Source organism: Silurus meridionalis, chromosome 22 (assembly GCF_014805685.1).
Source record: "Silurus meridionalis isolate SWU-2019-XX chromosome 22, ASM1480568v1, whole genome shotgun sequence".
NCBI lineage: Eukaryota > Metazoa > Chordata > Actinopteri > Siluriformes > Siluridae > Silurus > Silurus meridionalis.
Window position 1 is genome coordinate 20,207,773 of NC_060905.1, and position 52,699 is coordinate 20,260,471.

A 52,699-nucleotide genomic window follows, 5' to 3' on the forward strand; every position below is an offset into this window, starting at 1 on the left:
TGTCTAGTTCTTTTGGTTTAGTTTAAGCCGGGCTTTCTCCCGGGGTAAGAGTAATTCTTTCATTCGGGAATTTTTTTAAGGTTCTAGTTCATTTTTATTTTTGCCTGAGGTGTTCCTAATACTTTTTATTTTAGATTAATCTGACAAACCGGCCTTCTGGAAATTTCTGTATCTCTGTTTCTTCCTTGCCATCCTCCTGTGTTTTTGATGCTGCCTTTTTCTCTCTCTTTTTTTTCCCAATAAAAATCCTGTCTAGAACCCCTGTCTCTGAGCTCATCTCTGCAATTGGGTCCTTCCCTCACCCTAGCTCTTCTCCCCATGGTTTACCACTACTGTGTTTGCTTCCCCCCACCTGACACATTTTGTGTTATCTGTATGCTTTTCATACGAGATCACCTCCTCTACAGAATTATTAGACTCATGATGTTCTCAGTTCTGGGATATTTATTTCTAAGTATTTTGTTCGTTACTTGTACCCCACTGACATGCAAATATAAAGCAGTAGTATAGTAGTAGCTGAGGATTTCATGAACAATGATTGTTTTTTTTTTTTTACTCTGTGAGTTAATGTTGATAATAATTTAAATGAATTCAATATCTAAAACAAGCTGCTGTGCTTCTGCTACTCTTTTCAGATTTTTTTCCTGCTAAAGCAGAACATCCTGTTCGTGTTATTGAGCACTGACATCTCAAAGCTGCAGTTTTGAATGCATGCATGTGACATCACATTTATAACCACAAAACCGCTAACGCTGATGTGTTGTTGCAGCCCTGATAAACAACACGCAACACTGCCACAACAGCAGTTTATACACTAAAAACATTTGTGTTTGAGGAGAAAAAAGTAGTCAATAAGCTTTTATCATTTCAACCCTAAATATCTGACGCAGTACACAGTCACATGAGACAACGTTCCTCCAGAACCCTGGTGCCACATCACACAACATTAAACAACATAGAGCTACAGAACAGAACACGGAGTAAATTTCCTTGCCACAAAGTGCATCATGTGCAACCGAGTGCAAACAATGCAGACAGACAACAGTGTAGGACAAATACACAAAACACACAATAGCGCTGCCAATAAACCTGCTGTATAATATTAAGCTAAAGATTCCATGATGGCGGCGCGTGCACAACGCGAGGCCCAGCGTCTCTCCAGATTTTGTGATTTATCAACAGCAAGTTTATTCACTCAGAACAGGCTTGCACACATCTCATACAGCCGACAAGCATTACTAGACATCGGCTACACTCACAGATACGGGCTTTCAACAGACTTTTAACTCCCTCAGGAAATCGCCCGAACACCGCAGACCGCTGATCCAGCTCGGCCGACAGCGAGACCGTAAACAAAGGAGGGGGAAGCGAGGTGGAATTAGGGCTAGGCTAAGGCTAAACTTGCACCAACCATCGATTCCTAGCATCTTCCTTGCTAATGTATGGTCTCTTGCAAATAAAATGGATGAGCTGCTGCTCCGGATATCATCACACAAACGGATCAAGGAATGTAATGTCATGATTTTTACGGAAACATGGCTCAACAACAACATTCCCAGCTGCGCCATTGAGCTCGGGGGTCGCAGTGTTTTTCAGGCAGACAGGACGGCAGAGGACTCTGATAAGTGCAGAGGTGGAGGTCTGTGCATTTATGTTAACAACTCATGGTGCACGGACTCTTCTGTTACTGAAAGTCATTGCTCTGTTCATTTAGAGTATTTGATGATTAAGTGCAGACCCTTTTATTTACCGAGAGAATTCTCAGCCATTTTTGTAACTGCGGTGTACATTTCGCCGGATGCTAATGCTAAGCTAGCTATGAAGGAACTGCATGCAGCCCTCAGCAAACAGCAGTCTGCACATCCCGAAGGAGCTATTGTTGTTGCTGGAGATTTCAACCACTTCAACCTGAAATCTGTTTTACCAAAATTTCACCGCAATGTCTTCTGCTCTACCAGAGGGGACAAAACACTGGACCAGGTATACACAGCCATTCCCCTCCCCCACTTGGGTCAGTCTGATCACCTCCCTTTGTTCATGCTACCCAAATACACACCACTAAACAAACGTGTGTAACCAGCTCTGAGGACAGTAAAGGTAGTAGAGGGGGCCATTTCTTCTCTACAGCAACAGTTCCAGGATACTGACTGGAACATGTTTGCCTCACAGGCCACACTGGACTCTCACACAAACATGGACAGTTACACATCATTTGTTTTGGACCATATCAACACATGCATTGATAATGTGACTCAAAGCACTTTTGTACGTCGCTCTGGATAAGGGCGTCTGCTAAATGCCACAAATGTAAATGTAATGTCACTACCTTATCAGAAGCCGTGGATGAACTCTGAAGTCCGTCTCCTGTTGAAAGCAAGAGATGCTGCCTTTAAATCTGGCAGTGCAGAGGACTACAACAGAGCGAGGGCCAACCTGCAAAGAGGCATCAGGAAAGCAAAACTCACATTCAAACTCCACATAGAAAAGCACTTCCACAACTCTGACCCCAGACGCATGTGGAAAGGCATCCAGACCATCACTGACTACAAACGCACAGCTGAACCAACCAGCAGTGCCTTCCAACCGGACGAGCTCAATCACTTTTTTGCTCGTTTTGACCAAAGCACAGGACATTTCACAACAACCACGGACTCTTCTACTGCTTACAGCCCACTTTCACTCTCAACAACGGATGTCTATTCAGTGTTTAGCAGAGTGGATGCACGAAAGGCAGCTGGCCCGGATGGCATACCAGGACGTGTTCTCAGAGCATGCGCTGGACAACTGGCACAGGTTTTTACTGACATTTTCAACCAGTCATTGGCCCAAGCCACGGTTCCTACATGCCTGAAGACCACTACCATCATACCAGTGCCTAAGCACTCAGCTGCTGAATGACTTTCGCCCAGTTGCACTCACCCCTATTGCTATGAAGTGCTTTGAGAAACTGGTCCTGAATCACCTCACTGCGGGCCTACCACCTACACTGGACCCACACCAGTTTGCCTATTGCCAAAACAGGTCAACAGAGGATGCAGTTTCCACAGCTCATTCAGCCCTCACCCACCTGGATAAAAGCAACACATACATCAGAATGCTGTTCATTGACTTTATCTCTGCGTTCAATACAGTCCTCCCCACTGTACTGATCACTAAGCTCAGTGACCTGGGTATCTGCACCTCCACTTGCAGATGGATTCTGGACTTTCTAACCAACAGACCTCAATCTCTCAGGATGGGAAACCAGGTATCCTCTACCCTCATTCTGAACACTGGCATCCTGCAGGGCTGTGTTCTGAGCCCACTGCTCTACTCCCTGTTCACCCACGATTGTGCTCCTCTGTATAACTCCAACATCATCAAGTATGCAGATGACACCACCGTGGTCAGCCAGATTGACAACAATGATGAATCGGCCTACAGGGGAGAGATCCATAATCTAGCAGCGTGGTGTGCCACCAACAACCTGACTCTCAATGCCACGAAGACCAAAGAACTCACCATCACCACATTATCTGTGTAAAGCTGCTTTGAGACAATGTTCATTGTTAAAAGCGCTATACAAATAAAAATGAATTGAATTGAATTGAACTCATTGTGGACTTTCGGAAATCCAACAGCAGGAGACATCTACCTGTCAACATCAATGGAACTGAGGTAGAACGAGTCTCCAACTTTAAATTCCTGGGAGTTCACATCTCCTGAGGATCTGACATGGCAGCAGAATACTTCAGCCCTGGTTAAAAAAGCACAACAGCGCCTGTACTTCTTGAGAAGTCTCAAGAAATCTCATCTGTCCCCGGAGATTTTAACGAGGTTCTACCGCTGCATCATTGAGAGCATCCTGACCAACTCCATCACTGTATGGTACGGAGGCTCTACAGTAAGTGAACGAAAAGCCCTGCAAAGGGTGGTCAAAACCGCCCAACGCATCACTGGCACCCAACTACCTGCCATTGAACACCTTCACCACAGCAGATGTCTGCACAGAGCCCACAACATTATCAAGGACTCTTCACATCCCAGTCATAAACTGTTTAACCTCCTTCCATCACGAAGGAGATACAGGAACTTGCACACCAGAACCAGCAGGTTCAGGGACAGCTTTTTTCCATCCACCATCACACTACTGAACTCTACACTACACCGCTAATCACTACAAAACAAAACAAAACACTGTATATAACCTCTGTACTATCCATGTACATACAGTGAGGAAAATAAGTATTTGAACACCCTGCTATTTTGCAAGTTCTCCCACTTAAAAATCATGGAGGGGTCTAAAATTGTCATCGTAGGTGCATGTCCACTGTGAGAGACATAATCTAAAAAAAAAAAAAAATCCAGAAATCACAATGTATGATTTTTTAACTATTTATTTGTATGATACAGCTGCAAATAAGTATTTGAACACCTGAGAAAGTCAAATGTTAATATTTGGTACAGTAGACTTTGTTTGCAATTACAGAGGTCAAACGTTTCCTGTAGTTTTTCACCAGGTTTGCACACACTGCAGGAGGGATTTTGGCCCACTCCTCCACACAGATCTTCTCTAGATCAGTCAGGTTTCTGGCCTGTCGCTGAGAAACACGGAGTTTGAGCTCCTCCAAAGATTCTCTATTGGGTTTAGGTCTGGAGACTGGCTAGGCTAGGCCACGCCAAAACCTTGATATGCTTCTTACAGAGCCACTCCTTGGTTATCCTGGCTGTGTGCTTCGGGTCATTGTCATGTTGGAAGACCCAGCCTCGACCCATCTTTAATGCTCTAACTGAGGGAAGGAGGTTGTTCCCCAAAATCTCGCAATAAATGGCCCCGGTCATCCTCTCCTTAATACAGTGCAGTTGCCCTGTCCCATGATGCTACAACCCCCATGCTTCATAGTAGGGATGGTGTTCTTGGGATGGTACTCATCATTCTTCTTCCTCCAAACACGTTTAGTGGAATTATGACCCAAAAGTTCTATTTTGGTCTCATCTGACCACATGACTTTCTCCCATGACTCCTCTGGATCATCCGAATGGTCATTGGCAAACTTAAGACGTGCCTGGACATTTGGTTTAAGCAGGGGAACCTTCCGTGCCATGCATAATTTCAAACCATGATGTCTTAGTGTATTACCATCAGTAACCTTGGAAACGGTGGTCCCAGCTTTTCAGGTCATTGACCAGCTCCTCCCGTTTAGTTCTGGGCTTATTTCTCACCTTCCTTAGGATCATTTAAACCCCAGGAGGTGAGATCTTGCATGGAGCCCCAGTCCGAGGGCGATTGACAGTCATGTTTAGCGTCTTCCATTTTCTAATGATTGCTCCAACAGTGAACCTTTTTTCACCAAGCTGCTTGGCAATTTCCCCGTAGCCCTTTACAGCCTTGTGGAGGTGTACAATTTTGTCTCTAGTGTCTTTGGACAGCTCTTTGGTCTTGGCCATGTTAGTAGTTGGATTCTTACTGATTGTATGGGGTGGACAGGTGTCTTTATGCAGCTAATGACCTCAAATAGGTGCATCTAATTTAGGATAATAAATGTAGTGGAGGTGGCCATTTTAAAGGCAGACTAACAGGTCTTTGAGGGTCAGAATTCTAGCTGATAGACAGGTGTTCAAATACTTATTTGCAGCTGTATCATACAAATAAATAGTTTAAAAATCGTATATTGTGATTTCTGGATTTTTTTTCAGATTATGTCTCTCACAGTGGACATGCACCTACGATGACAATTTTAGACCCATCCATGATTTCTAAGTGGGAGAACTTGTAAAATAGCAGGGTGTTCAAATACTTATTTTCCTCACTGTATTACATACTTTTCTATTACTCATTAAATCTGCACTATTTTTATCTATGTATCCTTATGTTATTACTGTACATTCTGCCCAACATTTCATTCATTTGTGTATAAAACCTGTGTATATATATTTGTGTATATATATTTGCATTATATATAGCCCAAACAAGTCTCTTCTGCTTGTTGCCTTTCTTTAGCAGTGGTTTCCTAGCAGATATTCTACCATGAAGGCTTGATTCACACAGTCTCCTCTTAACAGTTGTTGTAGAGATGTGTCTGCTGCTAGAACTCTGTGTGCCAGTGGCCTGGTCTCTAATCTGAGCTGCTGTTAACCTGCGATTTCTGAGGCTGGTGACTCGGATGAACTTATACTCCGCAGCAGAGGTGACTCTTGGTCTTCCTTTCCTGGGGTGGTCCGCATGTGAGCCAGTTTCTTTGTAGCGCTTGATGGTTTTTGTGACTGCACTTGGGGACACTTTCAAAGTTTTCCCAATTTTTCGGATTGACTGACCTTCATTTTTTAAAGTAATGATGGCCACTCGTTTTTCTGTACTTAGCTGTTTTTTTTCTTGCCATAATACAAATTCTAACAGTCTATTCAGTAGGACTATCAGCTGTGTATCCACCTGACTTCTGCACAACACAACTGATAGTCCCAACCCCATTTATAAGGCAAGAAATCACACTTATTAAACCTGACAGGGCACACCTGTGAAGTGAAAACCATTTCAGGTGACTACCTCTTGAAGCTCATCAAGAGAATGCCAAGATCTAAGCAAAAGGTGGCTACTTTAAAGAACCTACAATATGACATATTTTCAGTTGTTTCACACTTTTTTGTTATGTATATAATTCCATATATAATTCCACATGTGTTAAATCATAGTTTTGATGCCTTCAGTGTGACTCTACAATTTTCATAGTCATGAAAATAAAGAAAACTCTTTGAATGAGAAGGTGTGTCCAAACTTTTGGTCTGTACTGTGTGTGTGTGTGTGTGTGTGTGTGTGTGTGTATATATATATATATATATATATATATATATATATATATATATATATATATAAATAATATACTATTTTATATAGATAGTAGACTGTTTATTCGACTTGCTAACTTCGAATTACTCTTCAATGCCATAGCCTTAAGAACCATTCCTGTACTTCTTAATGATGTCCACACATCTCTGCACTTTTACTGCCTTTATATTTATTCACGGTACTGACAATCTCTAACATCAGCAATGGATCTTCATCCAATTATTAAGCCTGAAACTAAATAAAATGTAAAACACTAAAACATGTTCCAGAGCAGGTATGTAAATGTTCCAACACACACACATACTGTAAAACATATTAAATTTTATTTAAATGATCTATTTTTTTCTTTTATTTTACAAACACACTGTTTTTCACACTGTTACTCTTCCTATGTAATTTTACTATAAACAGGTGCACTGTGTTTATATCAGTTATAAATTAACAGTGAAAAACAAAAATAAATGTCTACAGGATTTAATTTTGATTGTGAATTATTTTCTGGATATACAAAATGGATGACAAACTGTCCCTTCTGCAGAACTTAGGTCCTTCAAAGTTTGCAGTTAGATGTTCTACCAGTCTGTGCTAGCCAGTGCAATCTTCTCTTACTCATGCAATGATTCCCTAATGTGTTGGAAGGGGAATCTACAGCTGGAACTGTTACAGAATACCACTCTCTAAAAAAAAAAAAAACAGCTTTAACAGATTTGTGGTGGTGGTTACTTTGAAATTCCTCCATTAGAAATGGGTTGAGATTATCATCCACAAAGCACTGGACATCTGGCCCGTAGCCCTCCTGTGCAAAGAAGTATTGCAACCTTCCCTCTCTGCAACAGGAGTCTATTATGGCGGGTACAATGTACGCTGATACCCCATCAAAATCAGGAAAGCATTGTTCAGTGTTGGTAACAGGCTGTGGGGCATGAGCATCTGGGGGCTGAAAGGGTTTATATTATGTTTTGACATTGAAATTGTACTGGGACATGGAGACTATGTACACATGAGTTCATGCCCACCTTGGCAGTGTGAAGACTGGCTTTTTCTGTGCATAAGAACAGCGATGAGTTACTTGACCACATTAAAAAACATTTGTCATTTTAGATGTTGCTGGTTGTTCTGACTGCTCCAGGTCACCAGAAGGTTAATTACACACCTGGAGGCAGAGTAATTCCCATCAAAGATGAGCCCAGTTTGTGTGGTTTCATCTGCAAACATGAGCAGCTTTACAGATTTTGACTAGAGGTGCAGCTGTTGCTATACCGAGAGAAAAGTAAAGGGGAAAGGGCACAACCTTATGTAACTGACATGAAAGTACGCTTAACACGGTAACGTGGTGAGGTAGTAATGCAATAACTGAGGCAGATTTTAAAAGAGATGAGATAATGGTCTGAAATAGCTGCAGACTGTGGAATTATGACTGTTTTGTTTTGTTTTTTATCCAAATGTTACAACAAATCAAGTGTGTGTCACCACTATGAGTGGGTCCTATATCATTCTGATTAATTCCAACTGAATCTAGAATGGACACAACTGCTGCTCTTAAAGTGTCTTCCTAATTATCAAAATAAATATTAAAGTCACCGACAATTAATGCTTTGTCTAAAGTAGTAGCTAAATTTGTGAGGAAATCTGCTAAATCTATGAGAAAATCAGAGTAGGGCCCTGGGGGTCTATAAATAATAATTAGTGGAATTGACTGACTGGACCTGCTTTTGGACACTGAATATTTTATGTTGGAGTAAAGAATTTCAAATGTTTTTACATTTGTGTTTAGTCTTTTGTGTGACGCTTACATTATTAAATATAAATAGCTGCAACTCCACCTCCTCTGCCATTTAGACAGGGTTGGTGTATGTAACTATACCCAGGAGGACTTGCTTCATTTAATGCTACATATTCATTCGGTTTAATCCACGTTTCTGTCAAACACATTATTTTAAATTCCTGGTCGGTAATAATTACGTTTTTAGTAAGCCCTTTTGATGTGAGAGATTTATTATTAAACAATCCTATCTTTAGATCAGAGGTGCTGGCTGTGCGTTCAGTCCTATTTAATTAAATGTTAATCAGGTTACTTAAACAGGCTTTATGAGAATTTCAAAATTTTGGTTTCGCTCGAGGGACACAGTCTCAATATGGTGGATCCTGAGTGACGACTCTGTGCAGCTAGCAGACGGTTGGTTTAGCCTGTCTGTTTGCTCCCTGGCCTTGGCTCTAGACAGTCACTTGTTAACCAGTGCTGTTCTGAGACTATAAACTATACTACAAGAAATGAGAGCAGCACCTTCCCGAGTGGGATAGATACCGTCCCACCCTAACAGGCCAGCCTTGCCCTTAAAATTGCTGTAATTATTTATGAAGGCCACATTGTTTTTGGAGCACCACTCGGACATCAAGCAGTTCAGCGACCATAACCTGCTGTAGGCTACATCACCACGTCGCATTGGGATGGGGCCAGAGCATGTTACTGCATTAGACATTGCCTTCACTAATTTACACATAATATTACTCTTAGTAACCTCTGACTGTCAAATGCGTATATCATTAGCTCCTGTGTGAAAAACTATCTTAAAAAACTGTGCTTGCCTAAGAACCTAAGCTGACCTGCTATGTCCGGCACCCTGGCTCCCGGTATACACATAACCTGTGCTGCTGGTGCCCCTAAAGGTCGAGCTAATTTCATGTGCCTCAGAATATAGTTTCCTAAAACCAGAGCTCTTTCAGGTTTCTCAGCGGGTGCTTCACTGAGGAGAGCAAACCTGTTGGACACGTGAAGCGGAGAGGAATGGTGCTCCCGTGGGCGAGCCTTAGTATTAGCTTTGGCTTTGCGAGTATGCCGCCGAGCCGTCACCCACTCGCCCCGCTGCGAGGGCTCTAATGCCGGAGTCGGGAAATGCTAAGGAACACTCAGATGGAGTTCTGCCTGCATGTAAGCTCATGACTGCACAGATACACACACAAAGCGCTTACCTGAACAAGCAGAGCTAATGGATAGCTTCCTGGTTTACGCAACGTCGCTTGCCAATGATCTCTTGACTTGCCTATTGGCTGGATTTCACAGGTTCAGAGGACAATGTGAGGCGTTCCCAAAGGCCCAAACATTAGCCCAAATAAGCTAAAAAACAAATGTGATCAGAAATGGGCATGTTATGTCAAAACACTTGGCACAGGGAGGGGGATTGGAACCCGGCTAAATCGATTACGCCACGTGACATCATAGGCCATGCCCACCACGCAAACCTATTAGCTTACCACGTCACTAAACTCGCTGTGATCTCTCTTTAACTGCAATAATTGATATTTTTTTTATTATTAGCAGCCAAAGTATGGAAGTAAATATCTACTCAAATTTCAACAAAGGTCACTTTGGAACATCGCCCGGTCCTCCGCCTGGGCTCGGACCACTTCCTGGAACCGCTGTTCCTGCTCAGTGTGCACCTGAAGGAGGGCTTGGTGTTGGGTCTGCTGGAGCTCAGCGAGCACCTTCTCCATCTCAGTCAACGGTGAAGATTCCACAGTTGGTTCGTCCTGTGTTCCTTCCTGGTTTTGGCACCACTATTTTCCGAAGCTCATAGGCACACACACTGGCACACCCTCTCGTTCCTCTTTATATGTTCCTCCTGATCACTGCAAGAGAGAGAATATTCGTTAGAAAAGATTTCCCTCAGGTGTGTCATTCGTACGCCTTTCTGCTCCCGGCCTTCCCCTCCATTCACAAAACCGGTGCTCGGCCACGCCCCTGCTGCCACAATGGATATTATACTAGTACTCTAAACACACATTCCTATGTTATCTGTTCAGTGTCTATAGCATCTTTACGATGTGAGTATGTAAGGTACACGGAATGTCATGGAATCTCTGATTACTGTGTCTTCTTACCCAGTCAGAAACAGTTTTAGCTCAGGGGATTTCAGTGTGTGTGTGTGTGTGTGTGTGTGTATATGTATATGTATATATGTGTGTATGTGTGTGTGTGTGTATGTATATATATATATATATGTATATATATATATATATATATATATATATATATATATATATATATATATATATATATATATATATATACACACACACACACACATACATACGTATGTATATATAAAATGTTATGTTTAACTGTAAATTTATCTGAAGATTTTCATCAAATTATTCATGACAAAGTAATTATATTTATTCAAACACTAAATTTACCTATTTAACTAAGAAAAACACTGATATATTATTAAATAATTTATGTATTTATTTGTTTATTATGAATTTCTGAAAGCTGCTTATTGTTACATCTTACATCTTAATACATTACACTTTTTAACAGCAGCTATCATAGCAGATGATCATTACAATGGAACACATTTTTTCTCTCGGATCATTTTTGTTTTAATGGGAGCTCTATCATCTAAAGTAGAACAAAGTTGATTGCAGACATTCAGTTGCAGAGTTAAGTTCTGTGGGATCAGAAGGATATCCAATTAATATTGATAACCCATGCTGCTGGAGTTCATGTGAATGAATGTTTAACACGGTAATGTGGCGAAGTACTTACACTATGACCGACGGCAGATTTTAAAGGAGATACGGTAATGATCTGAAATAACCTCAGACTGTGAAATTATGACTATTTTTAATATTTAACCAAAATATTATTATTAAATTAAGATTGTGTCACCACTATGAATGGGTCCTTTAACATTGATTAATTCCTACTGAATCTAGAATAGACAGCTGCTGCTCTTAAAGAGTCTCCCTGATTATCTAAATCAATATTAAAGTCAGCAACAATTAATGCTTTGTATAAAGAAATAGAAGCGAGATTTGTGAGGAAATCTAGGGTTAGATTTCCTCACAAAAGAGTAGGGTCCCTGGGGGTCTATAAATAATATTAATGGACTTGACTGACCAGACTTGTTTCTGAAAGCTGCATTGGTTATGTTGGGGTAAAGAACAAAATTTCTGCCATTTAGACGGGGCTGGTGTATATAACTTTACCCAGGAGAATTCGCTTCATTTTATGGTAGATATTAGTTTGGTTTAATCCACATTTCTGTTAAACACATTACATTAAACTCCTGATCAGAGGTGCTGGCTGTGTGTTCAGTCTTTCCTATTGAGACGTTACGCAAGTTATTTAAACAAACTTTCTGGTCATTTCTACATTTTGATTTTGCTCTGGCAACAGGCACAATCTCAATATGGTGGACCATATTGGTGAATGGAAGGATCGCACAACAATGTACAATATTAGTAATGACAAGAATAAAGAGAGAGAGAAAATGTGTGAGGAGGGGGAATGGACTGAGCAGAATAAAAACAAAATAAAGAACAAACTAGAAGATAATAAGCCTTTAAAAACTTTATTTGTGGGGACATTTCCAAAAAGTGGTGGAGAAAGAAAGAAGAGTACATAAAACTTTTAAAAACATTTAATTTTCTTCTATACTTTATATAAAATGATATAGTTTTATGGGTGTTTTTGTAGGAAATATTATATAATACATCACATACATCCAGGTGTGTGTGTGTGTGTGTGTGTGTGTATGTGTGTATGCAGGCTCTAAAGCTGGCACTGATCCCATACTGGGTTGATCACCTGATACTAGTAAGAAATGGAGATCAGATCAGAGAGAAAATAAAGATTGGATTGGGTCTGATCCTGTAGCATAAAGATAGAAACTCTATTAAATACTAACTAAAGGACAAAGTAATACATGTGATTTGGACTCCTTCTGCTCGGGGCTTTTTCACATCAACTCCTCAGATCCTGTAGATAAACGTGTTCTCGGTTTGCAGACACGGAAATGCAGGAACACTGGAGTCTTCACACACAATTGTTCATCACCATTAAACACTAGAAGAGAAAGAAGTGAATCAGTAACAGAAAACTAGAAGGAGGTGTTTGATGATCAGCAGCAGGTAATTATCTCTGCTTCAAGGAAACCAGGATTTGATTCCAGTGGATCATTTGTCCTTCAACATTTCTTCATGCTTATATAATATCTTTGGTAGAACATTTAGTGAGAACAAATGAGAAGGTGCAGAAGATGAAAGAGGAACATGAGCAGATATTTGCATCACATCACTGCACTTCTCCAATCCCAGGCTGTAGAGTTTTTGCTGCTTTTAATAAAGATCACTGCTGTGGAGCTTCTCTCTTGTTCTACATGGATATTAAAGTGCAGACTTTAAGAACAAGCTGAGGGGAATTTTACAGGAATGATAGAAGACACGGTGTGGAGGTGGAGAGATAAAAGCACTGTCCGAGTGAGAAAACCAGCTGCTTACAGGAAATCCAATATTTGTGGCAATAAAAGATGATCATCATCTAATAAATAATGCTAATGTGCTAAATAAAGCAAATGTGCTAAATCACGCTAATGTAGAAAAATACTGCTGATGTAGTAAATAACGCTGATGTAGTAAATAACACTGATGTAGTAAATAACACTGATGTAGTAAATAACACTAATCATTACATCAGTTTCAGTGTTTATATAAAACAGATTTTTACTCACTTCAGTGTCTGTAGTTTGTAACGTTCATCATCCTTCAGATCAGAGAGACACTTCACTCCTGAGTCTCCTACTTTATTCTCAGTCAGAATCAGTTCTCTCAGGTGTGAGGGGTTTGATCTCAGAGCTGAAGCGAGAGCAGCACAGCCTTCATCTGATACTTCACACTTATACAACCTGCAGATACACAATGACACACACTTCACTCTCTGTTTCTACACATTACACATCCTGTGTGTTCTTTCCCCTAGAACGAGAGAGAGGGGGAGAGGGAGGGAGAGACTTTGGATTTACACAAGTTACATATCACAAAAATTCAGAATGACTCAATACATTAATAAATAAATATGTATTAAGATGCTTTCATAATTGAGTAAAACATAAGTGATCAGTTCAGCTCTGGTGCAAAGTTTATTTCTCCTTCTGTAACAGAGCACAAAGCATTCTCCCAACACCACATGTTTTAGCACATGCAATTAAAACTCTTGATTTTATCAGCCTTTTTAACATTTTGGTGGCTTTACAGTTGTTGTTTTGTGTAATCAGTTTTTTCCAGCTCAGGTATATTGCCATCTTCGCTTGACCGAGGATAAAATTAACCAGTTGGCACGAGACCTGTGTTTTCTAACATATTTAAAACCAAAAATAAAACACTGAACAGTAAAATCAACATAAAAAGACCTTAAAATGCTCCGTAAAAACACAAACAGTGACTGCAACCTGGAGCAGTGAATAAAAGCATGAAAAACTATTTCTCTCTGTGAACAAAAAGGACAGTCAGGTGTAACCTCAGGGTTTAAAAAAGGAATAAAAGAGTTCACAGAGATAATACCATGTAAAATCCTCCACTGGAGGTCGGCAGGTCTTTTTGGTAACGGTGGTTTGTACAGTGTCTCCAGTCTGGTTTAATATCAGCATTAAAACCCAAAACACTTCTCCATGGGGTGTCTACCCTCCCACTCAGCTTTTTCTTATTTTCTTATTCAAAACCTTAACACGTGCTCTGTACAGCAGCTTCCCCGACACTGACCCAAAGTCCATCTCCCCTTCACCCCGGCTCTCTAGGAGGGGCCCTCACGCCCGTCGAGGTCAGGAGTGATGTTCAGCTGGGGAAAGGGTTCATCCTCTGCAGGACCAGCCTCTGTGTGATGATAGTTCAGCAGCCGAACACACTCCTCTGATGTTAGTGCAGATCTCCAGCGGTGTAGGAGCTGATTGACAACACGCAGGGACCTCAGTCCCATACACGCTGCCACTTCCTCTGCCCTTAACAAGTCTGACCCCGCGATTTTCACAAGCTCCTGGAGCATCACAATGCCCGAGGAGATTAGAGTTCTGGACAGTGCAGGAACTATCACACTGGAGATGTCCAATCACCCACCGTACACCAGATGCTCCTCCAGCAGCCATTGTACGTTCCAGATTTTAAAAAATCAACGGTAAATCATTGGTAATCCAGAAATGTCCAGAATTTTTTGTGTCCATTAAAAACAAAGCTCTGTCCAGCCCCAGTCCTTTAAATGTGTGTAATAATTCACTGGCTGCTGCATTCCATACTAAGTCTCTGGGTCCAGTGAGGAGTCTCTAGATGAACTGGAGGCGGAATGCTGCAGCTCTGCTGGACCTGCCCGTGCCTTCCTTCATCAGATTGAAAACACTCTGAGGAATCCAGTGTAGTTTGTCCCAGAAATTATCCACCAGCAGAGCCTGGATGTTTGCCAGCAGGTTTGGTTGAGGATCAACGCAGGCTAGTTTGTGCCAGAGGGACGATGAGGCGAGGTTGTTGATGACCAGCGTTCGTCCCCTGTAGGACATCTTTGGGACCAACCGTTTCCACCTGTTCAGCCTGCCTTTCACATGCTCTACAGAACCTTCCAGTTTTTATGTAAAAACTAATTGCTCCCCTGGTAGACACCCAAGTATTTAAAACCACCTCTTTTCCATGCTAAGCCTCCTGGCAGTGAAGTTTGCCCACCTCCCCACTCCCCAGTTGACCTTGGCAGAAGAAAAAATCTAAAAGTCCTTTAAAATGGCAGTCAAAAACTTTGCATCATCTTGTGTGTTTATCATGACTACCAAGTGATCTGCGTAAGCTGACAAGCACATGAGGGCATAAGCATGTGGAAATTAAACCCAGAGAGATGACTCCTTAACTTGCTTAAAAGAGGTTCAATCGCCAGAGAGTAAAACATACCTGAGAAGGAACAGCCCTGCCTGATCCCTCTGTATACTCTAAAAGGAGCACATAAATCACCGTTAACCTTCAGTACACTCTTAATTTCACTGTACAGCACCCTGATCATGGCTATGAAACCAGGGCTGAACCTAAAGCTTTCCAGCACCTTCCACAAGTATTCATGTTCAACTCAGTCAAAAGCCTTCTCCTGGTCTAGGAGAATCTGACCAGTCTTAAAACCCAATAGCCTGGAGACATCCAAAAGTTTTTCCTATTGACCTTCATTATCAGCTTTTTTAATCGAAAGATTTTCTGACCTGTAAAAGCTCCTTCTCCTTTAAAGTGCTTTATATCATTGACAAACTGCTTGTGGTCCGGGAAAAATTCCTTGACTAATACGTTCTTTTGCCACTTGGTGGTTCTTAAAAAAATTATTTAATGTCCTCAGCACTATATAATACGTTTAACGGTTCCCCCTGAGAGTCTAGATTTAAAACATGAAGGTGGAGGAACCTGAATCAGACAGTAAAGACGCAATGTCTGATTCAGGTTCCTCCACCTTCATGTCTTTCTTTGCCTGCTTTTTTTTTTCCTTGTCCCCTACCTCGCTTCTTCCTTGTAGTTGGAACTTTAAACTGGGGCTAGTCTTCCATCTTCACATCTCCTCCCGTCCCCTTGCACTGGTGCAGTGACTTCTTTGGGCCCGGTTCAGCCGAGCAGGGCTCCTCTGGGGTGGTTATGTCCTTAGTGGACCTCTGGTCTACAGTCTGAGCTTGGGGATCACGCTCCCTAGGTCCTGGTGCAGCAGCATTTAAAGGGCTTGCAGCAGAATTTATGGGGCTTTCAGCAGCAGGCCGAGCTGAAGCGGCAGGGGGAACGACTCCAGCAGTTTCAACTGCTTCCTGCCCCGGTCGCTTGGAGACACCGGGGTCACTCTGTTTTTTAGGACAGGTGTGCACAAGATGCCCTAACTGACCACATTTTAAAACATTTTATTTTTGAATCTGTGAAAACAAAGATGTTGTAGTCAAACCCATTGATCCTGAACTTAAAGACCACGTTTAGTTCCTCAACACCTTCATTGGGAACCATTATATCCATCCACCTAAAAGACACCAAGTGCTTACCTAGTGGGGACTTACAGCCGAGGGGATTTTCTTCATTGGGGAGACGGTTCGCCCGTACCGAGACAGCTCTTTTACAATTGCATCATCACTAATAAAAGGAGGGACATTTGATAGCAATACCTTTTTTGCAGGTGAACTTGAGGGGAGAAAGCAATATACATTCATTATTTATAACAATTCCTTTCTGGATCAGTTTATACACTTTCTCAATACTGTTCAGAAAAACAACTATAGCACTGGTTATGCAGGAGGCAGAGACAATGTTCACATGTCCCACCACATTTCCAACCGCTAACACACACTCCTCTACAGTGGCCCCAAACACCACCCACAAGAGAGAGAAAGAGAGGTGAGAGGGAGGGAGGAGAGAGAGGGAGGGATGGAGGAGAGGGAGAGGGAGGAAGGGATGTAGGAGAGGGAGAGGGAGGGATAAAGGAGGGATGAAGGAGAGAGAGGGAGGGAGGGATGAGGGAGGGAGGGATGAAGGAGGGATGGAGGAGAGAGAGGGATATAGGGGAGAGAGAGGGTGGGAGGGATGGGTGGTCCTCCCCTCGAACCAACAGGCGTTGTTGAAGCGCCCTGCTTCGAGGGAGAAGGCCTACACTTTGCGCGGTGCCCGTAGCTCCTCGTCCTTACCAGAAGGCTGGGCTGTTAGCTCAGCCACGGGATGTGTCTTTGAGCGCAGCCTCCCTCCAGCGGGTGCTTCCCCCATCTCCGCCCGAGGGATCGCTGCGGATGGAGGAGACCCACCCCCTCTCAGGAGGCCTCAATGGGTGCACCGCTCCAGCCGTTCTATAAAGGTCTGGGGTCAGCCCCGAGGGGTTGGTTCCACGATCGAATGCCTTGGCACAATAGGCCACGCTGTAAGCCCTGCCACAGGATGTGCTTTGGGGTGCAGCCTCCCTCAACAGGAGGTCTCCTTCTATTGCCGCCCCACAGATCGCTGCAGATGGAGGAGACCCGGCACCTCTCAGGAGGTTCCAACGGCTGCAGGGCACTGCCCCAGCCGCTCTGGGAGGATTAGAGGCCAGCCTCGAGTCGGTGGTTCCCATGAGAGATTTCCTGGCAGCGTGGGAAGAGCTGCTGGACGTATCTCGATAGGTCTTGCATACAATAGAGGTGGGCTACTTGATTCAATTCAGATCCCCTCCTCCCAGGTTCAACAACACAAGTGCACACCCTCTTAAAGAAAGTGTGGTTTCCCCCTTAGTCAGAGAGTAAGGTTACTACAGCCAGTACTTTGTAATTCTGAAGAAGGACAGCGGATCGAGTTCGATCTTAGATCTAGGCTCCTTGAATCGCTCACGGTTCATGAGGCTCAGGTTCAGGTTGTGTTGAAAATCAAGTCCAAGGACTGATTTGTCACTATAGATCTAAGGGACGCCTATTTCCACATGGCCGTCCTTCCTGCTGACAGGAAGTTCCTGAGGTTTGCTTTCAGGGGTGATGCTTCACAAAGTGCATGAATGTGGCTCTAGCCTTGCTACGGCTTCAGGGCATTCGCATTCTGAACTATATTGACGACTTGTTGGTATTAGCTTGATCAGAGCTTCAGGTGGTCCGGCATCAAGATGTTGTTCTGGCCTGCATGGAGGAGCTGGGGTTAAGACTGAATGCAGGGTAGATTGTGCTTTCTCCGTTGCAGAGAACCATCTTCTTGGGCGTGGTGTGGGACTCGAACGTGCTGTTTGCAGAATTGTTTCCCGCCCGGATTGCAGCCATTCTCAGGGAGGCAGTTTCAGAGGCTGCTGGGTCTCATGGTGACGGCAGCGTCCAACTTGATTCCACTTGGACTTCTGCGTATGAGACCCCTCCAGTATTGGTTTAGAGAGAGAGAGTTCTCCCGAGGGGGCAGCCCACTCCGTACTATCAAGGTTTTGAGGCGAGCTCTTCAAACCTTAGATATATAGAGGGAACACACATTCCTGTCTCAAGGCCCATCCTGGGAGCGACTTATCACGTAATGCTTCATTGGGTGGAGTTTATTGTTCATGGCACATAAACTGCCTGGAGATGATGGCTGTGCTCATGGGAGGTCACCATGTGCTAGTCCGTGTGGACAACACGTTGGTGGTCTCGTACATCAACCGCCAGGGGGATCTCGCCCCCTGTTCAGGCTGGTGTGCTGGATCCTCCTGTGGTCCCAGGGGAAACTCCTCTCACTGAGAGCAGTTCCCATCCTGGGCCGTTTGAATTGGAGAGCAGACGCCCTTTCGAGGCAAGAGCCGAGGCCCGGGGAATGGATGCTCCACCCTGAAGTGTCCGATATCGCAGCTTATTGTACCGCGTCTGTGGGGAAGTCGCTAGGGAAACACCCTTTCGTAAAACGTTTCCTGCGCAGCACCCGGAGGCTGTGGCCCGGGGGATGATCCAGAGTGCCTGTGTGGGATTTGGCCGTCATGTTGGCAGCTCTATCTGAGCCCCCCTTTGAGCCTTTGGCCGAGGTGGCCCTTAGGTACCTGTTGGTAAAGACCGCCTTCCTTTTGGCGATATCCTCCCTTAAAAGGATCAGGGACCTACAGGCCCTGTCTGTGGCCCTTCTCTCCTGGAGTTTACCCCTGGCATGGCCAGTCCTTTCCTCTACCCTAGAGCTGCGTATGTACCTAAGGTGCCTATGGCTCCGTCATGACCTGTCGTTGTGCAGGCATTCTGCCCTCCTCCCTTCCTAGCTCCAGACCAGAAGAAGCAGAATCGAGCATTGGATGCGTACCTCCACAGGACAAGTCTCCTTTAGAAAGTCGGAGCAACCTGTCTCATTCCCTCAGAGAACTAGGTTCACATGTGTAACCTAGACACGTTTCTGCTGTGGTATGGTTCAGAGCAAACTTGTTTTCCTCAGAAGACACAAACTTTTCTAGATAGGGAAAGAAATTGCTTACTTCAACACCTCCTTTTCCTTTAGTCTTATACAAAATCTGTTTATTTGTTCGACAGAGTAAAGATCCTTTTAAGTGTCTGACCACTGTTCCTCATCTCTGAAGCTCTCAAGGCTGAAATAAATCACTCAGCTGCTCTGTCAGGGCTTCCTCCACCTCACAAGCCCACAGCCACCACCTGATCTCCTTCTTCACTTCCCTTAATGGCCCTTAATGGTCCTTTCACTCTCTTCTCTAACTTTACCATTCACATCACTGTCCATTACACTCACATCACTCACCATTACACTCATCATTGACCATTACATTTGCATCACTGACCATCAGACTCACATCACTGACCATCACACTCACATCACTAAACGTTAAAATCAAATCACTGACCATCACACTCACAAAAAGTAAAAGTCATGATTGTAAAAGGATAAAAAAAAAAAAAAAACAGTAATACATTCTAATTTAAACAAACAAAACTAAAAAATAGAACTATAAACTTCCTCCTCAGAACATTGATGTTGAACCCAAAAGCTCTGTTTCAGTCTCACTATTAGAGAATGTGTGTTACTGAGGAGCAGGTCATGTGACTCTCAGAGAGATGATCTTACTTCAGTATCTCCAGTTTACAGTGAAGATTCTCCAGTACAGCAGAGAGACACTTCACTCCTGAGTCTCCTACTTTATTTAGAGACAGATCCAGATCTCTCAGGTGTGAGGGGTTTGATCTCAGAGCTGAAGCGAGAGCAGCACAGCCTTCATCTGATACTCCACAACCACACAACCTGCAGATACACAATGACACACACACTTCACTCTCTGAGTTTCTACACATTACACATCCTTTGTGTATTTTTAACTGAGTCGTGTGGATGGATGGGTGGATGGATGGATGGATAGATGGATGATAGCAGACATATAAACAATAGATTGTGTAAATAAGTGTGTGTGTGTGTGTGTGTGTGTGTGAGAGAGAGAGAGAGAGAGCGAGAGAGTGTGTGTGTGTGTGTGTGTGTGTGTGTGTGTGTGTGTGTGTGTGTGAGATTGAAAACAGGACATTTGTATGTAGTTTGTTACTGAAAGTGAACTCTAACAGTTTCACAGTCATTTCAGACACATTGCAGTGGTTTTAAGACGTTTTGTGCTGCAGCTTCACACATACGTACATCAGACCCAAAAGCCTCTGTGACAAATCATCAGTGTGCAGTGAAAAGAAACAAACTGAATGTGTGTTACTGAGGAGCAGGTCATGTGACTCTCAGAGAGATGATCTTACCTCAGTATCTCCAGTTTACAGTGAGGATTCTCCAGTACAGCAGAGAGAGACTTCACTCCTGAGTCTCCTACTTCATTCCCAGACAGATACAGTTCTCTCAGGGGTGAGGGGTTTGATCTCAGAGCTGAAGCGAGAGCAGCACAGCCTTCATCTGATACTCCACAATTATACAACCTGCAGATACACAATGACACACACTTCACTCTCTCAGTTTCTACACATTACACATCCTTTGTGTTCTCCCTCGTTCCTGCAGTGTTAAGTTTAAACATGATTAATTTAATTTTAAATTAAATTAATTCATTTAAACATGATTCGATAGAGATAAATATTTGTACTGCACTTTGATTCATCTCAGACTGCTGACACAAAAAAACTGCAGTAAATGACCAGTAGGTGGCAGTGTAAAGTGTATTTCAGCTCATTTTCACAGCAGGGGATTAGAAGTAGAAAGAGGTGGGAAGTAACAAAGTACAAATGGGTTATCTCATCTTCTTCTTAAAAAAAAAAAAAACGCCACCTAGAGGGTTAATTGTGTGAATCATGGCGGATTTGGTGTTTGATGTGAGACTTGCCGCAAAAATAAAACAAATGTTTACTGATTTATTATAAAAAAAAATTTGCGTTTGAATTTTGACAGCCTTATATATATATATATATATATATGTATATATTAGGCTGTCAAAATTCAAACGCAAATTCTTTTAAACGGCACTAAATTTTATTAACCTGCTATCAATTCAGCGTGCATTTGTTTTTACCATTTTTATAAAAAATATCTTCTTCTTCTTCTTTCGGCTGCTCCCATTAGGGGTCGCCAAAGCGGATCATCCGTCTCCATACCACCCTGTCCTCTACATCTGCCTCTTTCACACCAACTATCTGCATGTCTTCCCTCACCACATCCATGAACCTCCTCTTTGGCCTTCCTCTTTTCCTCCTACCTGGTGGCTCCATCTTCAGCATTCTTCTACCAATATAAATCATGTCCCTTCTCTGCACATGTCCAAACCATCTCAATCTCGCCTCCCTCACCTTGTCACCAAAACATCCTACATGTGCTGTCCCTCTAATAAACTCATTTCTAATCTTGTCCATCCTCGTCACTCCCAACGAAAACCTTAACATCTTCAGCTCTGCTACCTCCAGCTCTGCCTCGTTCCTTTTACTCAATGCCAATGTCTCTAATCCATACAACATCGCAGGTCTCACCACAGTCCTATAAACTTTCCCTTTCATTCTTGCAGATACCCTACTATCACAAATCACTCCTGTCACTCTTCTCCACCACTCCACCCTGCCTGCACTCTTTTCTTTACTTCTCTAACACACTCTCCATTACTTTGCACTGTTGACCCCAGGTACCTGAACTCCTCCACCTTCTCCACCTTTTCTCCCTGCAACCACATAACTCCACTGCCCTCCCTCTCATTCACACACATGTACTCTGTCTTACTCCTACTGACTTTCATTCCCCTTCTCTCCAGCGCATATCTCCACCACTCCAGGCTCTTCTCAACCTGCTCTCTACTCTCACCACATATCACAATATCATCTGCAAACATCATAGTCCAGGGACACTCCTGTCTGACCTCGTCCGTCAACCTGTCCATCACCACTGCAAACAGGAAAGGGCTCAGGGCCGATCCTTGATGCAGTCTTGATGCACTCTGAACCAGTCTGTCGTACCTACTGCACACTTCACTGCTGTCACACTGTCCTCATACATGTCCTGCACCACCCTCACATACTTCTCTGACACACCAGACTTCCTCATACAATACCACAACTCCTCTCTCCACCCTGTCGTACGCTTTCTCTAAATCCACAAACACACAATGCAATTCCTTCTGTCCTTCTCTATACTTCTCCATCAACATCCTCAAAGCAAATAAGGCATCTGTTGTGCTCTTCCTCAGCATGAAACCATACTGTTGCTCACAGATGGTCACCTCTTCTCTCAGCCTGGCTTCCACTACTCTTTCCCATAACTTCATGGTGTGACTGATCAACTTAATTCCCCTGTAGTTAATGCAGGTTTGCACATCTCCCTTATGCTTAAAGATCGGTACCAGCAAACTCCTTCTCCATTCCTCAGGCATCCTCTCCCCTTCCAGAATCCTGTTAAACAATCTGGTTAAAAACTCCACTGCCATCTCTCCTAAACATCTCCACGCCTCTACCGGTATGTCATCTGGTCCAACCGACTTTCCATTCTTCATCCTCTTAATCGCTGCTCTCACTTCCTCCGCATTTAATCCTATCTACATCCTGCTTCACCAACTCCACATCCTCCAACCTTCTCTCTCTGTGATTTTCCTCATTCATCAGCTGCTCAAAATACTCCCTCCACCTTCTCAACACACTCTCCTCACTAGTCAACACATTTCCTCTCCATCCTTTATTGCTCTAACTTGCAGTACATCCTTCCCAGCTCGGTCCCTCTGCCTGGCCAATCGGTATAACTCCTTTTCTCCTTCCTTAGTGTCCAACCTCTTATACAGCTCCTCATATGCCTTTTCCTTGGCTTTCGCCACATCCCTTTTACCTGCTGCCGCATCTCCTTGTACTACTGCCTACTTTTCTCATCACTCTGTCGATCCCACTTCTGTTTTGCCAACCCCTTTCCCCTAATGCTCTCCTGCACTTCCTCATTCCACCACCACGTCTCCTTGTCTTGCTTTCTATTTCCAGATGTCACACCAAGTACTTTTCTAGCTGCCTCCTCATCACTCCTGCAGTAGTTCCCCAATCATCCGGCACCTCTTCACCACCACCGAGCCCCTGTCTGACCTCTTCCTGAACCTCACACTACACTCTTCCTCCTTCAGTTTCCACCATCTTATTCTTCTTTCAATCCTTACATTCCTCCTCTTCTTCTTCGCCTCCAAAACCATCCTACAGACCACCATCCGATGCTGTCTAGCTACACTGTCCCCGCCAACACCTTACAGTCTCCAATCTCCTTCAGGTTGCATCTCCTGCATAGCACATAGTCCACCTGTGTGCACCTTCCTCCACTCTTATACGTCACCCTATGATCCTCCTTCTTCTTAAAATACGTGTTCACCACTGCCATTTCCATCATTTTAGCAAAATCTACCACCATCTGCCCTTCCACATTCCTCTCCTTAAAACCATACCTACCCATCACCTCCTCATCACCTCTGTTCCCTTCACCTACATGCCCATTAAAGTCTGCCCCAATCACCAATCGTTCTTTCCTAGGTACACCATCTACCACGTCATCTAATTCACTCCAGAATCTTTCCTTTTCCTCCATCTCACAGCCAACTTGTGGAGCATAGGCACTGATGACATTTATCATCATCCTTCAACTTCCACCTTCACGATCATCACCCTATCAGAAACTCTCTTCACCTCCACTACACTCTTACTGTACTCTTCCTTCAGAATCACCCCTACACCATTTCTCTTTCCATCCACACCATGATAAAACAGTTTAAACCCACCTCCAATGTTCCTGGCCTTACTCCCTTTCCACTTGGTCTCCTGAACACACAGCATACCTACCTTTCTCCTCTCCATCATATCAGCTATCTCTCTCCCTTTACCCGTCATAGTACCAACATTTAAAGTACCAACCCTAACCTCCACTCTCCTGCACTGCTCCTTTCCCTGCCGTCTCTGTAGACGTCTTCCTCCTCTCCTTCTCCTCCTTCGGCCAACAGTAGCCCAATTTCCACCGGTACCCTGTCGGCTAACGATACCTGTGGCGGTCGTTGTTAACCCGGGCCTCGACCGATCCGGTATGAAATTCTCCTTTGTGATCCGCATATTTGATTTGGCACATGTTTTACGCTGGATGCCCTTCCTAACGCAACCCTCCCCATTTACCCGGGCTTGGGACCGGCACTAAGAGTGCACTGGCTTGTGCCCCTAATGGCTGGGTTTTATAAAAAATATAAACATATAAATAAATAACAATATATAAAAGAGGTGAAATTGGATCACAAAACATACATTTATTCATGACATGCTTTCTTTACTTAGATATAAAATAAATAAATAAACTCCACCCAAAAATATTTTTAATCAGTAAACATTTGTTTTATTTTTGCGCCAAGTCTCAAATCAAACACCAAATCCGCCATGATTCACACAATTAACCCTCTAGGTGGCGTTTTTTTTTTTTTAAGATGATGATGAGATAAAGGAGAGCAGCAGCACAAACACACGTCGCTCTGAGAAACAGAGAATGGAACTGGGAAGTCCAGAGCAATGCAAGCTGACACACACTTCATCATTCTACAAACGGAGCAGAGGGGAATCTCTGACAATGAAGAATAATAATATGGTAAGACGTCTAGAAACAGGTTGAAAAAGCAATGATGATGATTTGAAGATGATGGTGTGTGTTATGGTGGACCGTCTCCCTTCTCTTGTCCAATCACAAGATAATATTAAACCTGACCAATGATTATTGCTGTGATTGAGATTCCTGTCATTATGTGTACAAGAGGTGTAAAGGTATTGCTGCTTTCTGTTCAAAGTCATGAATCAGGTTCTTTCTCTCTGTTGAACTGGAGTTTTATTCACACATGGATCTAATTCTCAGTGCATTAATGATTAGTGGAAGTGAGAAGTTTCATTACTGATAGATTTGTTCTGGATGTTGTACTGCTACAGCAAATTTCACCTGAAAAACAACACTGTATACAACAATTCACTGCAGCTTTTAGTGACTTCTTGTGTCTCTCAGAGAGATGATCTTACCTCAGATCTTTCACTTTACACTCAGGATTCTCCAGTAGAGCAGAGAGACGCTTCACTCCTGAGTCTTCTAGATTATTCCTAGACAGATTCAGTGTATTGACCGTCAGATGCAGTTCTCTCAGACTGGAGGTTTCTGAGTTGAGCACTGAGGTCAGAGCTTTTGCACTTCTCTTTGTAATTGTATTGCATCTGATACTGAAGGAAATAAAAGATAATGAACAGAAATGCAGAAGATCACAAGTTCTCAAAGCTTCACAACAGCGTCTCACTTCCAACATCACACACATCAGTTGAACACAATGATTAAATGGTAGAATAATAAGAATTGACAGTCGGAGATGTTCAGATTTGGCTTGGCGAGAGTTTCAGCTGAGGAACATCATCACACACACGTTGTATAAACATGAAGGAAGAGATCCTGGAATCCAAATGGGAAAGTAAGAGAGTCTGATCTAAAAGGTTTCTAAGAGGAGAAAGGAAAAAGTCTAAAGAGTCCTGCAGAGTTCGATTCATCTGAACAGCTCAGACCTTTGATTTGTTCTCAACACTGGAACAGTAGAACAATTTCATTCAGCTTCACTTACATTGCTTTTCTGGATGCTGCAATCACAGGCATCACTCTCACAAGAATACCATCTCTGATCTTATCTGGAGTGATGTATTTATTCAGGTCAAATTCCTCCAGATCCTGTGCTGATGTCAGTAACAAAAACACCAGAGCAGACCACTGTGAAGGAGAAAGTTCACTTTGTGCTCCAGATTTCAGATACTGCTGGATTTCCTCCACTAGAGAATCATCACCCAGTTCATTCAGACAGTGGAGCAGATTGATGGATTTCTCTGCAGGAAGATCTTCACTGATCTTCTTCTTGATGTACTGAACGGTTTTCTCTTTGTTCTGGGAGCTACTTCCTGTCTGTGTTACTAAGAAATTTAAAAGTTTCTGATTGGACTCGAGTGAGAGACCCAGAAAAAAGCGGAGAAAAAGATCCAGATGTCCAGTCTGACTGTATAAAGCCTGATCTACAGCACTCCTGTGTACATCTGAAAGTGTCCTACAGACCTGATTCTGTTTAAGAACATTTCGCTGATCCTTCATGAAGGTCAGGTGCACATACAGAGCTGCGAGATGTTCCTGAATGCTCAGATGAACAAAGCAGTACACTTTACTCTGGTGAAGCCCAAACTCCTCGCTGAAGATCTGCGTACACACACCTGAATACACTGCTGCTTCTGTCACATCAATGCCACACTCTCTCAGGTCTTCCTCATAGAAGATCAGGTTTTGTTTCTTCAGCTGCTGGAAAGCCAGTTTCCCCAGTTTGAGTAGCATTTCTTCATCGCTCTCCTGCTTCTGTAGGTACTTCTCTCTTATGATGTTGGTCTGAATGATGAGGAAGTGTGTGTACATTTGAGTCAGAGTCTTGGGGATCTCTCCACTCTCTGCTTCACCCAACATTCTCTCTAGAACAGCAGCTGAAATCCAGCAGAACACTGGGATGTGGCACATGATGTAGAGGCTTCTTAATGACTTCAGGTGTGTGATGATCTTATTGGCCAGGTTCTGATCACTGATCCTCTTCCTGAAGTACTCCTCCTTCTGAGGGCCATTAAACCCTCGTACCTCTGTGACTCGATGGACACACTCAGAGGGGATTTGATCAGCTGCTGCTGGTCTGGAGGTGATCCAGATGAGAGCAGAGGGAAGCAGGTTCCCTTTGATCAGGTTTATCAGCAGCACATGCACTGGTGCTGATTCACTTACATCACACACGCTCACTGTCTTCTGGAAATCCAGAGGAAAACGACACTCATCCAAACCATCAAAAATGAACAAAACCTTCTCCAACCTGGAAATGTCAATTTCTTTCATCTCCTTAAAAAACACATGAAGGAGCTCCACCAGACTCAGTTTCTGCTCCTTTATCAAATTTAGCTCTCTGAAAGGAAGTGGGAATATGAGGTGGACGTCCTGATTTGTTTTCCCTTCAGCCCAGTCCAGAACAAACTTCTGCACAGAAACTGTTTTTCCAATTCCAGCTACTCCCTTAGTCAGAACGTTCTTGATGGGTGCTTTGTCCTGTACAGGTAGGAGTTTAAAGATGTCACTGCATTTAATTGGTGTGTCCTCAGTTGGGTTCCTCCTGGATGCTGCCTCGATCTGTTTCACCTCATGTTCTTTATTGACGTCTCCACTGTCTCCCTCTATGATGTAGAGCTCTGTGTAGATCTCATTCAGGAGTGTTCGGTTTTCCTGCTTAAGCATCAATCCATTCAAACACTGAAACTTCTTCACCAGATTGAACTTGAACTTCTTCTGGAATTCATCTGCAGCAGTGGATTCTGGGTCGTGTCTGTGACAGGGTGAAGAAGAAAGACATGGTAAGACATGGGCTCCAATGATTAGAGTAGAAGTTCACATTTTTCCTGCTAGATAGATCTTTATGATGTTCTCACTGTGGATTTACTTTATTCTACTGGAGGTTTTCTATCATCTTTATCATTACTGCTCAACATTTTCAGACTGTAGAGAATTCACAGCAGATCTGAAAATAGTTACCATGAACCCTTTATATTAATGCTACCATGGCTGGAAAAACACGGCTTGGTATAAACTAAGAGCTGCAACAAACAACATATACGTCACAAATAGTCAATAAATCCACAAACTAATCAGCAGACAAACTCAACAATTCTGGGCAGTGAACACTGAGTTTATTCCTGTGCTGAGTTTCCTGACACATGACAGTATTGATCTTGTGAAGCCTGTATGGAGACACGTCTTACATCATGGCTATAATTATTGCCTAATTTTTTTAGAAACACAACATTTTTACTTACAATCAACAAAATATCTTAACAAGAGCACGGGAAAAAAAACAAAGAGCAAAAAGGGCAAAAAACAAAAACAACAAACCAGGAGCAGGGCAGAAGAGACAATAACAAACAAACGTCCAAAAACCGGGGATAAAAAGAGACATACAAAGAGAAAGCAAAAATAATCCACAGAGAAAAAACGGCAAGAAAGTCCCAAAAAAACATACACGAAGCCAAAAGACAATCTGGCAAGGGATAACAGGAGCCGGCGTCTATTTATACACACAAAAGATGGCCGCCGCGTCGTGCCGGCGCCGCACCGGAAGCAGAAGTTGGACTACCGGAAGTTGTATTACCGGAAGTGCGCGCGCTGCCGGCTGACAGTACCCCCCTCCCCAAGGCGGCTCCAGACGACCCTACTCAGGATGGTCCCGATGAAACTGAGAAATGAGGCTGCGGTCCAGAACATGCCGCGCAGGAACCCAGGAGCGCTCCTCCGGGCCATAGCCCTCCCAGTCCACAAGATATTGGAGGCCTCTACCCCGACGGCGGGAGCGGAGCAAACAACGCACCGTATAGGCGGGACCCCTGTCGACGACCCGAGCGGGTGGTGGGGGCCCGGCGGAGGGCACCAAGGAACATGCCCTGACAGGCCGGAGCCGGGAAACATGGAACGTAGGATGGATCCGAAGGGCCCTGGGCAGTCTGAGGCGCACAGCAACCGGGTTATTAACCATGGAGATGGGGAATGGTCCCAGAAAACGCGGGGCGAGCTTGCGACACACAGCCTTGAGAGGAAGGTCCCGAGTGGAAAGCCACACCTTTTGACCAACCCGATAATGGGCTGCAGGACAGCGCCTCCGGTTGGCCCAGCGAGCATAGCTTTGGGAAGCTCTAAGAAGTGCAGTGCGGGTCCTCCTCCAACTGAGAATGACTGTGCTTCTGGCGGAGGGGGGGAGACCGGTAACAAAATCCAGGGCAATGTGAGACCAGGGGCGTTTAGGCACAGGAAGTGGACGTAGTAACCCCACTGAACGGCCCTTGGGATTCTTGTGTTGCATGCAGGTGGGACAGGCGGCAACAAATTCACGGACATCTTTCCGGACAGTGGGCCACCAGAACCGCTGCCGGAGGACGGACAGAGTTCGAGGAAACCCGGGATGACAAAACAGAGGTGAGCCGTGACACCACTGGAGGACTTGGGACCGCAGCTGCTCGGGAACAAAGAGTCTGTTAGTAGGGCAACCCTCGGGAACCGGCTGGTCCATAGTGGCAAGTTTAACCCTAGCCTCGAGGTCAAGGTCCAGGGCACGCACGGTAACTGAAGGAGGAAGTATGGATGTGAAGGTGGATTCTTCTTCCTCCACAGGGGAGTGTAACCTGGAAAGAGCGTCAGGCTTCCCATTCTTAGATTCTGGGCGGTAGGAGAGAGGGAAATTTAACCTGCCGAAAAAAAGTCCCCAGCGAGCCTGGCGAGGATTGAGGCGCTTGGCAGAGGGTAGGTACTCCAGGTTGCGGTGATCAGTCCAGACCAAGAAAGGGGTCTCAGCCCCCTCTAACCAGTGTCGCCATTCTTCTAGGGCAAGCTTGACGGCCAGGAGCTCCCGCTCACCAATGGGGTAATTACGTTCAGCTTGGTTAAGACGGCGGGAGAAGAAGGCGCAAGGGTGCAACTTGTTATCAGTAGCGCCCCTCTGGGACAGTACAGCGCCTACCCCTAGGTCAGAGGCATCGACTTCCACGATGAACTGGCGAGAGGGATCGGGAAAAACCAGGACCGGGGCAGAGGTGAAGAGGTCTTTGAGTCTAATGAAAGCTCGCTCCGCCTCGGGAGGCCATGAAAAGGACCGGCGGGAGGAGGTCAGTTGGTGAAGAGGGGCAGCAACTGTACTGTAGCCTCTAATAAATCTCCGGAAAAAGTTGGAGAACCCCAGGAACCTCTGCAGCTGCTTCCTAGAGGAGGGTGTGGGCCATTCCTTGACAGCTCTGATCCTGGCAGGATCCATACTTATGCTCCCCGCGGCAAGAGTGAATCCCAGGAAGGAGGTGCTAGAGACATGGAACTCACATTTCTCCGCTTTGACGTACAGACCATTCTGGAGGAGACGCTGGAGTAGCAAACGAACGTGGCCGACATGCTCATCCAGAGATCGGGAGAACACTAAGATGTCGTCCAGATCTACAAAAACATAACGGTTCAACATATCACGCAGCACGTCATTAATAAGAGTCTGGAAAACCGCTGGCGCATTGGTGAGGCCAAACGGCATGACCAAATACTCATAGTGATCCGACGGGGTGTTGAAAGCCGTCTTCCACTCATCCCCTTCCCGGATGCGAACGAGATGGTATGCGTTTCTAAGGTCCAGTTTAGTGAAAATGGAAGCTCCTTGGAGCTGTTCGAACGCCATATCCATTAAGGGGAGCGGATAGCGGTTCTTGATGGTGATGCTATTGAGACCACAATAATCGATGCAGGGGCATAAAGTCCCATCCTTCTTCTCAACAAAAAAGAACCCCACACCGGCAGGGGAGGAGGAAGGGCGAATAAGGCCAGTAGCAAGTGAGTCCTGAATGTACTGCGTCATGGCTTTTTGCTCGGGGCCCGACAGGTGATACAAACGTCCCCGGGGGGGCGAGGACCCGGGTAGGAGGTCGATGGCGCAGTCATATGGCCGATGAGCAGGTAAGGAGGAAGCTCGGGCCTTGCTAAATACCTGACCTAGGTTGTGATACACAGAGGGAATTGAGTCAAGGTCCAAGGTCTCAAAAGAACAGTGGGAATGGCAGAAGGTTCCCCACTCTAAGACTTCACCCGTGGACCAATCCAGGCGGGGGTTGTGTTTCTGCAGCCAGGGAAAACCGAGCATGACCGGGGTGTGAGGGGAAGAAATGACCAAAAAGGATGCCACTCCTGATGTTGATCGGCATTGGTGACCCGGATGGGCTTAGTGCGACAGGTTGCCTGATAAAGGGGATGGCCGTCGAGGGCTTGAACTTGAAGGGTGGCTGGCAAGGATTCGGTCTCAATCCTCAACTGCTGAACTAGATCCTGATCCAGAAACTCTGAGTCTGCCCCTGAATCCACAAAAGCCGCAAGCTGGTGCTCCTGTCCGCCAGAGAGGATGCGGATGTCTAGGAGTGGTTTGGAGAGGGCAGGAAGAATTTGGCTCGGGGAGGACCTCTCCATCAGCGACGAGCCCGATCTTTTACTGGGCAGGAAACCACCATGTGTCCAGCCTCCCCACAGTAGAGACACAAGCCTCTGGAGCGACGCCTCTCCTTTTCATTTGGGGATAGGTGTCGGCGGCCAATTTCCATAGGACGGGGTGGAGAGTGGGGTTCTGGTACAGTAGTGTCACAAGGGAGTGTTCGACGTCGGTATTGCGGGGAAGAGCGGTGACGATCGGAGCGCCGAGAAGTGTGCTCCAAACGCCGCTCCTGCAGGCGTCTGTCAATTCGCGAAGCGAGGGCAATGAGGCCATCTAAGCCCGATGGAAGTTCCCAGGCGGCTAACTCATCTTTAACTTCAGCAGCCAAACCACGATAGAAGGCGTCATAGAGGGCAGTGGGGTTTCATCCGCTATCCGTAGCAGCGGTGCAGAACTCAGCGGCAAATTCAGCCACCGAACGCCTACCTTGAGTGGCAGAAAACAGCAAGCGAGCCGCATCGTGACGAGGAGAGGCGGAGTCGAAAATTTTCCGGAGTTCGCCTGGGAAGGAGGAGAAAGACATGCAGTGGGTGGTCTGGTTCTTCCACTCAGCGGTGGCCCACTGGAGAGCGGGACCTGATAGCAGGGAAATCACATAGGCCACCTTGGCTACTTCGGTGGGAAAAGAAGAGGGTTGAAGTTGAAAGATAATGCCGCACTGAGTGAGGAAGGGGCGGCAGTGTCCTGGTATCCCGGAGAAACGTGCCGGTGGTGTTAGGTGAGGTTCACGGGAACTAACCACTACCGGAGCAGGTTCCATCTCGGTTGATGGTGCAGGTGAGGCAACGGGTGTGGCTACAGCCGAGGTACTGGGATTTTGAGCTGCGCACTGCATGAAATCTTGAAGTGCCGAACCAATCTCACGTAGCTGCCGATCATGGGTGACGCAGATTTGCTTCAAAGAGTCTATACTCTCCCTTAAATCCTGTGCGTCCGTGGGGTCCATAGTTGGCCAGATTGTTCTGTCAGGGCCGCGAGAGGAAGGACCCAAATGCAGGACACGGGAGACATTCAAAAGGCAGTCTTTAATTAGGGAAAAAACAAAAGAGGCAAAAAACAGTCCGTAAACTAAAGCACTTCCCTTAACAAGAGCATGGGAAAAAAAACAAAGAGCAAAAAAAGCAAAAAACAAAAACAACAAACCAGGAGCAGGGCAGAAGAGACCGGAAGAACACAGAAAACATTAACAAACAAACGTCCAAAAACCGGGGAAAAAAAAGAGACATACAAAGAGAAAGCAAAAATAATCCACAGAGAAAAAAATTGCAAGAAAGTCCCAAAAAAACATACACGAAGCCAAAAAGCAATCTGGCAAGGGATAACAGGAGCCGGCGTCTATTTATACACACAAAAGATGGCCGCCGCGTCGTGCCGGAAGCGGAAGTTGGACTACCGGAAGTTGTATTGCCGGAAGTGCGCGCGCTGTCGGCTGACAAGTAGTAGTAGATATTGTTTCCTGTGGGTTTTTGTTGCTTATATTGGAATTTTACTCTAATATTTTAGACATTATCTGTTGTGATAGAAGAGTATCTGAGAGAGTGAAAGGGAAAGTTTATAGGACTGTGGTGAGACCTGAGATGTTGTATGGTTTAGAGACAGTGGCATTGAGTAAAAGAACGGAGGTGGAGCTGGAGGTAGCAGAGCTGAAGATGTTAAGGTTTTCGTTGGAAGTGACGAGGATGGAAAGGATTAGAAATGAGTTTATTCACCTTATTTATAAGGTGAGGGAGGTGAGATTGAGATGGTTTGGACATGTGCAGAGGAGGGACATGGGGTATATCAGTAGGAGAATGCTGAGGATGGAGCCACCAGGAAGGAGGAAAAGAAGAAGACCAAGGAGGAGGTTTATGGCTGTGGTGAGGGAAAACATGCAGGTAGTTGGTTTGAAACGGGCAGATGTAGAGGACAGTGGGGTATGGAGACAGATAATCAGTTGTGGTGCCCCCTAATGGGAGCAGCCGAAAGAAAAAGAAAAAGTTTTGACATCATCTGTAATTCATTGTAACATTTATAAATATTTGTTGTTCCAGAACTAATGATGGAGATAAGCGACAATGACCCCATCATAACTTGAAAATGTGGTAAGTTGAGAAATGGCCAAGCTTACCCAGGAGTCTCAAGAATGGTGATCACTATGGGGTAATATACACTAATCTGTTCATTTCATTAATTACAGTACTTAATTGAGCAAAACAGAGCAATTTACACTACTGCAATGTATAAACTTTACAGTAATTATGTTTGTGGCAGCAGGTGCGTGCATGAGCGCCAAATAATGAGTGGAGGACGGAGGGTGCTGTGCACTCTGTTTCAGTGTCGGGCAACGCCAATCAAAAGGAGAGAGACAAGAGTTAAAACTAGCCTTTAAAACACCACAAACACAGAAAAAATATGCCCTCTAAATTGACCCAAGGCAGGAGATGCCGAATACCGAGCAGATCGACACTGAACTGGTGTCACACAATCGCGGTAACACACATCTTTCCTCATACTCATGCAGAGACACACACACACACACACACACGGTAACGCACATCTTTCCTCATACTCATGCAGAGACACACACACACACACGGTAACGCACATCTTTCCTCGTACTCACACCGGGACACACACACACACACACTCGTATCATTTAATCACTCTGTAGTTACTAACAGCAGAGAGCTTTAGAATAGCAGTGTGTCAGTGTCACAGTCATGGTGTTGGTTTTGATCGTACCCTGTAGCTGTGATGATGTTCTTCTCTCTTCTGTCTCCTGCCTTCTGTAGAACACTGGGAACAAAAACAACAAGTGTTAAAGATCTCAACGTTCCTCACTTTAATACTGGAGTCTAAACCTGAACACAAATTGTACTACAATAATTGTAGTGAGAGCAGGAACACTTGGAGAACACAGAGCTGAATACAACTCCAACATTGTGCACCTGGAGAATTAAATGTGCTCCTGTTTTCATTTCACACGTTTTCCTACTTTTCTATTCTTCCTACACAAACCTCCAAAAGTATTGGAACAGGAAGTCCAGGTCTTTGTAATAATACTACCTGTGTGCAATATAACCTCCAATATGTGCAATATAACCTGCAATACGTGCAATATTACCTGCAATACGTGCAATATAACCTGCAATACGTGCAATATTACCTGCAATACGTGCAATATAACCTGCAATACGTGCAATATAACCTGCAATACGTGCAATATAATCTGCAATATGTGCAATATAACCTGCAATATGTGCAATATAACCTGCAATACGTGCAATGCCACCTGTGTGCAATACTACCTGCAATACGTACTTCTTCCTTATTTGTATTTATACATTGTGTTGTGTATATACTTGTATACTATAGTGTGTCTATTCTTTTATATATTTGCATTTATTTTTTATTCTTTTCTTGCTGCTTTAACAAAGAAATTTCCCCACTGTGGGAGGAATAAAGGTATATCTTATCTTATCTTTAACTATGAAAATTATGGGATGTTACCTGTGTACAGGTGAGGAGATACCAGTTCTGAAGTTTTGAGGAGGATCCATAGACCCATCACTCTTCATGGAAACACAGCTGGGTTCTGCTGAGTGTGATCTCTCTCTCTTTCCTTTACTGTTTAAAATGGACATGAGACAGAATTTCATTGTTTAAAAATTTGTAGATGAATTTTTATCATAATGTATCACAATATTTCTGTTAACTCCTCAAATTTGTTACATTTAACTTGAAATAGTGTTGCACGATTAATTATATCACAATTGTGATGTTTGTTTGTGCGATTCTATGACGACAACATTGCGATTTAATTAATTAAACAAAAACAACAAATAGATTACACACTCGCGGTAACGCATACCTTTCCTTGTACTCACACCGGGACACACAAACACACACTTGTGGTAATGCACATTTTTTCTCGTGGACACACACACACACACACACACACACACACACACACACTGCAGTAACGCACATCTTTCCTTCACACCAACGTATAACCTGCATACACACCGTCAGCTCTGCCTGGTATATCTCTCTCTCTCTCTATTAGTCAGCTCTGCATGCTCTCTCTCTCTCTCTCTCCCTGGACAAGATTCCTATTGTAACCCCACCACAATGCTCCACTCCCACACCACACACATCATCAGCAATCTTCCATCAAAACACACAAACACATTTAATAATAATGACTGCAAAATGGCCTGAATTTAAGTGTGTAAACACGTCCTGTATCTTAAACTTCAGCAGAAAAACAGCTAAATAATGGAAATGGGCAGCGGCAGGACGTTCCCTGTTTGTTTCAAATATCTTATTTTTGTGAGAAATTGGTTTTTATTTGTTGTTTTATTTCATTCAGCTTTAACTGTAAATGTTTATACTAATGCAAATGCTATTTCATATTTAAAGCTTTAGTTTTATGTAGTTTTACAAATACATATTTCAGCATTATCACTAATCTGTGTGCAATTTCCTAATAACCAATCTAGTGTACTCATGCCACCGTTTATTATATCGCAATCCCAATGTTGACCATAAGCATCACAACAGGACATTTTTCCCCAAATCATGCAGCTCTAATGAAACAACACAATGAAATGCCTGTAGTACATTACTGCTAAAACATTTTCAATCTGTAGAGAATTCACAGCAGATCTGAAAATAGTTACCATAAACCCTTTATATTAATGCTACCATGGCTGGAAAAACACGGCTTGGTATAAACTAAGAGCTGCAACAAACAACATATACGTCAAACTAATCAGCAGACAAACTCAACAATTCTGGGCAGTGAACACTGAGTTTATTCCTGTGCTGAGTTTCCTGACACATGACAGTATTGATCTTGTGAAGCCTGTATGGAGACACGTCTCACATCATGGCTTTAATTATTGGCTATTTTTTTTAGAAACACACCATTTTTACTTACAATCAACAAAATCTGTTTAGAAAACTTTTTTCCAAACTTTTAAAATAGCTGATCATTATTCAGACCTACTGACATGGTTTTGGGAAGTGGTTTTAAAATAAATGAATTAATTAATTAGTAATAGTAATAATAATAATAATTTTCTTTTCTTGTTTTAAATAAGGTGTATTTGAAGGTGAAAGAGAACCAGTTCAAAATTTGATACACTGATTAGGGAGGGTCTACAGAACATTCTGTTCACTGAGACAGAGTGCTTGGCCCCAAATGCTGCTTATTATTATTATTATTATTACTAGTATTAGTAGTAGATATTGTTTCCTGTGGGTTTTTGTTGCTTATATTGGAATTTTACTTTAATATTTTAAACATTATCTGTTGTGATAGAAGAGTATCTGTGAGAGTGAAAGGGAAAGTTTATAGGACTGTGGTGAGACCTGAGATGTTGTATGGATTAGAGACAGTGGCATTGAGTAAAAGACAGGAGGTGGAGCTGGAGGTAGCAGAGCTGAAGATGTTGAGGTTTTCTTTAGGGGGGACAGCGATGGAAAGGATTAGAAATGAGTTTATTAGAGGGACAGTGCATGTAGGACATTTTGGAGACAAGGTGAGAGAGGTGAGATTGAGATGGTTTGGACTTGTGCAGAGGAGGGACATGGGGTATATCAGTAGGAGAATGCTGAGGATGGAGACACCAGGAAGGAGGAAAAGAGGAAGACCAAGGAGGAGGTTTATGGATGTGGTGAGGGAAGACATGCAGGTAGTTGGTTTGAAAGAGGCAGATGTAGAGGACAGGGGGGTGTGGAGACAGATAATCAGTTGCAACGCCAATCAAAAGGAGAAACACGAGTTAAAACTAGGCTTTAAAACACCACAAATACATTAAAAATATGCCCTCTAAACTGACCCAAGGCAGGAGATGCGAACATCCTGGCAGGTCTCAACATATTGCAATCATATATTCTTAATAGCTGCTAATGACGGTGTAGTGCAGCCATTAACTGTGACTTTAACTATGAGAATTATGGGATGTTACCTGTGTACAGGTGAGGGGTTTTCATTTCTGAAGTTTTGAGGAGGATCCATAGACCAATCACTCTTCATGGAAACACAGCTGGGTTCTGGGGAGTGTGATCTCCTGCTCTTTCCTTTACTGTTTAAAATGATAGAAATGGACATGAGACAGAATATTATTGTTTAAAGATTTGTAGATAAATTTGTATAATAAAGTATCACAATATTTCTGTTAACTCCACAAATTTGTTACATTTAACTTGAAATAGTGTTGCACAATTAATTGTAATACAATTGTGATGCTTGTTTGTGCAATTGTATGACGTGTGTCACGTGACTTTCTGGTGTGCAGCGCGGAGACCAGGTGCAGGTGAATACCGAGCAGATCAACACTGAACTGGTGTAACACAATCGCGGTGACACACATCTTTCCTAATACTCATGCAGGGAAACACACACTCACGATAACGCACATCTTTCCTCGTACTCATGCAGAGAGAGACACACACACACACACACACAGTAATGCACATCTTTCCTCGTACTCATGCAGAGACACACACACACACACACACACAGTAACGCACATCTTTCCTCGTACTCATGCAGAGACACACACACACACACATGGTAACACACATCTTTCCTCGTACTCACACTGGGACACACACACACTATCATCTAATCACTTTGTAGTTACTAACAGCAGAGAGCTTTAGAATAGCAGTGTGTCAGTGTCACAGTCATGGTGTTGGTTTTGATCGTACCCTGTAGCTGTGATGATGTTCTTCTCTCTTCTGTCTCCTGCCTTCTGTAGAACACTGGGAACAAAAACAACAAGTGTTAAAGATCTCAACGTTCCTCACTTTAATACTGGAGTCTAAACCTGAACACAAATTGTACTACAATGATTGTAGTGAGAGCAGGAACACTTGGAGAACACAGAGCTGAATACAACTCCAACATTGTGCACCTGAAGAATTAAATGTGCTCCTGTTTTCATTTCACACGTTTTCCTACTTTTCTATTCTCCAGGTCTTTGGGTTTTTGCTCGACACTGAAGACATTTGGATTTGAGAGTAAAAGATGAAAATTATATAATAGATCACAATTCCAGCTTTAGTCATTAACTGTGACTTTAACTATGAGAATCATGGGATGTTTCCTGTGTACAGGTAAAGAAAGATTCCAGTTCTGAAGTTTTGAGGAGGATCCATAGACCCATCACTCTTCATGGAGACACAGCTGGGTTCTGCTGAGTGTGATCTCTTTCTCTTTTGTTTACTGTTTAAACTGATAGAAATGGACATAAGACAGAATTTCATTGTTTATATTTTTTAGATGAATTTGTATCGTAAGATATCACAATATTACCAGTACTCAAGCCGACACACACACACACACACACACACACACACACAGTAACACAGATCTTTTCTTGTACTCTTCTATCACAAACCACTCCTGCTATCACTCTTCTCCACCCATGTCACCCTGCCTGCACTCTTTTCTTTACTTCTCTAACAAACTCCCCGTTATTCCTCCACCTCCCCAGCCTCTTCTCCACCTGCTCCCTACTCTTACCACAAATAACAATATCATCCACAAACATCATAGTCCACAGAGACTCCTGTCTGACCTCGTCCGTCAACCTGTCCATCACCACTGCAAACAGAAAAGGGCTCAGAGCTGATCCTTGATGCAGTCCAACCTCCACCATGAACCAGTCTGTCGTTCCTACTGCACACGTCACTGCTGTCATACTGTCCTCATACATGTCCTGCACCACCCTCACATACTTCTCTGACACACCTGACTTCCTCATACAATACCACAACTCCTCTCTCCACCCTGTCGTACGCTTTCTCTAAATCCACAAACACACAATGCAACACCTTCTGACCTTCTCTATCAACATTCTCAAAGCAAATAATGCATCTGTGGTGCTCTTCCTCGGCATGAAACTATACTGTTGCTCACAGATGGTCACCTCTTCTCTCAGCCTGGCTTCCACTACTCTTTCCCATAACTTCATGGTGTGACTGATCAACTTAATTCCCCTGTAGTTATTGCAGATCTGCACATCTCCCTTATTCTTAAAGATCGGTACCAGCACACTCCTTCTCCATTCCTCAGGCATCCTTTCATCTTCCAGAATCCTGTTAAACAATCTTGTTAAAAACTCCACTGCATCTCTAATAAACATCTCCACGCTTCTAACGGTATGTCATCTGGTCCAACCGACTTTCCACTCTTCATCCTCTTAATCGCTGCTCTCACTTCCTCCTTACTAATCCTATTCACTTAGTGCTTCACCATCTCCACACCATCCAACCCTCTCTCTCTTATTTTCCTCGTTCATCAGCTGCTCAAGATACTCCCTCCATCTTCTCAACACACTCTCCTCACAGAGGTCACTCCAAATACCTTTCTAACTGTCTCCCTTATCACTTCTGCAGTAGTTACCCAAATATCCAGCACCTCCTCACCACCACTGAGCCAATGTCTGACCTCTTCCCTGAATCTCACACTACAGTCTTCCACCTTCAGTTTCCACCATCTTATTCTTCTTTTAGTCTTCACCTCCAAAACCATCCTACAGACCACCATTCGATGCTGTCTAGCTACACAGTCTCCTGCCCACACCATACAGTCTACAATCTCCTTTGGGTTGCATCTCCTACAAAGAACATCCTGGCAGGTCTCAACATATTGTAAACATATGTTCTAAATTGCTGCTAATGACGGTGTAGTGCAGCCAATAACTGTGACTTTAACTATGAGAATTATGGGATGTTACCTGTGTACAGGTGAGGGGTTTTCATTTCTGAAGTTTTGTGGAGGATCCATAGACCAATCACTCTTCATGGAGACACAGCTGGGTTCTGGGGAGTGTGATCTCCTGCTCTTTCCTTTACTGTTTAAAATGATAGAAATGGACATGAGACAGAATTTCATTGTTTCTAATATTTGTAGACACATTTGTAAAATAAGTTATAATCACAATATTTCTATTTAAAATTCATTATAATATTTCTCCCTTCTTACACACTAGGAATAGTAGCATACAGAACACAGGTTGTGAACAGGGAACAAACACCCCTGCAGTATAAAACTTTCTTTCGGCTTCTCCCATTAGGGGGCGCCACAGCGGATCATCCGCATGTTTGATTTGGCACATGTTTTTACGCTGGATGCCCTTTCTAACGCAACCCTCCCCATTTATCCGGGCTTGGGACCGGCACTAAGGCTTGTGCAACCCTAATGGCTGGGCTTGGTTCCCTGACCGGGGATTGAACCCGGTCCGCAGCGTTGAGAGCGCCGCATCCTAACCACTAGACCACCAGGGAACCAAACACCCCTGCAGTATAGTTCCTTTAAAAATACACAATCTTGGTCTTTTAACTTGACATACAACAAAATGCTAATAGTAGCAGATCTCCATAGTGCTGTTTATATACACATGCTACCATGCCTGAAATAGGCTAAGAGCAGGAACAAAGAAGTCTTCTCAAAGAGACAATGGAAACATGGGAGTATAAATACAAAAACTAATCAAAAGGCAAAAAATAAACAGTTGTCGGACATTATTTCAACCACTTTTTAAGTGAGTGCTAAAGTTTTATTCTTACCATAAATATTAGTTATTATTTCTATAGAAAGTCCAAAATGCAGATATGAACAGTTCATTTGTAAAACACTAGAACATGGCAGGTTACCAGTCTTTTGAGGGTGAGGTCACATGATCTGTGCCCTGATCAGGGATCTCCATTTTTCAATGCTCGTGTACACGCAGAGTCCTGAAGATGCGGATCTCTTTTTCTGGAATCAATTCCATTCCTAGAAAACATAAAAACAAACATGCAGTTAAAACTGGGGGGAGAATCTTCCTCTAAAGTCCCATTGAGGTGAAATACATAGACATATAATACAGGTGGTACCAGTCGAGGTATAGTTAAGAGTTCCATGTAAACATATGCACCTAAACAGCATATATAACAAAACAACATTAACAGAGTCATAATAGCAATAACCCTACAAACATTTGAGATATTCTGATGATTAAAAGAAATTATAAAGTCTTTCATTTCAAGTCAGGTCACTCTTAGTGCCGGTCCCAAGCCCTGATAAACGTGGAGGGTTTTGATATGATGGACAATCAGCGTATAACATGTGGCAAATCAAATATGCGGATCACAAATCAGAATTTCATACCGGATCGGTCGAGGCCCGGGTTACCAACGACCGCCACAGGTATCGTTAGCCGACAGGGTACCGGTGGAAATTGGGCTACTGTTGGCTGAAGGAGGAGAAGGAGAGGAGGAAGTCATCTACAGAGACAGCAGGGAAAGGAGAAGTGGAGGAGAGTGGAGGTTCGGGTTGGTACTTTAAATGTTGGTACTTTAACTGGTAAAGGTAGAGAGGTAGCTGATATGATGGAGAGGAGAAAGGTAGAGATGTTGTGTTCAGGAGACCAAGTGGAAAGGGAGTAAGGCCAGGAACATTGGAGTTTAAACTGTTCAATCATGGTGTGGACCCTGGTGGTCTAGTGGTTAAGATGCAGCGCTCTCACCGCTGCGACCCGGGTTCGATTCCCGGTCAGGGAACCATCCCCAGCCACTCTCAGTGCCGGTCCCAAGCCCGGATAAATTGGGGAGGGTTGCGTTAGGAAGGGCATCCAGCGTAAAACATGTGCCAAATCAAACGTGCGGAGGATCCGCTGTGGCGACCCCTAACGGGAGAAGCCGAAAGAAAGTTAATCATGGTGTGGATGGAAAGATGCAACCTAAAGGAGATTTGAGACTGTAAGGTGATGGCAGGGGACAGTGTAGCCAGACGGCATCAGATGGTGGTCTGTAGGATGGTTTTCGAGGCAAAGAAGGAGAGGAGGAGAGTGAGGACTGAAAGAAGAATAAGATGGAAACTGAAGGAGGACGAGTGATGAGAAAAGTAGGCAAGAGTACAAGGAGATGCAGTAGCAGGTAAAGAGAGATGAGGCGAAAGCATGGTTCATGGTGTGACTGATCAACTTTATTCCCCTGTAATTAATCAGTCACACCATGAATTTATGGGAAAGAGTAGTGGAAGCCAGGCTGAGAGAAGAGGTGACCATCTGTGATCAACAGTATGGTTTCATGGTGAGGAAGAGCACCACAGAGGCCATATTTGCTTTGAGAATGAGGATGGAGAAGTATAGAGGTCAGAAGGAGTTGCATTGTGTGCTTGTGGATTTAGAGAAAGGAATTAGAGATGAGGAAATCTGGTGTGTCAGAAGTATGTGAGGGTGGTGCAGGACATGTATGAGGACAGTGTGACAGCAGTGAAATGTGCGGTAGGAATGACAGACTGGTTCAATCTGGAGGTGGAACTGCATCAAGGATCGGCTCTGAGCCCTTTCCCTTGTTTGCAGTGGTGATGGACAGGTTGAAGGATGAGGTCCGACAGGAATCTCAGTGGACAATGATGTTTGTGGATGATATTGTTATTTGTGGTGAGAGTAGGGAGCAGGTGGAGAAGTGGAGGTACACTGGGAGGTATAATGAGAATAAAAGTCAGTAGGAGTAAGACAGAGTACATGTGTGTGAATGAGAGGGAGGACAGTGGAGGGGTGAGGTTGCAGGGGGAAGAGGTGGAGGAGTTCAGGTACCTGGGGTCAACAGTGCAAAATAATGGAGAGTGTGTTAGAGAAGTGAAGAAAAGAGTGCAGGCAGGGTGGAGTGGGTGGAGAAGAGTGATAGCAGGAGTGATTTGTGATAGAAGAGTATCTGTGAGAGTGAAAGGGAAAGTTTATAGGACTGTGGTGAGACCTGAGATGTTGAATTTTTTAGAGACAGTGGCATTGAGAAAAAGACAGGAGGTAGAGCTGGAGGTAGCAGAACTGAAGATGTTGAGATGTTCATTGGGAGTGACGAGGATGGACAGGATTAGAAATGAGTTTATTAGAGGGACAGCGCATGTAGGACGTTTTGGAGACAAGGTGAGGGAGGAGAGATTGAGATGGTTTGGACATGTGCAGGGGAGGGACATGGGGTATATCAGTAGGAGAATGCTGAGGATGGAGCCACCAGGAAGGAGGAAAAGAGGAAGACCAAGGAGGAGGTTTATGGATGTGGTGAGGGAAGACATGCAGGTAGATGGTGTGAAAGAGGCAGATGTAGAGGACAGGGGGGTGTAGAGACTGACGATCCGCTGTGGCGCCCCCTAATGGGAGCAGCCGAAAGAAGAAGAATTGCATAGTTGCTGCATGTGTAGTTGTGGATTTAGTGAAGGGGATGTGGGTGTTAGGGAAAATAATTACAATAATTACAGCACTTGTGGATGGTCCCTTTAACAGTGCATAAAAAAGAAAAAGATATTTTGTGGAACATTTCAGTGTTGCTGTACCTGTGGAGTATATAACTGATGCAAAGGCAAAAAGGAGTTTTCAGTATGTTCCAATTCTAAAATCATTGTCTCAATTACTTAACAACAAGAATATTTACGAAGAAGCTGTTGAAAGTAAAAGAACTGAAATTTCCAAATGTGAAGTGACACTTCAGTATAAATCTTTCTAGAATAGTTTATACTTTAAAGAGAGCAGTTTCTTGAATACACATGAATCTAGACTTTAAGTCTTTAATTTTGTATGTTGATGATCCACTATTAACCACTATTAACCTCGAGAAAAAAACACATAACATCTGTGTACTGGGTGTTAGGGAATGTTCCATCACAGCTACAGTCTGACTTGACCTCCATTTATTTGGCAGTGTTTTGTCAAGCAGTTGATGTCAAAACACGCAGCCATTCAGCGGTTCTTAAACCATTACCGAAAGATCTTGTATACTTCCGAGTTAGAAGGAATTTTTGTTCCAAGTCTTGGCAGAAATGTAAAAGGTACCGTACAGTGTGTGTTAGCATACGATTTAGCTGCACATTCAATTGGGGGATTTGTGGAAAATGTTTCAGGGCAGTACCCATGCAGATTTTGTCTTGGCCCACGATCAGATTATTAGTTGAATGAGGTACAGGCAGGTGAATATAACTTCAGGACTAAACACGAAAACTCACTTCATGTTCAAACTGTGCTGAATGACCAAAGTACAGTAAAATCCTGTTGTACGAGCAACTAATAGTGTGAGCAAACGGAGATACGAGCGACCCTGCTCGCAAAATTTTACTCTGTTTCACGAGTAAATTTCGAAGGCACGAGCAAACCCATGCTGCAGGTTCCCCGTTTTCGGAGGAGGGTCGCATCAGTCGCTTAGTTGATGACGTATCACTCGGTCGCTCTCGTTGTTCAGTGCAGCAAAAACGTAACTTTTATAGTTTTAAATTTTTATTTCACTAGAAATCTTGAAAAATGTCTCCCAAGAAAATCAGTGATGGTGCTGCGAAAACGAAAGTAAATAGAATTACAATGGAAACCGAGGAGGTTATGAGCGTGGTGCGCGATTCACACTCACAATTAACCACTACCACATGGGGTTAGGGTTAAAGTATGTTTATATTACGGTAATTTGCGGTGTATTTGTTTGTTAAAATAGGCTACAAATACTTTTTAAGTGCAGAAATAAGTGATCGAATGAGATCTCGGAACGGATTAAATAACTTTTACATTCATTCCAATGGGGGAAATCAGTTCGAACGTACGAGCAAATGGACCTACAAGCAATTTCCAAGAACGAAATATGCTCGTACAACAGGGTTTTACTGTAGTTCCCATTGCTTTGGTGTCAAAAAAACTGAAAAAGCGAGTAACTTGAAACGCGACCCACCATATTTAAAGCATGATCTTTTTGAGGGTGGTGTTCCTCTTGAAATAGCCTCATGCTTCAAAGTGTGCATTCTGGAAAAAAATAGTTTACTTTGTCTGTGGTCAGTGATTAAAAAATAAACATTGTTTTTACTGATAAAAACTGTAGAAGGTCCGAAAAGTGAACACCGTCCGTGTGGAAACAGAGCAAAAATACCAAAAGTACCGCTCGATGACAAGTTGCAATGTCTCATATAACCACTAGATGGTAGCATTTTACTACTACAAAAATCGCCGATATGTTTTATATATATACAGTACAGACCAAAAGTTTGGACACACCTTCTCATTCAAAGAGTTTTCTTTATTTTCATGACTATGAAAATTGTAGAGTCACACTGAAGGCATCAAGGGCTATTTGACCAAGAAGGAGAGTGATGGGGTGCTGCGCCAGATGACCTGGCCTCCACAGTCACCGGACCTGAACCCAATCGAGATGGTTTAGGGGTGAGCTGGACCGCAGAGTGAAGGCAAAAGGGCCAACAAGTGCCAAGCATCTCTCGGGGAACTCCTTCAAGACTGTTGGAAGACCATTTCAGGTGACTACCTCTTGAAGCTCATCAAGAGAATGCCAAGAGTGTGCAAAGCAGTAATCAAAGCAAAAGGTGGCTACTTTGAAGAACCTAGAATGACATTTTCAGTTGTTTCACACTTTTTGTTTTGTATATAATTCCATATATAATTCCACATGTGTTCATTCATAGTTTTGATGCCTTCAGTGTGAAGATGCAATTTTCATAGTCATGAAAATAAAGAAAACTCTTTGAATGAGAAGGTGTGTCCAAACTTTTGGTCTGTATAATATATATTATATATATATATATATATATATATATATATATATATATATATATATATATATATATATATATATATATATATACACACACATATATATACACACACACACACACACATACTTGTATAAATATAAAAACTAAAATAATGTATCTAATAATTATTTATCCAGAATCTAATAATATTTTATATACATATAATAGGATATCTATTATGAAATAGTTAATAAAATATAGAATTCAGAAAAGAAACAAGGATTCCATTATTTTTATTTTATTATTTGCTTAATTGTCTCCGTCCGTGTGGAAACAGAGAAAAAGACCAAATTACCGCCCGAAGACAGGTTGCAATGCCTCATATTACCACTAGATGGTAGCATTTTACCACTCCAAAAATCGCCGATGTACAGTTTTTTTTTTTTTATATTACCGCAAATGTAATTAAAATTACACTTTAACTGTACAAGAGTTTATCATCAATATAATCATCTTTCTAATAATAATAATAATAATAATAATAATAAATCTAGCAATGTATGTAGTATCTAATAATATTCTACATATATAAAAAATAGGAGAGCTATTATACAATTATTAAATATATAATAGAATATATAAAAGAAACAACGATTTAATTAATTTAATTATTGACTTCATTATTCACGATTCACTAAGAAATCGTCAATTTTTATTAAATATAAATATAAAAAGGGCGAAATTAAAACTTTATTTAAAAGTTTATTATAATAAATAAAATCATCTATCTATCTATCTATCTATCTATCTATCTATCTATCTATCTATCTATCTATCTATCTATCTATCTATCTGTTTGTCTGTTGTATTGTATATTACAGGAATGATTCTGTCGCTGTTTAAACCAATATCCACATTTCTGTCTGGAGCTGCTGTTAACTTATTATTCACTCTTATGATCTTATTATCACTCAGATAATAATAATAATCCAGACAGGGTTTTAGTGATCTGTGTGTGAGAGACCATACGATAGTGTTAATAATGATTGTTGTTACATGAAGTAAAAAGATCAGATATCTGGGGGTCCAGAGCACAAATTATCCAGAGAGCCCAGAAACCCTACACAGTAAAATCAGCAGTGTGAATTTAACACTTACTGTTGATTTGAACACGACTAAAGATCATATATGGTTCCAATCTATGGAGAGTTAAAATGACACTGTATGTAGTGTTGAATTGATAGTGTTAAAATGACACCCTGTACTGCTAGAAAATGACACTGAGAGTGTAGATTGTTACACTGACTATTGTTCTAAAAGTTTTACACTAAGGGTCATTTAACACCTCTGCTGTTGTTTTTCCTGTGGATTACTCTACAAGTGTTATCCAGAAAGTACTCTTTTTAGTGCACATGTCATGTGTACATATAGTTCTATAATGTGTCAATGTGCAGGATTTAATCCAGTCTTCAGTCAGATGTAATAATTCTTTTTTATTTTTTTGGGACAAAGTTTCTACATTAAAACATGGCAGATGTGTAAACAGTTTATTTAGATTGAAGTTTGGTTGCACAGAATGGACAAAACAAACAACTTTACAGACACATGAACAAGTGACCGTTAAATCTGAATTAAATGACAGTAGGGTACAACAAAGCAAAAACAATGATCAGACCCATAGGGCATCTGCACATCAAAAGGTGTGTAATAAGTAAGTTCAGTTACACTAATTAGCAGTTTCAAAACCATAATCATAATACAATTGAATCTGAAGTGCATTTTCTTCAGCTGAAAACAGGGGATGACTTTATGTACAGTTCATCTTCAACATCAGAATAAATACAGTCTTTATTAGGTTAATCTGACTGAAACAGTCTCCAATCTCCTTCAGGTTGCATCTCCTACATAGAACATAGTCCACCTGTGTGCACCTTCTTACACTCTTATACGTCACCCTATAATCCTCCTTCTTCTTAAAAGTGCTACTGTAGAAAAGGAATCTAGAAAATGTATAGGACTAGAAGCTGGACATTTAGACAATGAGATTGTTGGAGTGATCTTCTTGGACAGTATTCGCTCTGCAGCACAACTGTATGTGTTATAATATGAAGTTGCACATAGTAGTAAAAAGCTTTCCTCCAAAGGTTTTGGACTGAAGAGCACAATGTTTTATGTTGGGTCTGTGCATTGTTTATTTATGTCTCCAGTTTTTTCTTTATTAATATTTTGATTCATTCCTTGTTGGATATAACATAAAAAAAAAAATAAAAAATAAAAATTGGTAAAAAATTTTTTTGTCATTAACAAAAAAAAAAAAAACATTGGACGTATCCATTCACACGTGACGACACGCAAAAAAACACAAAACAAGAAAACTCCGGCGATACAGACGTGTGACACATCTAAACACTTGGCCTGGCGAGGGGAGTTGAATGCTGGGTCATGTGATGATGTCACGTGATGTCACTAGCCCACCCCCTAGGAAAAACAAGGGCAATACCTGGCATGTGAGGAATCAAAAAAAGGCTTGTCTCTAAAAGTACGATCGTGTCTTGAGTCGGCACTAAAACAACTCACACCCGGAGTTTTGTACCATCAAGCAACACTTACATTTTCTTCAGGAAATGACACATTCTAGTTATTTCCCGTCCGTCCGTCCGTCCTCCTTCCATCTGTCCATCTGTCCATCCATCCATCCACTCGATGTTTTCCTGGTGCTCATGTTCTCAATTTTGCTGTGTAGGTACCCGGGATACTGAGCGAGAACTTTGGAGTTGTCCTTCATGCCAGAATGAACAACACCAGGCCGAGGCAAACTGAGACTACAGTCATGGTGTCGAGAACACAAACTACTCTTTGTTGATAATTAAAATCTTTTCTGGGAGCGTCTGAGGTTTTTCCGTCCTGATGTCCTGCACCCCAGCAGAGTTGGAGCTACACTCTTATCAGACAACATCTCCAGGATGCTGCACACCATCTGACTGGTAAGACATCATGTAAATCACAATTACGATAACATTTATACAACAAACCAAATAGCTACAAGTACACAAAGTTCACTTCTCCTTCTGAGTCTGGTTCCTCTCAAGGTTTCTTCTCAGGATTTCTTCATCTAAGGAAGTTTTTCCTTCACCACAGTCGCCCCAGGCTCCATCATCAGGGATAAACACACATCAGTCACTTTAATTCTTAAGTTCTGTAAAGCTGTTTTGAGACAATGTCCATTGTGAAAAGCTCTATAGAAATAAACGTGGACTTCTGTTGTGTTAAATGACAGACATGGAAAATAGTTTACAACGTAGTTACAACGTAACCTTCCTTAGACAAGAACATTTCATTTGCTTTATTATATTGAAAATCTGTGATGCGCCACAGTATTATTGTTGTTATAAATTAATTTGTTTAGTTATTGGTAAGATTTGTGTATTTACTATAGAGTTTTGTGTGGATTTTGTACAACTACTGGAAAACTCACCAATCTGGCAACACTGTTCCTCATCTTAACATTTATAAATAGCGAAAGTATTAAAGTGCTACTGTCATTTGGGTAACTTAAAACACATCAGAACTAAATATCATACAATCTCCTCTATTTCCTTGCATGATTAAATGTGGAAAAACAAATAAACAAACTTGAATGTAATGATCTATCTTAGCCTGCTACTACACATTTGGTGCAGTAAGTTATATTTTTATAAAGTCTGCTGTGATTTACTGCATCACAAAACTGCTTCCTTTCACTTCTACAACTTCTAAACACAACTTCTTCACCTGATTGAACAGTTTTTGTTCCATAAATTTAAGGATTGTTCCCATCTATATTATATACTATATATCAGGGGTCACCAACCTTTTTGACACCGAGAGCTTCTTCTTGGGTATCGACTAATGTGAAGGGCTACCAGTTTGATAGACAATTCTGAAATGACACATTTGCTCAATTTACCTTTAATTATTAATAATTACATATATAATTAATTATATTTATCTCTGTCAAACTCAATTGCACAGGGGGCCAAAACTCAAAGCACACTTTAGGTCACGGGCCGAACAGGATAAACATTAAAACAATGTTTTTTGAACATAAATATGAATAAAACCAGACAGGAAAATTATTCCAGAATAAATAAACTAAAACTTTAAATAACTTAAAATATTTTGCTCTCCATAAAAATATCTCCTGTCAAAATTATACAAGTTAGAAATATGAACATGCTGCAAAAAAAACCCTGAACAAATCAATAAAAATTGTGCTTTTAAGTAAACGGTGAAATAACAACAAATCAAAACAATCAGATTTCTTTGCTCTCATGCCATTTTATAAAAAATTATCTTAAACTTTAAATATTTTAACACCAGACGTCTCACAGCTTCATCGTGCAGCTCTTCAGAAACTCTCCCTTAGTAAATAACCTGCTGATGAGACCCTGATTTCTCCTCTGTTTTCACACCAGCTTCACTTTGTGATTTTGCTCTGGTGAAAAACATCTGCTGAAATGTCAGATTCTTCTTTAACTCTTCTACTTTCTGTATCTTCTGCTCTGCATTCAGGTTCTTCAGCTTCTCCTGATGTTTTGTCTCGTAGTTCTGTCTTAGATTCAATCCCTTAATTACAGCCACATTCGCTCCACAAATAAAACACACGTGTCAGTAAACATCTTCTCAGAATCCGATCAGTTTTAAAAGGCTCTGTTTTCAGAATCCACTTTCTGATCTCTGAACAGGCCTGATGCTTGGCCACAGAGGGCTTTAAGTCCACGTTCATGGGTGGCCAGCTCTCTGGACACCTGTTCTGCCCTCCATGTTTCCCCGTTCAAAAGACGGAGGCTCTCTTTCGGCGGGGTTAACCCGCTTTGCTGAGTGCAGATCTCTAGTTTACAAAAGTTTCACTGTTCCCAGTGTCGTCCAGGATGCGTTTCCCCTTTCCAGAGGAGAAAGATGTGGGAAAAAAGTGCACAAGCAGAGTCACCACACAGCTCCCTTCACACTCCTCTCACAAATTTAATAAAGGCTTCAGCAAAACACAAAAAGATTTACAAGACCTAACAAATCAAAAGAATTCGTTTCTGAGAGAAAATTTCTCTCTAGACACCTGCATGTCGCCCCTGGTTTGCCCAGTAAATGAAGCCATTGCACCAATAGTGAACCCAGTCCTCTAGGCTGTGTGGGGATACTTGGGAGGCACGTGCCAGCCTGGCTGTCTGTATCAGTCCCCGAATGGGTGATTCACAGAATCACAAAGGGTTACAGACTTGAGTTTGCCAGAGCACCCCCGCATTTCACCGCAAGTTATTTTGTCCCACATGGACGACATAATGAAGGAAAACTATTGGTTTAAAGATTCAACCAATTAAATTGAAGGAGAGGTTCAGGGCGTTTGGACATGTGGAGGGAATCCTTCAAACATATATATTAGCATTGCATCATCGGAGAGTTCAATTACTGGATATTAAGTAAAATTGTAAAAATTATGTTACAATTTAAAATATGACATTTATAGAGATAATTGCTAAACATTACAAACATAAGGAGCTAACAATCATTGTCTAAATGGCCTACTGTATGCATTTGATTCGACTCCTTTATCGATCTCCCTGCTTGTCTTGTAACTTTAATAAAAACATGTACTTTTCCAATTTTAGTCCGCTGTTTATGACTCATGTTTATGGTTCAGATCTCTGACATTTCGTGTGTCAATTTTGCACACTAGTGCTGCTACTACTACTAGTGTAAATGAGAGCAGGAGCACTCAATATGTTCTTATTGCTGTACTATAATTAGTGTATATGCTTAATGATCTACACGCTGCTCTCTAAAACAGAAAAAGTACACTTCTGAATTAACATGTGTAAACTGTGGTTTATGGTACCTTATAAATAATTTAATGAGCACAGGACCAATTTCTGAGTCCCTTGCTGTAAAAAAACAAACAAAAGAAAAAAAAAAAAAACACTTTTGAGGGAACAAAAAAGGTGCTGCAGTGTTCACTTGTTAACTCAGAAGTTTACTTTTTTAAACCTCAGAAATAAGTTGGTTTGTTTTTTTGTTACCTCAGAAATAATTTTGATCAGCACAGGACTGATTTCTGAAGTAACAAAAAGTGCACTTCTCAGCAGTGTACAGTTACCTCAGAAATAACTACTTTTTGTTACCTCAGAAATAACTACTTTTTGTTACCTCAGAAATAACTACTTTTTGTTACCACAGAAATCATTACTTTTTTGTTACCACAGAAATCATTACTTTTTTGTTACCACAGAAATCATTACTTTATTTTGTTACCTCAGAAATCATTACTTTATTGTTACCACAGAAATTATTACTTTATTTTGTTACCTCAGAAATCATTACTTTATTTTGTTACCTCAGAAATAACTACTTTTTGTTACCACAGAAATCATTACTTTTTTGTTACCTCAGAAATCATTACTTTATTTTGTTACCTCAGAAATCATTACTTTATTTTGTTACCTCAGAAATCATTACTTTATTTTGTTACCTCAGAAATCATTACTTTATTTTGTTACCTCAGAAATCATTACTTTATTTTGTTACCGCAAAGCAGTTTTAAGGCAATACAGAGTTTCTGTATATAATGATGTTTGTTTTTTGTAGTGTTTTTTGATATCCTGTGTAAATCTTATTTTCTTAT

The 52,699-nt window shown here is 42.4% G+C and overlaps 1 protein-coding gene and 1 long non-coding RNA gene across 2 annotated transcripts; both read right to left on the bottom strand.

The window, feature by feature from the left end:
- Positions 1 to 12,566: 12,566 nt before the first annotated feature.
- LOC124375741 lies at positions 12,567 to 13,499 on the bottom strand. The gene is made up of 2 exons (XR_006923723.1): positions 13,336 to 13,499; positions 12,567 to 12,671 (listed from the first exon to the last, which is right to left on the bottom strand). It is a non-coding gene; the product is annotated as an uncharacterized LOC124375741 (long non-coding RNA).
- Positions 13,500 to 19,247: 5,748 nt separating this feature from the next.
- Positions 19,248 to 45,403, bottom strand: LOC124376389 (NACHT, LRR and PYD domains-containing protein 12-like). Its single transcript, XM_046835442.1, has 9 exons — positions 45,237 to 45,403; positions 41,199 to 41,319; positions 40,280 to 40,396; positions 38,247 to 38,300; positions 37,502 to 37,618; positions 35,037 to 35,153; positions 34,269 to 34,322; positions 27,111 to 27,872; positions 19,248 to 19,383 (listed from the first exon to the last, which is right to left on the bottom strand). Exons 2-9 carry the CDS (start codon positions 41,249 to 41,251, stop codon positions 19,248 to 19,250), a joined length of 1,410 nt encoding a protein of 469 aa, XP_046691398.1. The 5' UTR covers positions 41,252 to 41,319; positions 45,237 to 45,403.
- Between the last annotated feature and the right edge of the window lie 7,296 nt (positions 45,404 to 52,699).

Coding starts and splice junctions, on each gene's coding strand:
- LOC124376389 (XM_046835442.1), bottom strand. CDS start 41,251: ATGGAGATCCCTGATCAGGGCACAGATCATGTGACCTCACCCTCAAAA. Junction 40,397..41,198: donor ACCTCACCCTCAAAAGACTG/GTAACCTGCCAT, acceptor CATTTTAAACAG/TAAAGGAAAGAGCAGGAGAT. Junction 19,384..27,110: donor AATGGCCCTCAGAAGGAGGA/GTACTTCAGGAA, acceptor GGAATGAGACAG/GTTGCTCCGACTTTCTAAAG.